This window comes from Sardina pilchardus, chromosome 8 (genome assembly GCF_963854185.1).
Source record: "Sardina pilchardus chromosome 8, fSarPil1.1, whole genome shotgun sequence".
Classification (NCBI taxonomy): Eukaryota; Metazoa; Chordata; class Actinopteri; order Clupeiformes; family Clupeidae; genus Sardina; species Sardina pilchardus.
Window position 1 is genome coordinate 13506954 of NC_085001.1, and position 57870 is coordinate 13564823.

At 46.4% G+C, this 57870-nt stretch overlaps 1 protein-coding gene across 2 annotated transcripts; it reads right to left on the reverse strand.

Annotated features, from left to right (window-relative positions):
- Positions 1–451: 451 nt before the first annotated feature.
- On the reverse strand, positions 452–35016 carry notch1b (notch receptor 1b). Of its 2 annotated transcripts, none has more exons than XM_062542803.1 (34): positions 34780–35016; positions 33615–33693; positions 24099–24361; positions 23478–23816; positions 22217–22339; positions 21638–21871; positions 21318–21473; positions 21000–21185; positions 20414–20527; positions 17886–17999; positions 17257–17490; positions 16773–16883; positions 15677–15869; positions 15398–15543; positions 15140–15253; positions 14081–14200; positions 13768–13920; positions 13426–13654; positions 12711–12912; positions 12252–12405; positions 11742–11926; positions 11047–11179; positions 10324–10581; positions 9955–10067; positions 9158–9729; positions 8284–8721; positions 7929–8077; positions 6520–6733; positions 5973–6063; positions 5710–5872; positions 4276–4574; positions 3740–3887; positions 3374–3471; positions 452–3112 (listed from the first exon to the last, which is right to left on the reverse strand). In XM_062542803.1, exons 1-34 carry the CDS (start codon positions 34835–34837, stop codon positions 1775–1777), a joined length of 7521 nt encoding a protein of 2506 aa, XP_062398787.1. In that variant the 5' UTR covers positions 34838–35016; the 3' UTR covers positions 452–1774. The 2 variants fall into 2 exon arrangements, with proteins under 2 accessions (XP_062398787.1, XP_062398786.1); XM_062542802.1 differs by having other exon boundaries at positions 21000–21188.
- Between the last annotated feature and the right edge of the window lie 22854 nt (positions 35017–57870).

The window sequence follows — 57870 nt, forward strand, 5'->3', positions numbered from 1 at the left end:
ATATGAGAAATTGTGCATGGCTTGGTATTTGATGCAGTTGCTGTAATTGATATCACTTCGCATAAGCCATCGGTGTGGATTTTTTTGCCTTAAGTGATGGTGGAATTTTCTCGAAATCTTGAAGGGTCTTTTTTTGGCATCCAGAGACTGTCCAAAAGAACGTTACTGTTTGTAAGAGTTTAGGATTATTGCTCATATAGCTACTCATGACCTGATTGGTTGATTTTAAATTTAGATATAGAGAAGTGCAGTTAGCCCTATGTCAATTTGTTACATTTTGACTTATTGTGATCAAAGTTGAGAAATTTGAGAAATTTGAGAAATTCAGAAATCATTCCACCATTTTCAAAAGATGAACATATAGAACTCTAGATGAAGGTACTTATGTATACAGTATGAAAACATAGAATGCTAATGTATACAGTAGGTATAACACATGAACACGCAAATATCAGATACCAAACAGTGAAATTTATTGTTGAAAGGAACAATTGTACATAATTGACAAAATACATTTAATGTAAACTACAATTTTGCAGATAGAGAACTTTTATACATTTCACGAGCCCATTTTATTCAGTTGATCGTATTCAATTTATTAAACACTGTCCGACACACAGACAGGCTAAGCAGAGGTCAATAAATATTGCTTATTTGTTAATGTTCTGGCCCGTAAAATACTTCCTGGATTACTCTGAATATATTTATATTTGTCTATACCTCAGTAAAACTGAGAAAAAATATATATTATTTGTGTGTACTGTTGCATGTTTTGAACTTGGGTAACTTGAAATTGTCATACTTTGCATGACACGCTGAAGACTTCTTTATCTTCTTTCTTCAGATTTCTGAAACATGATCCAGCTCACATGATAAGCACACGCAAAGTCTGTAATTCAGCTAGAGGCTCAAACTCAACATACATGGGACGAGAAACGGGTTCAGCACCCAACCCCTTTACACATCCGGAGAACATCAACCACATGGTTGTATCGCAGCAACTGGAATGGAAGATTATAACTATTCAAAACATCTCCCACAATACAACAAATCAGTATTTAACAGGTATCTGTAGCAAAAAAACAGTAGTGATGTGTATTTCAACTTTATTTAACATTAATAAATTGGCATACATGCACTTTTAAGACATCTGAACAAAATACAATCAAAAACATACACAAGCAATTTTTTTGTTCTGGTATCAAATGAAAGAAAAAAACATCCCTGTGATTGTTCTGTTTCAATGAAAACAAAGGTATAGAAAAAAGCTCTGTCTAAATACTGTAATAATGAAATAAAAAAAAAACTCTATAAAATGTCCTCATGATAAAACGTAATTGTATTTTACAAGATTATACAATTATATAGAAAATATTTTAAAAGAACAAAGAAGACTGAGAAAGAACTGAGGGAAAAGAAAGTAAGTCAAAAATTAAGACCAATAAATACCCAGTGTGCACACCAGAAACCGAGAAATGCAGACCAATCGGAAGGACACAAACCAAAGCTACAGGACAAAAGCCACGCCGCTCTCAGTAACCCAGTGATAGGACATTAAAATAAAATTAAAAAATCTTTAAGCAGACAAACAAGAAACAAGTATAAATAAAAATGAGGCATTAATAAATAAAAAAATGGGGGAGGGGGAAAAAACTTACTGTTAGTATCAAAGCTTATAAAAATCCTTCAGTTCATTTCACTGGTATATTCCTCGTGGCTTTGTCTTGCCAAAGAATTAACATCAAAATACAATAGGGAAAAAAAAATGAAATGGTTACTTAAAGTGGTCATTTGGAATGTGCCCCATCTGCGACTGCATGCTATTGGGCGGGCTGGAGATGCCCTCGGACCAGTCAGACATATTGGAGTGTGGAGAGGAGCTGGACCATTGGTCTGGGGAGCCGGGGGACGGGGTGAGGAAGGGGTGGTCGGGCACCTGGAGCTGGTGGTTGGGCGTGTTGCCCTCCATGGTGGCAGAGTAGCTGTGCTGCGAGGGCGGCGTGAGGAACTGGGTGCTGGCCAGGCCGGGCCCGAGCTGGGCGGACATGATCTGAGTCTCCTGGGGCAGGATGGTGTGGATGGGCAGCGAGCCGTTGCCGCCGTTGCCGCCCGTGCCCTGCTGGATGACATCGGGGCCGCCCATGTCGGCCGAGATGAAGCCCGGGCTCACGCTGCTCGGCGGGTTCGAGTGCTGCTGCAGCGTCTGCTGCATCTGCTGCATGGGCTGGCCCTGCATCAGGTGAGTCTGGTTGCCCAGGTGGCTGCTGGGCATGCCCGGGAAGCCCATCATCTGCGAGAGCGCCGACGAGGACAGCCCGTTGTGCATCAGGCCGTGAGACACCTGGCCGTTGCCCTGGTGACCCATGCCGCCCGGCGGGCCGCGGTTGGCGCCGAGCGTGTTGAACTGCTGCTGCTGCTGGCCCATGCCGCCGTGCATCCGGGACAGCCAGTCACACGGGCCGTTGCCCGCGCTGGCCATGGGCAGGTGGGTGAGGCGCGGGGGCAGCGGGTCGAACTGCTTGCCGCCCATGCCCAGGTGGTTGACGCCGGCCAGGTGGGCCTCGGGCGGCAGCGCCTGCAGGTGGCCCAGCGCCATGGACGTGGGCGAGTGGTGGAAGGGCGAGGTCATGAGCGGCGGCGACGACACGTCCGAGATGTAGCCGTGCGGCGACTCCAGCGAGTCCACGGGCGAGAGCACGGCCGAGCTGTCCAGCAGGCCTCCCCCGCCGCCGCCGCGGCCGGCCTCCTTCTTCTTCTTGTTCTTCATGTCCTTCCCGCCGTCCTTGCAGGCCAGGCCTTTGGCCGAGCCGCTGCCGGGCTTGCGGGCCTTCTTGTTCTGCGCGGCCGGCTTCATGCCGTTCAGGTAGCCGTTGGGCGAGCAGAGCGGCGGCGACAGGCTGTTGGCCAGCGGGGCGCTGTGCACGGGCGGGCTGCGCACCAGGTTGTACTCGTCCAGCAGACGCACGATGTCGTGGTGCATGCGCTCCTGGGCGATGTCGCGCGGCAGACGGTCCATGTGGTCCGTGATCTCGCGGTTGGCAAAGTGCTCCAGCAGGACCTTGGCCGTCTCGTAGCTGCCCTCGCGGGCTGCCAGGAACAGGGGCGTCTCCTCCTGAGATGAGAAAGAGAAAAAAAAAATACTCGTTGAGAGACTGGCAGAAGAATACATTTTTCAACATAATCACAACATGTTCATAATTCCTTAAATTTCACCTTTATCAACATGTTGTGTAATGCAACAAAATGAAAAAGGTTCTTTATACTGTTTGTTTACTTCATTAAGTTTTGGTGACATTCAGGTGAATGTCTCTTTAAAGACGACATTATGCTGTTTATTTTACCCACACTTTAAAGAGAAAAAAGGGCTACTAACCTTATTGTTCTGCATGTCCTTGTTCGCTCCATTTTTCAGAAGAACCATGGCTGCATCCATGTTGTTCACAGCTGCTGCCCAGTGAAGAGCGGATTTGCCTGCACACACAATAAAAATCAAATCAAAAAGGTGTCCAAAAGTCCATAGTGCAATTTGCTTTCAGCATTCTTTAGAGTGGTTACTGGTGTACCTTGAAAAATGCCCATAATTGGGAAAAAAAAACAAGAAATATGCAATGGATGGAATTCAAACATCATAAAAATATCAATGTTTAGTCCTGTAAGCAGCTTGCATGTCACATCCTTGCATTTTCAAACATGTCCCGTATTAATAGTGAATAAAGTAGTGACAGCGCAGTGCAATTACCAAAGTCATCAACCGCATTGACGTCGGCGTGGCAGTTGATCAGCTCCTCCACCATCCCCTCAACTGCCAGTCGCGCAGCCAGGATCAGAGGGGTCGTGCCGTCATGCATACGGGCGTCCAGGTCCGTGGCACGATTCCGAATCAAAATCTGTGGAGCGAAATGATTCGTCTCAGTTCAGTTAATGGATTTCAAAGAGATGGTATCCGTTGAGATTATACCTGAGATTAACCCGTGTTAAATATAAAATGAAATATTTTAGCATTTTGACATTTTTGTAGAACTTTAATCAATGAAACCAAAAACCCATTGACCATTTTGAAGTTAAGTAACCTCGTTATACAAAAAAAAAAAAAAAAACAGCATTCCACAGTCTGAAATGTCAGTCTGCGTGATTCTGTTATTTTCTTTTTCGGTACTGCTGAACAAATAACAATAAAATACTTGTTTGACATTGTGAATCTTTGGAAGCTGTTGTCAGTGACCATCGGGACCATGTGAGCAGTTGGCCGGTCAGCAGCAGGCTGAGGCTCCTCACCTGGAAGACTCCCTGAGCGTCAGCAGCCACGGCGGCGTGGAGGGGTGTGCGGCCCATGTTGTCCTGGATGTTGGCGTCGGCGCTGGCCTCCAGGAGGCGTTTGGCGGCGTCGGAGCGGGCGTAGCGGGCGGCGAGGTGCAACGCCGTCTCGCCCGTGCGGTCCGTCTGGTTGTGCAGGTTGGCGCCCTGGTAAATAAAATCGTTGATGACGTTGGCCGAAGTGTCCTCCTCCTCCTCGCTGTTGCCCGTCTCCAGACCGCCTCCGCTGCAGGACGCGATCATCAGAGGAGTGAAGCCATCTGCGGAGGAGAGGAAACGGAGAGAGAGAGAGAAAGAGAGAGAGAGAAAAGGACAGAAAAAGAGAAATTAATCAACAAATCAGCCACAACATGAGCGAAGCGCCCCCGAGTTTCACGAGAAAGAACTGAGAGCAGAGCGCAGAAGCAGAGACCGGCCCAAGGACAATCTGAAGTAATGATCCACTACAAAGCAACAAAACACGGAAGACCATTTGAAAGAAAAATGGGTCAAAACTGAATTCTGAGTGGCACGCAAGGGTTTATCAGCATAAATCTTTTGTATTGGATTCAGATAGGCGCACAGAGTTTACCGTGCTCACAAAACTAAGCTCCTGGACTGACTGCAGCAGCGACTCGGCTGCGAGGCTTCACAGATTCTTCTCCTTCACAGCATATATCCCTCTTGGTCAGACTTCAAAATAACTTTTTGAAAGGCGTTTTACACCACTATTATAGAGACATTTAGATCGATACTGAGTGATTTTTTATTTCGATATTTCTTTCTTTTAAAGGTATCCAAAAATCACATAAAATCTCAGTCTGTTTTTAATCGAGGGTTATTTCCCCGAAAAAAAAAAAGAAAGATTCCCAATAGGTGTCAGCTCAGTCAGCTGCTTTGAAGTGGATCCCCTTTCCCCCAGGAACTGGGGCTTAAACATAGAGCTCAGGGTAACACACACACACAAGCATGAGCACGCGCACACACACACATCCCTCATCCATATGATCAGAGCAGACCAAATGATGTGTAAACAGCAGAACTCTTCACTGTCAGATTTTGTAAGAATCTACAAACCCAAGATATAATGATATCACAACTTCGGTTCTTTGACTATCTGAAAATATTCTTTTTTAACTGTATATAGCATTGAAAAACATAATACAACATGGGCAATAATAATAATAATAATAATAATAATAATAATAAAATAAAATAAAATAACAAAATAATAATTAATGTAATAAATCATGTAATTAAATCAATTATCAAATAAGATCGTGACCAACGCAATTTAAGCAAAATGAAAAAAACATAAATCTAAAATATAGTGATAACTTGTTTCTGATTTGTCAACACATCCTCAGATGACCCAGAGATCTACACTGATGAAAAGGCCTTAAAAGGGTTCCATACCTGGTCCACGGACATTCACATCCATGCAGTCGTTCTCGATTTCGCCCTGTGGGGGTGTGGGGGCCATGGAGGGGATGCGGAGGTCGGCAGCATCCAGGTGCTGTTGGGTCCACTGCCGGTGGTCCGTGTGGTCATCGAGGTCCAGCATCGCCTGCTCCTCAAACTGAAGAAGAGCCTAACGATTAGCACATCCCTACACGTACTCACCCGAACGCAGCTAATTGTGAACGAAAGTGGAAGAAAAAGTCTAGAAAAGTCCTCACCCTAAAGCGCTTGTGTTCTGATGGTTCCTCGTCTCCCCATTCGTTCTGGTTGTCGTCCATTAAGGAGATGTCCGACAGGTTCTTCAGCGGCCTGGAGAGACACAGCCATGGTGAGTTCTCTGCGATATGACTGGCAGACCCCTACGCTGGAGAGAGCCATGCAGGGGTACTGCCTCCGCTGCTGACCCACTCTCTGCCTTATAGGCACAGTCCTTAGCCACAGCCCAAACCTCCGCAGCCGACTGAACCCCCACCCTCTTCTCCACGGCTCTAACGAGTCAATTAATTCTGCAGTGATCGTGACCCTCTGTATCAGTGCAGCAGATGATCAAAGCCCCCATCCTCCACCCCAGTTTAACCAAACCCCCCACCACCCCCATTCAACACCCCCCACCCCCCAAACAGCACCAAGCCCCCACCCAAAACACTCCACACCCCCCCCCCCACACACACACACACACATACACACACCAACTCCTGAAATGGGGGGGAAAAACGTCCGCAAAAAGGACGGCACGGCACGGCACGCGCGCGGACTTGGACTTACTTGAGGCCGACGGAGTCCTCGCCGACCGGCTCGCGGCGCTTCTTCTTGTTGGACTCGCTGGCCTTGAAGCCCTCGGGGAACCAGAGCTGGCCCTGCTCGCGGCGCCGCTTGCGGGACGCCACCATGCCCACGGCCACGAAGGCCAGCATGACCAGGCCGGCCAGCACCACGTAGATCGGGTAGAGCTCGTTGGGCGGCGGCTGGGTGTTCTCGCCTGCGGAGAGAGAAAAGCGGGACAGCGGCGCGTGAGTCGGCGGATCGGCAACAGCGCGGACCGGCGGCCGGCGGAGGTTCGGGGAGGGCGCGGGACCGTCCCGGCTCCTCGCCATGGCGCGCGGGTGGACGGCAGCGGCAAAATATCCCGTTTGAGCGCGAGCGGGGAGAGGCCAAGCAGGAGGGGAGCGTGCATTAAAAATCGGGGCCGTTTCATTGGGCAATAATCAGAATTGCTAACCACTCCTGATCATAAAAGAGCTAGAAGAAGGAGATGGAGAAGCAGGAGAGGCGGAGAGAGAGAGAGAGAGAGAGAGAGAGAGGAGGAGTGAAAAAAAGGAGAGAACAGAACACCTCCTCTTCTCTTTCAGCCCAGGGTGCCAAGAGACAACTTTACCAGTCCTTCTTTAAGGGAGGAAAAAAATGAGGGATTAATGAACTTCAAATTACTGCGCACGCTTTAAGCTGTAAAGACGAAGGATTTATTAGGATTTTCAAGATAACAAAGACTCCCAACTTCTAGCACACTCCCGATCAATTCCCCCCCACCCCACCCTTTCTTTCCACTAACGATTTTGAAATGATAAACTCTCCCCACCTAAACCCTTGGAGATGCTCTAAGTCCTGGTATTACACTCAACGAGGTGAAGGTTGCAGCAGCCCTTCATTGCACGAGGAAGTGTGTGTCTGTGTGTGTGTGTAGTGTGTGTGAGTGTGGGTGTGTAGTGTGTATATATGTGTGTGTGTGTGTGTGTGTGTGTGTGTAAGAGGGAGAGAGAGAGAGAGAAAGAGCAAGGGAGAGAGAGAGAAGGAGCAAGGGAGAGAGGGAGAGAAAGAGAGAGAGATAGAGAGATAGAGAGATAGAGAGAGAGACAGAGAGAGAGAGAGAAGAAAGAGTGAGACATAGATTGACAGAAGAAGACTGTCATATATATGTTTATGCTCATGTGTTAAAATGTAGAGTTTTTTTGCTGATGCGGTCAAATACGGTCAGATGAGCTCATTTGGTGGAATTCACCATTTTGTAGACAAAAATCAGGATCTAGCACTACTTGCGCCCCATAGGGATGTTCACTAAAAAATGAAGAAGAAAAAAAAAAAGGAAAATCGTCCAACAGGGATGCGTAGCGCAGGGTTTGCGAGTTTGAGAGTTGGAAATAGAAGTATGTGCTTCACAAAGTGGTGTGTGCACTTACTGGCCACAGCCTCGATGACGTAGGGCATGTCCAGGTTGCCACTGGAGTGCAGGGCTCCTAGGAACGCCGCCACATCAGTGGCACTCTGGAAGCACTCGGTGGACTGCTGGATGCACTGCCGGTTGTCAATCTCCAGGTACACCACCGAGCTACGGAAAAGAGTGGGATTATTTATTTGTTTGCTTGTTTGTTTGTTTTTTGTTTGTTTGTTTGTTTGTTTAAGCAACATTTCATCAACCCTTGATTATTACCACCACATTGGGCTTATCCCTTTTAATATGGCCGTTATAGATCTATGTTTAACTATGACCTATGACACACACACACACACACACGCACACACACAAAAACGCACCCTTTGATCTGCATCTGGTCCAGCTCCCGGCGCCGCCGCAGGTTGACCACGCGGTGCACGCCGTCCGTCAGCGTGGCCACGACGCTGGCCCTGACGTCGGCCCAGCGGCCGGCCGCCACCGAGCGCTTCTTGACCGAGTGCTTCTTGAGCTCCTGCTCGTTGCCGTAGTACGGGTAGATCATGGGCTCGCCCTTGGCGTCGCGGCGGATCACCACGTTGGTGTGCAGCACGCGGCTCAGCTCGCGCAGGAAGCCCGAGAAGTTGCTGCGCAGCTGCTCGGGCGGGATGCGCACCACCAGCACCAGCCGGCCCACCGCCAGCTTCTCCGGCACGTTGTTGGCGCAGTCCAGGCCGTCCCACTCGCACTCGGCGTTGTTGCAGCCCTGGTCGCAGTGCCCGTCGGCGTAGTGGTCCTTACAGTACTGGTCGTAAAGCGGGCTGAGGAAACAAAACGAAGCAAAAATCGGTCAGAACAGAACAGCATCTCAGTGGCTCCTGAGACTCGGTCATATCTGAAAACACTACAGGCTGCCATATTGTGATGATGATAATATCCAGTCAAGGGCAATTTCACATGTATTCATATTAGGGGTGTCATTTTGATTCGAAATCGATCGAAACTACATCTCAATCTCGAACTTCAAACTCAAAGGTAGAATCAAGAAATGTAGCCACACCCCCATTCTCTGAAAATCGAATCAAATCGTGATTCTAAAATTGAAAATTAAATCCAGGCGGATTTGGAGAATCGTGACACCCCTAATTGGTATGAACCAATCCTTACAGATCCATTACTACATATAAAATCTAAAAACACTTCTAAAGACATTTCTACTGATTTCAGATCAGCTACGGGGGCTAAGAGGACACTCACTTGCACTGGCCCTCCAGATGCTGGCAGTCGAAGCCGTCGTAGAGGCAGCCGGCGTTGTTGCACTGCTCGTCGCACTTGCCGTCGTCGAAGTAGCGCCAGCACTGCAGCGCGGCCGAGCAGTTCTTCCACGGGTCGTCGAAGTTGAGCGAGCAGTCGCCGCCGTCCCAGTCGCACGCGTACTTGTTGCACTTGCTGTCGCACACGCCGTCGGCCGAGCGCGCGTTGCAGTCGTCGATCTCGCAGCTGGCCTCCACCTCGGGCGCCGGCGTGATGTCGACGCCGGGCCCGCCGGGGAAGCGGTAGTCCAGCACGTGGCACAGCAGGCCGTTGAAGTGGACCGGGCAGATGCAGTGGTAGTAGGGCGCCTCGCTGGTGTACTGGCACGTGCCGCTGTTGTAGCACGGGTTGCTCTGGCACGGGCTGTCGGCCGGGTACTGGCACTCGGGCCCGGTGAAGGCGGCCGGGCACAGGCAGCGCGGGCTCTTGTGGCCCGAGATGCAGGAGCCGCCGTTGCGGCAGTGCAGAGAGCCACACGAGTGGGCATCACCCTCACAGGTGGAGCCAGTGAAGCCCTACAGATGAACATGGAGGTGAGTAGCCGTTAGTAATGACTTAAATCATACGGATAACAGAGAGGTTCAATCTGAGCATACAGTATATTCCACATACATTAAATGACAATGGCTTGTAAACCTTATAGATATGTTTATCTGGGCATGTTTAGAAATCATGCTCGTTTTATTTGACTGTGCATTTTATTTTTGAGGAGATGGGGCAGACGGATGGGGCTGACTCACCGGTGGACACCTGCAGATGAACCCATGGGCCGTGTTGCTGGCCACCGCACAGGTGCCTCCATTACGACAGGGCTTGCTCTTACAGCCGTCAAACACCTGCTCACAGCGCTTGCCTACGGGGGGAAATGAAGGCACTTTAATATCGTTTTCAAATGACCACACCAAAGCAAATGTCCATTCAAAGGCCCAAGAGTCTTACTCTTTCTTACTAGAATTCTTTCTTGCTTCTTACTCTTACTCTTTCTTACTAGAATTCTGCCAGCAATCCAGCTGAAGGGACTCAGTTGCTCTTTTTTCTAATTCCTATACTGTGCTAATCAGCTAGCCCAGCTTAGGGGCCAAGGACACTGGCAAGGGGATGGACCGTACCTGTGTATCCGGTGCGGCACTCGCAGCGGTAGTTGTTGGTGAGCTGGACGCAGTTGTGCGTGCCGCGCGGGTCGCAGGGGTTGGACAGGCACTCGTTGACGTCGCCCTCGCAGCGCTCGCCCACGTAGCCGGCCGGGCAGATGCAGTGGTAGCCGCCCACGCCGTCCACGCACTCGCCGCCGTTGAAGCACTTGGGCTCCTTGGTGGCGGGGTCGGTGGACGGGGTGCAGTCGTCCACGTTGATCTCGCAGTGGATACCTGAGTGTGACAAGGTTTGGCATTTTCGCTGTTAGTAAAAAAAAAAACATTTATCTTCACACCGTGTAGCAAAGAACTGATGCTGGGTTACAACACTGAAATATAATAAGTCATAAGGCGGCGCTGATATCTGCCGCTGATATTGTTTCTGATGACTAACAAGAGAACCATTCTGTTTAGAACGGCGCCAATTAGCGTTGGTTTTCAGATGTAAGGGTAATTAGCAAGATCTCTTAATGCGCGTCAGACAGTTCAGCAACCCCTCCACCCTCAGAGTGTGTGTGTGTGTGTGTGTGTGTGTGTGTGTGTGTGTGTGTATCGGGGAGGGATGCAGGGCAGATTTCCTGCCTGCTGGATGCACTTAATCCCTCATTAATGCAGAAGAGGAGAGGGAGGAGGAGGGGTGGGGGGGTCGGAGAGATGAAACACTTGGGGAGGTGTGAGGAGGTGGTGTGGCATCCTGACCTTGGGTTCCCCGGGGACACGAGCATTTGTAGGTATTGATCAGATCGATGCAGGTTCCTCCGTTTTGGCAGGGCTGCGAGAGGCACTCATTGATCTCGTTGGAGCAGTTTGTCCCGTGATAGCCAGGAACACACTGAGACAGAGAAGAGGATAGGGAGAGAGGGAGAGAGAGGCAGAGATAGAGGGAGAGAGGGAGAGAGGGAGGGAGGGTGAGAGAGAAGTGTGGAGAAAGGGAACGAGAGACAAATCAATGCCTAGCATGAAGACAGTGTTATTTTTGATTACCAAGCTTTTTTTCCTCCCCTGTCTTTTTTGACTGGTCAGCAAGCATTTCCTACACCCAACCAACCATTCATACATCAGCTTAACGCAGCTGGTAGCAATGTTGGAAGCGTCCAGCCCACTTAGCCACTGTGGCTTTCTAAAGAAACTCATCAGCAGGCAGAAATTCCACTGAGGGAGTTTCCTGATCGGTTAGTACAACTGAACCATGCTACTTGTTTTAGCTGCTACTGACAGATATCCATAGAACTATCCAAATAAAAGAACAAGTTTAATTTCCAAGTTTTTTTTTCTCCAAAACTAGTTAAAAGATAATTACCTAACCCACACCTGAATTCTGACATTGTCTGAAAACGTTAAGTACTGTAAAAAGAATCTACTACCAGCCATAACACAACCCCACTCAGACTCACCTCGCAGGAGTACCCTCCCAGGTAATCAGTACAAGTGGCTCCGTTTTGACAGGGGTTGGGCACACACTCATCCACCTGCTCCTCGCAGTAGCTGCCAGTGTAACCCGCCTGGCAGCGGCAGAAGTGCGTGTTGCCAGCGTCCAGACACTGACCAGAGTTACGGCACAGGTGGGTCACCTCCACACCTGCAGCAAGCCAGGGGGAAAAGACAGACGTCAGGTCTCATGTGAAACCACTCAGAGATCACACAGTCTCTATACTAGAGCTACCATAATTTCCCAACTATTAGCTGCGGCTTATACATTGATTGCAGTTGGCATTCATATGGTTTTGCTTCTTTTAATTTGCATAAAACACTGTCCTGCAACTTTTGCACAATGTGACTAAGACACAGGAAATTACTGTATACTGTCCAAAAATGTCATTATATCAATATATACAGCACAAAGAAAAAATGCTAATATTAAAATGGGTAAAAGGGTGGTTTAAGGAAAGCACGGTGGGGCGTACCTTGCTGTTTGGCGGCCACTTCACAGGACACACTGGGCACGTCACAGTAGAGCCCTGTCCACCCGCTCTGGCACTCACAGCTGTAGGTGGTGCCAGTCTGCCAGCACTTGCCCCCGTTCTTGCACGGAGAGGAGTCGCACCACCGCACCAGGTTCTAAGAGTGGGAAAAAAAAACAATTGCATATTACAAACATTTCTTCTGCTGGATGGTTCATGTGTTGTGACAACATCAAACAACAATAAGGGGTGGGTTTCGTACAAACAACGAATGATTGTGGAATTAAGTGCTTTAATAACGATGGCATTAAAGGTGACACATAAGCCATTACCAAAGCCATTAACTAAATATCACATTTGAATAGACAGTATGGTAGTCAATGACTCTGAACAATCACAGAACCCCTACGACTTGAGACTGATGGTCTGGGAATTGGAGGCTGTGGTGAAGGGTCTCTTTACCTGGCAGTTGAGTCCAGTATAGCCTTGAGGGCAGGTACACTTGTAGGTGCCATAGCTGTCCTGGCACGTGCCTCCATTCAGACATGGCTTGGAGTCGCACTCGTTGATGTCGTGTTGGCAATAGCTGCCGGTGAAACCCGGTGGACATAGGCAGGTGAAGGTGTTGATGCCATCCACACAGGTGCCCCCATTGAAGCAGGAACTAGAATTTTAAAAAACACATAAATAGGTGCAAATTAACGAATGTGCTCTGTGCTGTTTTTCAAGCGCATGTTGACATACAATAAACAACTGCTTCTATGATTAAATTAACATACAATGCCTGTCCCTGCAGTATCCAGAGTTTTTGTTTAACAGTTTACAGTTGTAGTTCAGAAATCAACCAAAGGGGGCGCCAATGGACCAGGGAAAAAAAAAATAGCAAGCCTATTGTGACTGCTCTGTAGCACATGGGATAGCTATTGTTGTCGAGCCCAGAATAGGTGGAAAGTCAGGTTCAGACAGGAAAGGGCTTTGGTTAGGCCCTTCTGGCCCAGTCCAGCTGCGATTTCACAGATCACTCGGCAGCTAGTATGTGGCGCTGGCCTTCCCCCCTCCCTGGACTCCAGCGCTTCCCAGCCCGCCTTGTGGCTGCAGTCACTGCGGGTGGGGTGGGGTTAGGGGGGCGGCTGGACCCATCCTGCCCAACCTTTGGATGCCTGTAGAGCGCTCTCACCTCTCTGTGCAGTCGGGCGTGTTGTTCTCACAGTGGATTCCGCTGAAGCCCGGCGGGCACGTGCACGTGTAACTATCAACGAAGTCCGTGCAATTTGCACCGTTCTTGCACGGGTTGCTCTCGCACTCGTTGATGTCCTCCTCGCAGCGGGTGCCGCGGAAGCCCGGCTGGCACGTGCAGACGAAGCTGTTCACGCCGTCTTTGCAGACGCCGCCGTTGTTGCACGGGTCTGTCGGGGGGGGACGAAGAGTAGAGAGAGGTTAGGAGGCTTTGTTCCAACAATATGACATAGGAGAGGGAGACACGGTGGGGACTGATGGGAGATGAAGTTCTGGGGCTTACTGGGCTTGCAGTCGTCAATGTCGGTCTCACAGTTGCGTCCGGTGAACCCGGATTTGCAGCTGCACTGGTAGCTGCCAATAGTGTTTTGGCAGGAGGCTCCGTTCTTACAGGGATTCTTCACACACTCATTTATATCGATCTCACAGGTCTGACCTAAATGGACAGTGATAGGGGTTAGCATTCAATTCAGTCACATATTTAGTCACATATTCATAAAGACTCATATTGTACTCTGTGCTTTATGTTTTTTAAGACTTCTATCATGTGAAGACTCAAACGTGAAGTGTGCAGTGTTCTGGTGTGCCCCACACACCTTGCCAGCCTTTGGGACAGACGCAGGAGAAGCTCTCGTAGTCCTCCGCCTCGCGGCACTCGCCCCCGTTCTTGCAGGGTTTGGGCGCACAGGGCTCCAGCAAGGTCTCGCAGTTCTCCCCTGGGAAGGACAGGACGATGACAGTGACTACGCGTCCACAGGCACACACACACACACACACAGGCATTCTACACAGACCGGAATAATAATAATAATAATACTAATAATAACACCAAGCGACTGTTCCTCGACTGTTTGGAAGCAAGCACTTGTTTAATTAGGGCCGGCTGTCTTCTTTTTTAGACTTCACTGATTAATGGTGGACTGATAACTGATATATTTTGAGAAAGAGAGCAAGCAGTTTGCCTCTTCCCAGACATTTCCCTATCTGTTTCCATGACATCCAGGCTCGGGGCAGGAAGCAGGGCTGAACTTCCTGCCATTGTGCAGTCATTTGCTTTTCTGTGAGAATGGAAGTGGGGAAACAGGAAATGTGTCAGGGCTACTGTTCCCACCCTGTACCCAGCGAGAGCGCTGTTATTACAACAGGGCCGAGCGTGTGGATTTTTCCAGAAGGATCGGCTCGGAGAGGACAGATTTTCGGCATCTCAGAGCCAGAGGGGCTGCTCATCACTATCTGTTTTCTCAAATAATACAGCCCGGGGGGAGCACCGGGCTTTTGGAGGGCTTTCAGGACAGAGTTTTCCTACGCCGCTATCAGAAACACTCCCCTCAGAAGGGAGAGTGTGGGCGGTAGGAAGGGGGTGCAAGATCAACAGATGACCAGCTCTCTATGAAGGAGGAAGCCTTGCTGCTTAACCTCATCAACAACTTGGGCTTCCAGAGACGAGGTTTTTCCTCCTCCCAAACGTGGCCTTGCTCACAAGCTGAGGGGGGACATACTGAGAACGTGCCAAAAAGCCACCACAAGACAAACACTTCAAAACACATACATGGCAGCAGATGAACTAAGGGCTCAACAACATTTTCCATGAATGAACGAAAAACAAAACAAACCAAAACCAAAAACACAACAAAAGAAAAAGCCCGTTTTCATACCAGTGTAAGGCAGTATGCAGTTGCATTTGTAGCCAGCCACATCATCGATACAGTTGCCTTGGTTGAGGCATGGGTTGGAGGCACACTCGTTAATGTTAGTTTGGCAGTTAGGACCTACAGAGCAGAGGTTAAAACACAAACAAAAAAAACACACACAAATGGTCAGGTTAGGGCAAAGGTCAGAGGTCAAAGGGTAGGAGGAGGGTATGGGCACAATGCTGGGCACGAGCACGGAAGGCCTCGGAGGCGCCAACTGACCGCTGAAGCCAGCCCGGCACGTGCAGTAGTAGCCACTGGTCATGTCGCGGCAGCTGCCTCCGTTCATGCAGGGGTTGGAGTCGCACTCGTTGTTGTTGATGTCGCAGTTTTGGCCGCTCCAGCCGTTGTCACAGATACAGTTGTAGCTGCAGACGAACAGAAGACAAAATGGAGGCCATTTTCAACATTAGCTGGGTGCAGCATGTGGTTGTTTATCCAAACTGAGTACAACAAAGAACTAAAAAATTGTCTGGAAATCTGCAACGACCCTCAACGTACCCGTTGACCTGATCCTGACAGTGGCCATGGATGCAGGGGTTGCTTAGGCACTCGTTGATCTGCGAGCGACAGGTAGGGTCCTGGAAGCCCTCACGACACTGGCAGGTGAAGCCGTTGATGCCATCCACACAGGTGCCCCCGTTATGGCACGGGTTACTCTGGCACTCGTCAATGTTGATGTTGCACATGGTTCCTGCAATGACATTTCAAACGAAAACATTGACTCTGCTCTGTGCGACAGTTTATTCCAATTCTTGCAGACCTTTGTAAAGTGTCTATTACGTTTTAAGACGTGCATACTGAACAACAAAAGCCTGTTAAAGGGGGCCACTTCTATTCATGCTGCTCTGGCTGCACTTGTACAGTGTTTAGGGTGTAGGATTCCTTTTTAACTCCCACTTGCTTGCAACAGACACCATTCAACTGCAGACACTGTTCACATGCAGGGATGGTTTCAATTGTCTTTTCAGCGGTAGCCAACTACACTCAGCAACCCTGCTCCCACCTCCACCTACTCCACCTACCCCCCACCTACTCCACCTACCCCCTCTCCTACCCCTCCCTTTTAAGAGATTGACTTTCAAAATCTTTCACAAAATCTTTTCTCCCGCTCGAGTCCCAGATGTTCCGATGTCCTTTCAGCTGAATGCCGACTGAGAGGCAGGCTTGTGTGTCCGTGACACAGCCTGGGGACCGGCGAGGGATTGTGCCTCAGTCTGTCTGTGCGTGTGTGTGTGTGTGTGTGTGTGTGTGCTCTCGTAAACTGACACCCGGTCTGAGGGGATGGGGCGGCGGGTGGGTGGGTGGATAGGTGGGTGGGAGGTGCAGCGCTCGCTGGCCAGCTGTCTTCCCCACACCCTCCTTTGTCTCCGCTCCCACCTGCGTAACCCTTTCTTACCTGAGTGGGGGCGTTTCCGCAGGCCCGCCCAGCCAATCAGCACACACACACACACACACACTGAACCTCAGTGGTACACCTACACGGCGCTACACGACACTTCCCTTTCATGTGTTCTTTACTCAGGTGACTCGGCTAACTCCTCACTCAGGCCGTTTTACCACACTCACTGACCCCTCTCCAGCTCCGCTCTCTTACCTGTGTAGCCTGGCTTGCACGTGCACTCGTAGCCGTTGATCTTGTCGATGCACGTCCCGGAGTCGCACGGGTTGCTTTTGCAGTCATCCAGGTCGATTTCACAGTTGATACCTGCGGAGTCATCCACTGGGTTTGAGCCTACAGTTCCTGACTTGCATTCGGTCTCACAAAACAACTGGTGTGATTGTAGACTACACAAGGATAAGATCAAGTCCCCATTACAGCTCAATGCTCCAAATCCAGTTAAGTTTATTTGTAAGGCTTACTCAGGGCTTAAAACAAGGAAGATGTCCGAAGTTATCTGAAACCTATTATGAAAAAGTCACTATGCATCACGATCTACTTTCAAATATACAATAAGCCTGATTTGATGTGATTTGATTTGATTTGATTTGATTTGATTAGATTTGATTTGATTTGATATATGCCGACATCTGAAATCAGACACAATGCCCGAGGGCCCGAGAGCTGAGGGCATCTGTACCTGAGGTGCCCTTGGGGCAGAGGCAGCGGTAGGCGTTGACGCTGTCCTGGCAGGTGCCTCCGTTCTGGCACGGCTGGCTGAGGCACTCGTTGATGTTGGTCTCGCACAGGCGCCCGGTGTAGCCCGCCCTGCACTGGCAGCTGAAGGAGGCCAGGCCGTCCTTGCACGTGCCGTAGTGGCAGGGGTTGGACGCGCACTCGTCGATGTCGAGCTCGCAGTGCTGTCCGGTGTAACCTGCGTGGGGAAACGCACAAGGCATCAAACGGTGTTGTTTTGACCAACTGAGGCCATGCACAGCCAAACATTTCTGTTTAAGATGTTTTTTTTGTCATTTCTCCATTTAGAGAACGCGAAAAAACATCCTTGCTTTTTAAAAACCATGTCAGAGTTGTCTCGCATCAGTGGTTCCTTTGGATTCTTCAAGTATTCAGTTACTATAAACTTCACATCATATGCACAGACATGTGTTCAACCATTTATAGGCTTATTTTTCTAGTTGCTTTTCATAACATCCTCCTATCAATTTCAATGGTAAGTAGAGCCACCCCAGTGCCAGAGCATATAGTGGAGCCAAATGTAGTATGGTGAGGAAGTATGCCGACAGGGCTGAGTGTGTCATGTGGTCATACCTTCAGTGCATTCACATGTGTACTTGTTGGGCCCGTCTGTGCATTTGGCGCCATTCTTGCATGGGGTGCTGGCGCACTCGTCTGCATCCACCTGGCATTGGCTCCCGCTGAAGCCTGGGAAGAGGAAGAGGGAGGGGAGCGGTGAGAAACACAGGCCAAGGGAGGGGTGTGTGGTGTGGTGTGTGTGTGTGTGTGTGTGTGGGGGGGGGGGGGTAAATCCACCCCCCTCTTCTTTCTCCCTCTCCTGCTGCTCCCTCTAGCAAAGCCTGCCATTCCTTCAGTCATCTCCTCGCCACACGGCCATTACGGGCCCATGTGAGCATTTGGGAGAGCAGGAGGAGGAAGAGGGGGGGGGCAGGGGTTGGGGGTGAGGAGTTTGGGGTGGGGTGGGGTGCAGGGGCTGCCACCTTGCATTCATTGACACCTCAGCCCCCTCCGCTCCACTCCACTATCCCCAGCCCTACTCCTTGCCTTTCAAATCTCCTTTCAGCAGGAGCCTATAAGGGAGGCCAGAATGGGATGGGGAGTAGTGGGGGCTGGGGGTGCGGGGCGTTAGATTGGGGGTGGGGTGGGGGGGTCGGTGGGTGGTTTGGGGGTCCTTCAGGGGCCCTCCCCTGACCATAGCCCCGGGCCAGACAAAAGCTGCGCTGTCTGCCCCAATGCAGCACTCGAGCCGCGCCGGTTGCTGCTTGCTTTTGTTCTTCCCGAAACATTTTCCATCACAATGGGGGGAATTCGCCCGGCCTGCCTTCATCCTACTCGCAGACTGGCCCCCGCACAAAAGGGCCCTGTCTGACCCGGCGACCCCCTCCATTCACCGCCACCATCATTCAGAGGGACCCAGCAGGCCCTCGCTCTCCCCCAGTTATTCTAATCTCCTCTAACAACGTCTGCTGCCTGCCAGTGCGCTCCCAGCACCGGCCCGTACAATAAAAGTCATGTCTCTGTCGTTACGCGCACCCAAACTACCCTCCTTATTTAAAAAAATAAAATAAAAATGTAAGTGTGCTACACTTCTGTTTACACTTGGGGCTTGGGGTTTAGCATTTGAGGGAGCACGAACACCGCTGTCATGTTTCAAAATGACAAATGACAGAGCAGAGCTGAGGGTCTGGGCTGTGAGGGTATGTGTGGTGTTCCCTGTGACCCTGTGCGCTGGGTTCTCTCGCGTTTCTGTCCCATATGTGATGACGGCCCTAACTGACTCGCTGGGGCTTTTCTGCAGCGGTGCTGCTGTCGGAACATTTCAAAAATCCCGGCCGTGGTTGCTGTGGAGACTGCTGTGTACATAAATGAAAGGCGCCCCGGGCTGACATGCTCTCCAAAGGGACTCATTTACATCTCAAGGAGAACTGGGGGGCCTGATGCTTCACCACACACACACACACCTTTTCAGTACAGCATGCAGGGCCCCGCAGATCTCCAAATGCTCTCGGATTTTAGGCCCCCAAATGGGCACACTCTGCACCCCCACCCCTCCACCACTTGCCAAACCCGAGTAGCTTTTCAGCCGCAGAGCCCAGTGCAGCCTCACGCCCGGCGTGCTCATTCCTCCGCATCCTGAGATGAAATGCGACGCCGTTTGTCCTTTTGTGAGGGGGCAACTTTAATCTGTCCCTTTTTACATGGCACCCTCTCCACCCCCCACACCCCACCTCACCCCCATCCCTCCTCCCGGCCGCTCCTTTTCACTGGCGCCAAGAAGAAGAGGAGGGAAAAGAAACGAGGAAGAAAAAAAAAAAAAAACTCCACAAAAACACACATTTGGCGGGAAAAAAGAGAGAGTCCCTCTTGCTTGTTACATTCCTGAGGCACCCCACGCAAAAAAACAACAACACAAAAGGCCTCCAGGAACCATGGCCACCATCGCCTCTCACCAGTGGAATCTCTTTATAGCCTTAAACTTGATTAAAAACATTTAAAGAAATCAATAAACTGGTACTGACCCTACAAAACACCACAACAATATGAGGAATGTGAAAAGTAGTGGGATTCAGTAGGCAGCTGGGTCTTTATTTCTCCCTTGTTTACAGAAAGGAGGTCTAAAGAAAGAAAAAGGTTCAGGCTAAATAACGGCTCTGCGAATTGTCTGGCATCAGTGGTTCCTTTGATTAACATCATACATATTCAGTCGATATAAAGTTCACATCGTGTGCACAGACTCCATTTTCCCTCCTTTCTGAAGACGTATTGTTGCTGCTAGTTGCTTTTCATAACCGCCTTCCCAAATCAATTCTAATGGATACCTAACGCCTCCAAACTCCAAAAACAGTCGTGCACGCACACGCGGACGGGTAGGCGCGAGCTGCATTTCGATGTGCGCTCCGGCTGAGATCACCTCTAAAAAAAGAGCCCTCTTATGGATTTTCCCCCGGCCGTCCAGCCCCTGGCTCCCTAAGCTCGCCTGGAGGTGAGGATTTACTGCACCCCTCTGGCCCCGTCCTGGGGGGGTGGACTGGGATGGAGGGAGAAGGGGTGTGGGGAGGGGTGGTGTGGTGTGGGTGGGATCGACCCCCGCATACACTCACCTGTGGGGCACTGGCACTCAAAGCTGTTGATCTTGTCGATGCACTTCCCATTGTTCAGACAGGGCATGCTGGTGCACTCGTTGGTATCGACCTGGCAGTAGATTCCCTCGTAGCCTGCCAATTAACATGGAGAATCATCTTCAGTATTATTAAGGATGGGGGAGATCAATCCTCCACCCCCCCCAAAAAAAAGCTTTTGTTTACCCGGCCAGACTGTTTGTGTTGACGAGTGAATTACTGGCGCATGCATATAACATGAGCTGTGGATGGCTGATACTTTATGGACCAATTAGCGCTAAGTCATCCTCAGCATTATTAAGGAGAGCAGAAATCGATCAACCAAACCTTTGTACTCTAGCCAGGTTGTTTGGGTTGACGGGTAAACAGACGTCATATGCATATAACACAGGCTAGTTTAGGGTTACTTCTCTGAACAAAGGAAGCTAATTGATGAAGCATTGTCTAAGACTAGAGGCACAACACTGTTAAATGTGGGTGTGGCTGTGCTATTCTGTACTGGCTATTTAACTCAACGACTTGAGCAAAGTACCGAACTAGTTCCTAACTGCTTTTCGGGGCCCCTTACCTGGCATGCAGATGCATTTGAAGCCTCCAATCTGGTCCAAGCACGTCGCGTCGTTTTGGCAGGGGTTCGACATGCACTCGTTGACATCGAGCTCGCAGCGGGCACCTATGTAGCCCGCAGGGCATCGGCACTGAAACGAGCCCTTGGTGTTGAGACACTTCCCTCCGTGCTCACACGGGTTTGAACCTGCTGAGCACACACACACAACCATCAGCCATCATCATCAGACAGCATGATCGCACCTAGTGCGCGGGACCTCGGTCCAAAGTGCACCCATTCAAACGCTTTAGTAAAAGGTGGCAGCGAAAGGACGTTTACCCAGCGCGCACTCGTCGACGTCAGTGTCGCAGGACGGCCCAACGTAGCCCGCGGGACAGGTGCAGATGGCTTTGCCGTTCACGGGATTCGTGTCGCAGTTGGACCCTTTTTTGCACGGACTGCTTATGCAGGCATCCTCCAAATGGCAGAGCAGACCTGTATCAAGAACATTTGAAAATCATATATCAACATTTGAAAATCTAACGGAAATGAATTTTAAACATTAGATAGATAGATACTTTATTGATCTCCAAGGGGAAATTCAAGAAATTCAGGTTCATTATGAATGTTTGATGTCTCTGGACGTCGTTGAAACTGACCTGTTTTACCAGGTGGGCACTCGCAGTAGAAGGACGCCACGCGGTCGTGGCAGGTGGCGCCGCCGGAACAGGCCGCGTCGGCGCAATCGTCGATGTTCTCGCTGCAGTCGTCTCCCGACCAGCCGTTCACGCACACGCAGTGGTAGCCGCCTAGGGAGTTGAGGCAGGTGCCCCCGTTCTGGCAGGCGTTGGGCATCAGGTCACACTCGTTGACGTCCTCCCGGCAGAGCTGACCTGTGAGACACAAAGCGACGGAGCTCTCTTAGCAGAGCTCACCTGTGCACACACCTAACACACCTACACTCCAATGATGAAGCAGAGCTTCTCAGATGTTTCACAAGTCATTGACCACATGAAGATAAAAGTAGGAACACTGATGTATGTGATCCTCAATGGTAGATCACAGGAGCCTACTAATGATGTCTCCTAATAATATGTAGATACACTAACTTCTAACTAAGACACAAATTCATTGTAGGTGAAAAGAAGAATGTCTCGGTCATAACCGGCTGTTTGCATACTACAAGATATTCACTTGAAATACACACAAATGTGAAAGGATGCATGTCGGTATAGTACCTGTCCACTCTGGCTTGCATCGGCAGTTGTAAGTGTTCACTCCGTCCACACATACACCGTCATTCTCACACATGTGGTCTGTGCAGTCATTGATGTTGTGTTCACAGTTCTGTCCATTGAAACCTGAAAGAAGAAGGAGATTTTAGCATCATACTGTCCTGACAACTGAACTGTCCGTCACATCTACAAGCAAATGCAATTTAGAGGGGATGAACATAACCTGTAATAAATGATCATTATTTCTAATTAAAAATGATAGAATTCATTTCTGCTGGAATGTTCCTATCGAACTTGATGCCCTCCTTTTTCACATCTTTATTTGGAAAAATAATAATACACACAGGTGTCGGTTTGTCCCGCACCGGTTTCCTTTCATTTCTGAACACTTTTTTGTTGTAAAAGTTGGCCTGAGCTGCGCTAAGGACAGCAAACCTCATTGACACTGACGGCCACTTCCTCTCTTGCTACAATCACCAGCAGCTGCTCTGGCTCAGTCAGGGATGAGAGAGAGAGAGAAAAAGAGAGAGGGATAGAGGAGGGAGAGAGAGAGTGATAGAGGAGAGCAGGCCGGAGAGGAGACAGGAAGCGCCGGGCGAGCTTGGAGTAGGTCGGAGAAGCCGCTGGGACGGGAATCTCCGCCATTTTTAAATCACAGACAGCGGCCGTGGACAGGCGGCCATTTTGAAAAAGCACGGCCCAGGAAAGCACTTATCCAGACTGAGGATGTTGTCCTGCGACCGTTTCCTCATGATAAGCGCAAATGTTTTCCTGCCCTCTGGTACACAATCACACATTGCACTCACAGGCGTGCAGATAGTCACAGATGCAAACTCACACACACCAGAACGGACTCACGTTTACATTGGCACGCTGCTAAAAACATGAAAAACACGTCTCGTTCATTCAGATTCTCTATTATAGCTTAGGACAAGCCACATTGTCCTCTGTATGTCCACATTCTAGTCAGGAAATGTTTGTCAAGCCGCTGTGCCTTCTGCATGACATTTTTCAGTCAATATTTACAAAGTCAATTAAAAAAAAAAAAAGGTGGAGCATCACAGACAGGTGTTATTCAGTACTGGGTCGCCTTCACCTTTACATGTTCACTTGAAAGTATCGACTGTGGATGTATTTGGTTCTGAAGGAACACACAGACACAGACACAGACACAGACACAGACACAGACACAGACACAGACACAGACACAGACACAGACACAGACACAGACAGACACACACACACAACGACAAAAAAAACATACCTGGAAGGCAAGTGCACTGGTAGGTGGTATCTCCTTTCTGCACACATGTTCCCCCATTGTGGCAGGGCGAAGGATTGCAGGGCATGTAGAGGGTCTCGCAGTGTTTGCCAGTGTACTCCTGCGGGCAGCGGCAATGGTACGTGCCCACCTCATTGACACAGGTGCCACCGTTCTTGCAGATGTTGACGTTCTGGGTGCACTCGTTGACGTCCTGCTTGCAGGTCTGTCCGTAGAAGGTGGACGGGCAGTCGCACAAGAAATGAGACTCGAAGGCTCGACAGGTGCCGCTGTTGGCACAGGGGTTCGAGGCACAGGGGTCTGCCTGCTGGCATGTTTTACCTGGACAAGACAGTGAACAAAAAAAACATGATCATAATGATGTCTCAAGAATGTTGTACCTAGGGCCCAGGCCTCCCTTGAAACAGAGATGTAAGATCTCCATGGGACTCGTCTGATAAATAATGTATAAATGAATGAATAAAATAATAACAAGATAATACAACTGTGAGGGTCAGATTGAAATTCAAATGTGGACATCTGTATGGTTTTATAGACACATAACAACATGTTCAGACCCAGAGAGCGCTCTCTGAGTTGGCGGCGTTCTCTTGACAGACTCACCTGACCATCCAGAGCGGCATCTACACCGGTAGTCCCTGGGGCTGAGAAGCTCGCAGGTGCCTCCATTTCGGCAAGGGGAGGTCAAACACACGTTGTCCGTGGGCGTCAGGCACAGCTTGTCCATAAAGCCATGCCGGCAATGGCAGACGGCCTCGAACCGGTTGCCGCGGCTAGCCACTTGGCACGTGCCGCCATTTTCACAGGGGCTGGCGTAACAGGGGTTGTAGTGCTCACATCTTGTTCCAAGGTATTTCTCCGGACACCTGGTGAGAGAAGGGGCAAAGAAAGAGACAGAGAGAGAGATTATAATCTAGGAGCAATTCAAAAGTCAGCTCTTGTTTTTCACAGAAACTAAATAAAAAACAGAACACTGTGTGCCTAAGTCTCACTTGGTCTTGCCCTCCCCATCTCATCCCTATTTTCTCTCTCTCTCTCTCTCTCCCTCTCTCTTTTAATGGTTCATTACTCAGCAGTATGCCCTACTTTTTAAACAAACGAGATGGAGGGGACAGAGGCAGCTGGTGAGGGGCCTGCAAAGGAATAGTGGCCTCTGTGCCGGGGACACCACACACTGCTGTATGATTACTCACAAGACTTCGTATTGACCAGCGGTCTGCTCGTCTTGATCCAGAGCGGGTCAAATTAAGCAAAGACAGGCTTGAGTGGGAGGGAAGTTCCCAAGTGGCCACTCGGCAGGGTCAGCAACTCTCCCATAACGCCAAAGATTGCTACAAAGTTGATACGGAAAAAATTCCAGTGGACGGACATGTTTTTTAATCCAGTGAAAAAAGGGACAGTTTCCCAGGGTGTGAACGCATGAGTGCACACGGTCGTCTTTCACATAGCATTACTGCAGCAGGCCACCTTGTATTGTTTTTCTAAAGCCATATGACCACTCCATGACACATGTCAAGATGGATTACGTAATGTGCTCGGTCAACAAAAGCAAATAATTTCTGTGAGAATCATTCTAAAAAATGTTTTGGGAATTCCTCAAACAGTAACTGCTTCGTATCTGTCTGTGTTTCAAATCAAAACAACATGGATGTTCATTGTCAATTAGAGTGAACTGAAGAGAGAAGGAGAGGCAACAAAACACATGTTCTCAGAGGATTCTGAGAAAGAGTCCATGTAGGTTCACCTCTTCAGGTAAAAGGGAATATGGAATAAGATAGAAAGCATACATGGAGTTTGAGTTAGTATTTGAATGGTACATTTCATCCACAATAATGCTTCCCCATTACTGACTTGGTCTAATGCCATGTGGTGTTCACCAAACAAACCACACAGACCACCATGTGCCGCAAACAAATGGCTTTTGTTGCACAAATGGGCAAAGTAATAACAATACAACCCACACCAGCTAAACAGTCTAATCATCCAACCAAGTGCTAAGCATTTGGCCATTCACACTCTTGCACGGATGGTTTGGTGATCAATGCAGCTTTCTTAAGACATAGCATCTTGATTAACGACGCATTTCTGAGATATCTGTAGCTCCAGACTTCAGAGCTACTGTATCTGTCAATTAGCATTGTGTTATAAGAAAGAACTCACTTCCTGGATGAAGGACAGTGAGCTTTTGCATAGGGGGCAAAAGCAGTTAGCACCTTCACCACACAGATTGTGCCATTACAGTGGTCAACTCCCGATCGTTAATAAAAACACTTTACTTTTAGGCCTCGGTAGAGTATTATGGGGCAGGGCAATAGCAGAGCAATAGCAGGGCTGGGGTGAATGGTGCTCTTTGCGCTGTCTCTCTAGGGATTAAGATGCTAAATCATTCTGAGCAGGAAAAGAAAACACAACTGGGGGGTTGCTGTGGGAGGGACTCTGGGGAGGTGGAAGGGTGGGGGTGGGTCACGACAAAGGCCTGTGAAGGGGATGGGGGGGGACCCCTTTACTTCACACAATACTATATTTCCCCTCATTGTCCTGCCATTCCTACACTTAGCTGGATGTGGACCGAACCAACACCACCTTCGGCTGTGAGCCCAAAGCGGCAAGGTCTCACCGACTGACTCACAACCGTGTCACTATATCCTGGAACTGTTGTGCACATGCCTCTCTCTCTCTCTCTCTCTCTCTCTCTCTCTCTCTCTCTGCATCCTTCCACATGTTCTGCTGTCGGTCAAGGAGCTAAAGTTAGCATTCACACGCTAATCAGGTTATCCATTCCGTGTTAGCCTTTGGCAAGTCTAATGAGAATATCATTTTAAAACTGGGATGGGATGGGATGGGTTGGGGTGGGGTAAGAGGGTCAGGTTGGGTGGTGGTGGTGGTGGTGGTGGTGTTGGCTGGAGGGGAGACACTGGGGCCAAATGGGATGGTGTGGCTGGGAGGCATGCCTGGACCTTACTCTAAAAAAGGGCCGCAGGGAGCAGGTGCGCATGTTAATGAGCGACTGGCAGCTGCTATCCATAGCACGCTCCCTCTCCCCTCCCCTCCTTACCCCCTTCAGCACACCCTGCCCTCCCTCCTCAAATAGACACACAAACACACACACACTCTCTGTCTCCCTCACACACACACACACACACAATCAGGAGATAGAGTGTGTATGTGTGTGTGTGTGTCGTGTGGGGGGAGAGGGGGGTTGGGGTGGTGTGTGGCAGCTGAAAGGCGTCCCCTACCGCGGTGCAGCGTGGGGAGGCAGCATGAGTAGAGCCATTGTTCCACGCGCCATTCATGGCTGACCGCGGGTCGAGCGCCTCCAAGCTGATAGTTGTGCATTCAGCTGTTAAACCTCCTCTTCTCCCTTCTCCTCTCCTCTCTCTCTCCCTCTCTTCCTCTGACTCAACCTCTCTCACCCACTTCCATGCCTTTTGCTTTTCAGCTCACACTTCTAGCACCTTCCTCCATCTGAACGTTTTTTTTCGCACTTTCACTTTTTTTTGATGACATACCTCTAAAGGCCACTACAACCCCAACCACACTCCATTTTTCACCTTGATTAAACTCTTCTCCCCTAATAAAGAGTCCAAAGTCCAGGCTCAATAAAAATTATTCTTTTAGTTAAGTCATCTTATTCCTGTAAGTAAACCTTGATAAACAAATCGGGCATTCCTTACTTCCTGTTGCTGTGTAACACCTGTAGATAAAGGTGAGTGTGTGTGTGTACACTCTAATGATTTGATTACATTGTCTATTGAGCAATACTCCATGTAGAACAGAGGATTGCAAAGTAGTTTTAGTAGCTTTGGCACATCTGTGGTGCAAAACAAAATTATTGAAGATAAGGGTTGGTGAGAAGAGTTCAATTCATTTGATCAAAAAGCTTACTCTGTTTTGTTTTGTCAGTTGTTTTATTTTGATACAGTTGTATTCTTTGACCAGTGATTTTAATCTCGTTTACCTTTTGAACCCTGGTGTTTTGGAGTCTACTCATTTAAATGTCCAAAGCCATTTACTACTGCTAGCCTGGGAACAAAGTACCTGATGTTTACTGTCCCTCTGTTTCCTCAAAAGATGAAAGCAACCTTAATAACATTCCTGGAGGGAGAGCGTTCACAGCAGCCCCCTTTAATAACCCTTCACAAGGGACCAACAGACAAGCGGGGGTAGCCTGAAATAAAGGAAATTAGCCTGACTTTTATGTCTCTAGGCCTGAGAGGGCTCTGGGAGTCAGCTCAGAATGCGGCAATTTGGTTAAAAAAAAGAAAGAAAAAAAAACAGTCACCCCATCCTGAGCTGCACGTCTCAATGCAGACAGCCTGCGAGCACATTTAACACGACCGTGCGAGAAATCACACCAGCTTTGAGAATGGGCTCGTGTCTGCCCCCGGCCAGGCAAATAGTAACACTTCTCACGCGGGCTTCAAATGTAAACACAGGAGCCCGGCCAGCCCGCCGGCCAGCCAGCCAGCCAGTCCCCTCGTGGTGCTTTTCGGCAAGCAAGCAATAAGGTTACGCGGAGAGTCAACGCCAGCCTGCTGCCCGGAGAATGCCGCCAGTTTGCTCTCTCACTTGGCACACAACCGTCAAATAATCCATTAGGGTTGATTTAGCCTGAGACGAACAGACGCACACTAGGGGTCAACTGCGACTGCCAAAACATTTATAGGGGGAAAAAAAACCTACTAAAGAATGGTCGATTTGTTTTTTTCAAAATCAGCCCATATAACACCCCTGCGAATTTAGCCAAGTGCTTATGACATAATTTAATCCGTTCATGACATACCATGAGACAACAAAAACAATGTAAATCTCTCACCAGCACAAGCCCAAAAGATGATAAACACTACAGTTTAATCCCAAAAAACTTGAGGCCTATTGTCACATTCATGATATCATTATCAGGTCAGCTCTGTTTTTCCACTGTTGCTTCCCTTTGTCCACCCCGTTTTGCCCACTGTTGGGATTCCTCCCTACAAAAGCCACCAGTAGCCCGTGGCAACAGGCTTGGGCCAGTGTAGTAATGTGTGCCTGGACACAGCAGATGTTTTCTTGACACCTGACCCTTGGCCAGATGAGACACAGCCACCACCCCCACCCCGCCCAAGTCACTCAGTCTGCCATCTGCCACCAACAAGTCACCCAATAAAGGGCCTCTTTGAGAGAAATGAATCTCTCTCTCTCCCTCCCTCCCTCTCTCTCCTTCTCCCTCTCCTTCTCTCTGGCTTTCTGCTGTTATCTGGAGGTGAGGTGAGGAGTCTCAAAGGACAAAGGAAAGCACCATCCACAAGCTAAAAAGCCACTAGAGTCAAACATATGAGGTGCTATCTGTTGTAGTACTTACACGTGGGACCCCCCCCCCCCCCCAAAAAAAAGAATAACCCTGTACCATTTTCAGTCTGTTTGACAGTATAGTAATTTGGCTTTTCAGTTTTTCCACCATACTTATGCCCCCCCCCCCCCTCTCTCTCTCTCTCTCCTCAGTCCTTGTACAGTACAGTGAGATCCTATAGAAAAACCTTTAAGAAACCCCCAGAGGGCCCGGGCCTGATCTTATAGAGAAGAAATCCCACTATCCCTCCTCTCTCTCTCTCTCTCTCTGTACGGAATCCCTAGCAAAGGCTCACATCTGTTTGTTTGCATTTGTCCCTTCCTTTCATGTGTCCCCTCAGCCCCAATCCCAAATGGGGAGGCCATGTTCCGCCAGGTCCCCCGTGTCCCGAGGCCTCCTACATCCTGTCTGGTCTGATGAGAACAGCTCCTGGTGGCTTTACGGGCCTGGGAACCAGGTAAGTGTTTTCAGGTGTTTGGAAATCGCAGTGCTTTCTTGTCTGGTATAGTGGATGCGAGGGGATAACAAGCAGTCCCCCCGTCCCCCGTCCCCCATCTGCTTGACTCATGAGGTCACTTAGTTTAACTGATCAATTACAGGTGCTGCACCAGCGATCCAGAAGGGATGGATTTCAAGCTGGCTGTGATAAACTTAGAAACTAGCTGCGTAGAAAAGTCAACATAAGAAAATCCTAGTTCACTGGATACACACAGCTACAATTTTTGTTGGTCTTTGTATGACTAAAAGCATCCAGCCTGTCCCCAAACCTCTAGTTTACAAATACAACAGAAAGAGAGAGCAGTCAAATCATAGAAATATATGGTGGGACTAAAGGTACTCAGTCTAGTCCAAATCAAATGTGGCACATGCTCTGCAGCCAGGTCTTAAAGCAACACCTGCCACTTAAGCACATGTTTCCTCTCTTTACAGCTCAGTGGTCCAAGACACACACACACACACACACACACACACACACTTCCACAAACAAAGCAGGCTAACGTTCCAGGCTCACTACTGGTCAAGCATGACATAGTGGTATACATTACACAGCCCTTATTTTTAATTAATAAAGGTGGCGGGATTTCTCAACGATAATGTGATGATGTGACATGAGTTTAAATGTGCACTAGCCCTGATATTTACTCACTACTACTATCTACCCACAATCAATTCATTCATTGACAATCTTTTCATCCAGGCCCCAGTCAGTGTGCTTGCCAAGTCAGTGAGTAACCCTGCATCCTTTTTCTCAACCATGGGCTTTCTGTCCTCATATGATCGGAGACAGCACCTTCTCTTCCTCTGACTTCAGAGAGCTCATTTCCTGTCTCTCAAAGAAGAGGGAAGCAGAGCATACCTCACCTCCCCTCCACAACAAACAATGGGGGCATTGAGGAGGCCATCCTCTCCTCTCCCTGTTGCACATGAACTGGCATTCTACTATGGAGAGCTTTTACAGTAGTTCCAGTCTTCACAGAGTCACCGTAATTTCCCAACGATTAGTCGCGGCGTATACATTGATTTTGCAAAATGTCTTCAGCTTTGAGGTTAATACACAAGGGGCAGTTAATATAGCATTAATATGCTTTTTAAAAAGGAAAAAAAACACTACGGAGAAACTAAGGGGGAAATTGTTTGGTGTTACATTATTACACAAGTTTAGAGTTTTTATGACACCACCTGCTCACTGCTCACTCACAGCAAACTATCTCTTGATTTGGTTGTCAAAAATTCAACAGTCAGACGTCTGGACTCTGCTATGTGTCTGTGACCGAGAAGATCCTCCTATCAGCCTCTAAAAGTCAAGTCTCCTTGACCTAGCCTGCTGCAGCATTACTGTCACATGCCTCGCTGTATCAAGGAGTTTGACAGGCATAAAATTTGCTGAAGGAAAGCAGGTGAACTTTCAGCCACTTGACATCTATCATCGTCCTACATCTTGGGCTCTAAGCCTCTCGAGTCCAACTGGCCAGTGTCAATCTAGCGCCCTTGGAATCCATCGCCGGTTGCCAGGCCCAAGGCGCTCGTAGACACGTCCGACTCAGTTGTTTGGCTTGGTACCCGGGGAGCCTTGGAGATAATCAATCCCTGGCTCTGGCTGCACCTCATTCTCAGCTGCAGATATGCGAGATGGCATCCTTGGCATGGCATGTCAAGTAGAGACAGCGACGTCCTTCACCACCGCCAGTGCCAGGCTATTTCAGTGAGCGAGTGAGTGACAGCTGACACAAAGGCACCTCGCGTAAACAGAGCTGTTTTTCACTGGAGAGACTGGAGAGGTGTGTCAGACTGGCGAAACGTTGTGGGGGACGGCACGCGATGCTTAATTGACTTGTTAACTTGTCTAATGAGTGAGACGTGTGCATCCTAAATTCCGCTAATAGAGTCTTTCTGAACACGTGACGGCGCTAAGTTCTGAACGCTCTATGAACTGGGCCTGTGATGACAACCACGCACGAGGCCAAACGCTCCACCAAAACAGTCTAAAAGTGTGATCTTCAATATCAATAAGTGATCTTTACCTAAACACGCACTATGGCTCAACCACAAGGATTAGGGAAGCAGCAGAAGGAGGATTCTAGAAGGCAAGGAGAGCACAGCTTGTTGCACAAGGAGCACATATGGCCAAACCGAATGTCACTCCCTAAAAACTTCAAAGAGCTCTTGTTGTCCTGGAGACAAGGTGAAATGCCTACTCTGTTTTCTGTCTGATCACAGCACGATTGAGGTCATGTCCAGCTAGTTAAAGCTGGTTTGTGACTTGGACATAGACAGGTCTGTCTTACTTTGGACAGCAGACATGGTCTTTTATGCTTTTAAAGCATTACAACCACATGATTTCACAGCCTTGGGATGAACACCACTAATACCTGCAGTAAATGTGCACAGGCCATCTAGATGACATGCCAGTGGTCACATTTATGTGTTAGACAACATCAACCTATGTCGGAGTTAAAAGTTATTGAAAATAAATCAACTCAACACTGCGGTACAAACTTGATGAATACTTCATGCCACCATTTGTTTTACTGCAGGGATGTCGGCCCCAGCAACCACAGAGGTACAAGTTAGAGTAGTAATGAGAGGTCACAGCGATACTGCCCGAGGAAACAACCAGTGGCTACATAACTGAGAGCTTAATGGCGGAGGAAGTCCAATGAAACGGGACACCATGTTCAGTGTGACTTTAAATCCAAGTGAGTGAGAAACGTTTAAGAGGCAAATGCTAACTTCAAGTGACCAGAAATAGACCTGTGAGGACTATTATATATATATCAATGGAAAAGTGGGGTGATAACATCTGCTTCAACTAAAAATACCGCTGAAGTTAGACCAATGTGAGACTTATAATCCTAATGACTTTGGCTTCGGAAAAAGAGAAGACACACGCTTATTGTTAGAGATGATCCATAAACAAAGACACAAACAAAATATGACATTAAGATCCTTGCCAAAAGGTTTCCAGACAAGCAGCTGGGGTTTTTTGGTCAGTCCCCTTTGTTACCGAGGAAACAATACATGAAAGAGTGGACAGAGAGTGTCATCGAGTGTCCCGGGCCCGGACTCTCTGCTCATCGTATCTCCATGTTTAATTGGAAGAGTCTGAGGACATGCCGGCACAATGCGGCCCTTTGTGCCCCGACTGTGGCACGCTGGCTGCCAGTGGAGAATTAAGATGTGGCCCCCGGCCAGAGTGGCTCCCTGCATTAGCCCGCCTGCCTGCCTGCCTGCCTGCCCGCCTCAGGAGAGGCCAAAAAGAACAAGGCCGAACCCATTTCAGCTTTTATCTGCCCGCTCACATCTCCGGTTTCTAAACTCACGTCGATTAAAAAAAAAGAGAGAGAAAAAGAGAGGAAAAACAGTAAATAGACACTTCTGGTCTTGAATGGAAAGAGTGCAGAAACTCGATCCGCAACAGGTCTTTGTGAGAAGACTGAGGGATTTTCGGTGACTATAAGAAGGACAGCAGGTGACTACAAATATTTTTTAATCAAAGACACTTGTTGGGGACACTTTTCAAACTTGTGGACAGTCTGAACAAGTACAATTTGTTTGCCTCTCCCACTGCATATTTCTTGCAATTATGAAAACATCCAGTTTAATTACACTCTACTACCATCTGTCCTTCTCATGTAAATTGCAAGAGTGAATACCCATTGAAAACAGGACAAAACCCCAAGCCAGGGTTAGGGGTAAGGGGTGGGGGTCTGAGTATTCTGCGAAGCCTCACACAGATTAGTCACACAGAATTAATCTAGACTCGGGAACAATGGGCGTCGAGCTTCTGGCAAAGCCCAGCTGTCACTCCGTGAAAGAAAAGAGAAACAAGATTTAGGGCTTTGAACGTATCTGAGACTTCTGCTGCAGAAGTGGCTTGCATTCACCAACAGCAGGTCCAGAGGATGGGGAAAGAGTGTGACCTCTGACCAAAAAACGCCCATACACACACACACACGCACGCACGCGCACACACACACATACACACACCCCCCCCCTCTACCTCTACACCCCCCCACAAGCACAATCAACGGTCCTGCCGTTCATTCATTGGCTATGGCGAAGCTTTCTTTCCAAGAATGTGCATATGAAAGAAGAAAGCAGAATTCAAAACACAATACCAATGGTTGCCATGTTGGGGTAAACTTTAACATGCACTTGCAAAATGACCAGGCCAATATTTTGCCCCATTCCAAGTTGACTAGATTCTCTTCTTCTTCAAAAAAAAAAAACAGAGAAAGTGTTCTTTGATATCATTTGAAGAGGATTTCTGTTCTGAGTCTTTCACTTACTTGCATTCTCCTCTGCCATTGGGGGTGGGCTCACAGATGCCTCCATTCAGGCACAAGTCAGGCCCAGTGCATCCTTGCCCTGTAAACACAAAACGGTTAGCCTACATAGCCATTCAACAAAATAAAGAAATAAGTAAAACGTACAATTCCTCACTTCAAACCAATCTCAAAATATGTTCGGCAACTTCACAAAATAGACATGCACACACTCACAAAGACCATGCCAAACGTCTCCTAGAGAACAATAAAAATGTTAATGTGAAAGTAAAACGCGTAAGCATTGTGATTCAATCACAAAACGATTTGCACGGTTTTCCAGGTGACATTAAGCTCTCAATCCAGCAGGAGTGAGACTTTGGTGTGATTACTGGCACCTTAAAGTGATGTTTGTGGGCAGTGGGACTTGACACCATCCTGGTACATGCATTCTTCCATCTGCAGCTGTTCCTAAGAATGTACTATATTTGGTAGATCCATGGTGTGGCTAAGACTATTTCCTTGAAACTTGATTCAAACACGTCTGCTGAAGTTTTACAAATAAATCCTCGGCACATTTAGCCAGTCAATAGGAAGTGAACACAGTTGTGCCGAGATTAGCCTATCCCTTAATCGAAAGTACACTCTCACACATAAAGAAAACAATTGATGTTTAGGTAGGGTTATTGTTTTCAATCAGCATATAACCTAGGTTATAGTCTACACATGGCTGTTCAAAATCATTAAGGACAAGTAGCCTAAATTGCGCACTTGGATGGAAACCTCGTCATACCAATAAACTGTTATTTTCCAAATAGGACCAAATCTATACTCTTCTGACTAAACTAATTTCAAAGACATCTGTGAATGTCTGACAAAACACTTCACAAAACCGAATAATTGAACAAACAACCGCTGTATTACATTGAAAGATAAATCTGGTGCACATTCTAAGATTGGATGCTTCACACGCGCCAGACTCATGCAACAAGTGTTCGCATACAACCATCCAAACACAGGGATTCGCGTTAAGTTACGTTACACTTTCAATTGTCATACAATTTAGATGTATAGTGGTTAACTTTCGAAGTACAAGTGGTCTCTACATGCTTTCGTAATAACAAGTCAACAAAAGTGTCATAGAATCAGGCAAATAGATGGTCCACAAAAGAACCTAGCGTGCTCTTACCTTTCGTTAGAGCTATCAATACGAGTAGAGTGGTAAATTTTACCAGGAATCGATGCATTCCTCCTTTTAAAAATTCTCTTTAATTCCACGTAGGGTTAACATAGATCCAATGTTATTTTTCTTCACAAAAGTCCAGAAAACGAGGTAAGAATAATACAAAAAATGTGAGCGTTTCTTTTGTCCCCACGAACTCCGTGCAGTGATGTGAACTCGTTGATTCTCCAACTGTGACTGCGACCCCCTGTTCACATCTCCATTCTCCGCTCCGCGTCTAGGGGCGTTCTCCTTCCGCACCGCTGCCTCTCCAAACTATTCATTTACTTTAGGCAACTTTCTGAAGTGGCAGTGGGAAAAACACGCCTACTGCTTAAAAACGTATCTCAACCAGTTTAAGTGGGATATGCAAGGTAATAATTTTGCCCACGAATTCAGACAGGTACGAGGAGTAGGCTAATTCATTTCATGGCTATTCTGATTATGATAGCTTAAAACGTGTAATTATGTTGTCTTTGTAAACACCCTTTCTCCTAATAGAGATATAACAGGATGTTTGTAGACCATATTTAAAATTTCTGTTTTTGCCTTTAGGCTTGTGCACAGTAGGCTGAGCTGATGTTTAACAGTTTATCTTTCAGTCAAAAGTTAGAAGTTTTTCTTTCAGTTTGTTGTGCCTGGAGCAATTACATTTGCTTAGAGTCCAGGCAAATGTATTTACATAGATATGATCACACACACACACACACACACACACACACACACACACACACACACACACACACACACACACACACACACACACACACACACACACACACACACACACCAAACCTTCATCAAAACATCAGATTGTTATAGTGCTACTGAACTAAGAAAATATAAAGTCTCCAGTCTTTCCATCACAGCCTATTTCCAACCTACTAAACCTTGTCATCGAATTCAGATAAAATCAGGGGGTAGTTGTTGTCACACAATCCTGATCAGATTTTCCCATTACTGATAAGATAACCGCTGACTAGGCCATACAAACTTCACGCCATCATCAGAAACAGTGGTGGTAAGATCATATTACAGTTTCTCAGATCTGACAGATGCCATACGAACTAATTGTTTCAGTATAAAATTAGATTAACAGCATCTTGGTTAGTTCATTTAAGTTTGTGTAAACTATATAATTGAAGGGCACAATTATAATGGAACCAGGAATACACTGCTCTCATTCCAGTGATTTCTTTGACACTGTACCTTGGAATCATTCTGCTGGAGGATTTAGGCCCTGCACCACAGGGGGTGAGATCCATTACATTGCCCATGTTTTAGCCAGACAGTGATCCCATGCCAGCTTTTGATAGACAAGATTCTCCTCTGAATATGCATCTGCTGCCTATATTGTATTGCATTGTGAGCAAGTAATCGGCATCTCCCTGAATGATTCCCAAGCTGTCAGCACAACCCCCCCTCCTCCCAATACATCCAGTGCTCTTGTTGTGACTGCACCCATTTTTAGCAGGACATGAGAACTTCCCACAGGCCCCAAAGATCAGGGCAAAACATGTCCAACCCCCTCAGGATTGGCCATTTATTTCCTGAGACTCCATTTAAGACGCCGATGTTATGATCTGGTCACACACACAGGGTATAGGGGACGACACTGCTACATTTCTCTCAAATCCCACAGACGTCAGTGGGAGCCTGCGTACAGCTTGTTATGACACATTGTACCTGTTGATCAGTGAAGGAGGTCGTGCAGATCAGTTAGATAAAGATGCGGTAGCAGGAATGTGGCACCGGTGGGAGGAATCTGGAAAAAACAAATATGTTCTAATAACTGTTTATCCATTTAAACAGTGAAAATATGTTTGTTTTAAGGTGAATTTGGCTTTGGCTTTGGCTCTTGTATCGCATAATACCCTTTTCACTTAGCATTAGGGCTAAGTGGTGGTGGGTAACAGAGATAATTATTAGATTGCGGCCACATTCAGGAACTTTCAATCCACAGAGCTTAGCTGGTGTGTATACATTTTGTGGAGAAATATTCACCAATAATAAGTTCAAGACAGCCCACTTGTACAAAAGACAGCCCACTTGTACAAAAGATTATGTGAAGGTTTGGTTTAAAGCATGATAGTTCCTTTACTTAAAATAATGGTCTCAAACTTATTTTGTTGTTACATTGATTCACAATATGAAGAATGGATTTTCTGACATTATGAACCCCTGGTATTGTATTATGTTATGTTGTAGGAAGGAGCGCTACCCTTTTTGTCTGTATTGTGTATATATATATATATATATATATATATATATATATATATATATATATACATATTTATATATATATATTTATTTACTTATTTCAGACACAAAATAGAATTTTTTAATTTATGTTATTGGGTTGAAGAAAATTGCTTTGTATTTTGGATCAAAATACTTAATATTTTTGTGAACAGTGAATGTAGCCTGTGACTGTTGCTGGCTTTTTTATTTATTTATTTATTTTGCTGTGTTAATTTTCTGTGATCAGGATATTGCAATTCAGGAAAATGATTCCGTGCCAGATGAGTAAGGACTACACAATACACCCCCTCTCACACCAGCCTCGAGTTGCATGAGAACTTTAATCATTAGTTTCTTGAGAACTTAGTCATCCAAACGGAACACATGGAACCAGTTATGTGGTTGACTGTAACATTGCTCAAAAAGTTGCCACATGTATCATCTAAAGCAACACAACTGTATGTGTGCCCCTTGGCGTTAATATTACAAAATAGCACTTTCACGTATACACCCAACTGAAACAGCATGACACAGTGCAATATCAAGCAATCTGGGCATGCATTGACAATGTCAGAGACTTGTTTCAACTTTGTACCACATGACAAGGGCCGTGTTTCCCAGATCCGTTAAGAAGCTCTTAAGTGCTAAGAACTTCTTAGGAGTGTTCTTAGAATGTTCTTAGAGCGCTCCTAAGAGGTTCTTAGCACATAAAAGCTTCTTAACGAATCTGGGAAACCTGGCCAAGTTCAGTTGTGTTTTTGAGTGCATCTTTGATATGAGATGTAGCAGGCAGGTCAGCATAGTTGATCTGTTGACTGTTTGTAGGTTTATGGCATGTCTCATGGACAGAAAAAAGCCATTGCTCTCAAACACTGTCCATTTAATCAACAGAGTCAGTGTACTGATCAAGGAATAGATTAAACAGACAGATTTTGAATGTTATACAAAGTGATTTCATGCTCCCTTTAAAGAGTATTTGAGTACAGTATTTTATTTTGATTCATAGCGTGACTACGGTATTTTGTAGTTTATTTTGATATACGGTACTTAAAATTAGGGTATTTGCTATTTTATTTTAAAATACATTTGAATGTATTTTTGCCAATCCCTGAGCTTGGAGTCAGAAATCATGTTCTCATGATAGGTTATGTTCACAGCCAATGAGATCGCATAGTAGATGAATCCATGCATGAACACGGCATAATTGTAGTTTGCAGTCTAATTGCAGTTAGAAATGAGTTGGATTATGATGACATATCTACTATATAAAATTCAATTCAATTCAAAAACACTTTATTTATCCCCAAGGGGATAAGATGTTTCTCTAACCTTTACTTTTGTTCATTCGCCTATTCCTAACTATTTTTTGAAGCATGCTATGTCCTCATGTACCCATGTAAAGGGTCTTAGTCATTGAAAACACAATCTTTTTCATCCAAGAATTCCCCTGCTGCCCACAATTTAGTTGAGATGGCAGATGGAAGGGGAAAGGCTGTGTGGGCTTGGAACACGTTCAAACATGTCCAGACAGAGATGCAATGAAGGGAACCCTTTGCTGCAGATGATCTATTTGTAAACAGGACACCAATATAATTTCCACCATTCACCGTTTTCAAGAGTTCACTGTTTAGCTCCTGATGATTATCTTAATGTGCATGCTGTACTTATCGTTTCCATTGTTCTGGCTAACCTCTCACATAAAGCGTATAGCTTAACACCAATTCATGTTTTCTCATGGAAGGATGGAAGGGTTTCTGCTGTTTGCTGTTGCCATTAAAACAAATATATACTATATATATATATATATATATATATATATATATATAGAGATAGATAAGTATATAATATATAATTCTTGTTTTGTAGAATAATGTACAACACATACTTGATTTCATTTTACAGTTGAGTCGAGTTGAGAGGTCATGGTAAGCTTAGAGATAAAAACAAAATAAGCAAAGTCTTTTATAACAATATATAGTATACACGGTGTTGCTCAAGAAAAGAAAGAGAGAGAGAAACACAATATGGGAAAGGGAATTTGAATAGTGCATATTAGTTGCGCCATGAAGAGCACTCCACGTGCCAATAGAAACAGTTAGGATGGGCATACTCTGGGTTTATCTGTTTGTGTTGCTGTTATGCTGACAGTGACATAAAGAGAGATGAGAAGAGAGATGAGGACGGAGCAAAACCAGTTGTGAGCGGAGATAAAGAGGGAAGACAGACTGACTGTTAAACCACCAGCCACTCTGGCACTCAGCCACAGGTAGATAACACCTGAAACACATCAAACACATCTGACACTTTGGGTTTTGTCTGGGGTTTACCCACAACACGTAACATGGCCGTTGTTTTGTCTGAGAGTTTCCTGGAGGGGGTTTGTTCGAGGTAGAGGGAGTCGCGAGAGACTCAGAGAGGGATTCTGTGGCGTAGAGGAGTTTAGGGCCACGGATCAGGCCGCAGGGCAGCGAACAGTTTCCCCCGCCAGCCATGTCACAACTGAAAAAGTATCGGATACAATACACATATCTCAAAAGTGTGGACAATACACCCAGCTCAGAATCAGATGTCAAATAAACTGCACTTTTTCAAACTGCGGAACTCCAAGGTTGTGTATAATGGCATCAAGAAATGTTGTAAACATCCTTTAACGTGAAGACAGGATATACACAACAATACAGTAGGCCCCTTTATTTTTATAATACAATAGAGCTTGCTGTAAAGGTACAAGGTCTGAGTGTTCTGAATGGTACACTTTTTCTCCGTCGCTTTGGTGCTTTAGTCAGATCATCAGAATTACAATGGCCCCAGCTGCATGCTCAGCCTCTGCATCATGTAGTAGATTGGGCCATGAATACAGCAGTTTCTCATTCTTTTGCACAAATTACAAATGCTCTGACAGCATTTTTTTAAAAAATGTTTAAGGTTTATTTGATTTTACATCTGTTGTCCATGAACCAGTGTTTAAAGGTCAGATACACCTAAAAGATAATAGACATCGTGGTAAAAGTAAATGTTATAAAGACACAAAGCATATGAACCAAGCAATATTCAACTTTTTTCTAATAATTAGATATAACTGTCTGTTACTGACATTCTCAATTGCTTCTGTTATATTGTTCAAAATGCAAAACAATCCTCTGTTTCATGATTGTACAACATTACTTGGTTCCCAAGGAATGTTTGTACATTCAACATTTTCCCATTGTTTCTCAGATGGTTGTAAATATGGGTGCAGTCCAGCTTCTTTCTAGTGATTTTGTACACATTGCATTCTTCAACAGCCAATAGGAAATTAAATTATGTTGTGTTGAAATTAGTGACATGGATACCATTTGCATTAGGTGTTGCCACCATCATCATACATGATGATGTCATAAACTCAAATAGTGTCCAGGATAGTATTCATCTAAAATTCCAAGGAAGTAAGTTATACACTTCCATTGGCCACTGTTTCATTGATTACATGATTAAGCACCCTGACTGACTTGACAATCAATGTCATAAGGATGTTTCATTATGATACCACTGATATTCTCTTAAGCAATTTACTTACTGTAAAATGTTAAATCAGTGAGAAAAGCTACATTAAAGCAGGCTTCAACTGTCTGTATTGTGTTGTAAGCAGTCTACGTATTTCTTAGTGATTGAATGTATATTCTTACAAGACTCTCACTTAAGCCGTGTGTAATGCAGTTGTGATGGCACTTTTGATCACAGTCAAACGCTAAACCCCATGCTCTAGCCTCACTCTTTAGCTGATCCCCTCACGCCTAATCTGTTTAAGGGGGACAAGACTGAGCCACTCGCTGCTTTGTTGACCCCCCCGTGGCAAATGTTGTCACCTGCAAAAAAAGTCCTGGCGCTTCAAAGACAGCTCCCGCAGGAGAGAGAAGGGGATGGTCATTGGTCAGAAGGTGTAAGTGTGGGCCAAATGACAAGCGGGACCACCTGCTGAGTACAGTCTGGACAGCCAACAATAGATGTTGAGAGAAGAAGAAAAAAAAACACTCATCCCTTGAATTGCATGGTGGTGTCCGCTGTTAGATGCTGGCCAGACTGGCCAGATGACATGACATCTGTGAAAAAATGGTCCTTGTAAAATGCTAAAATTGGCCCTATTGTGGTATCGATGTCCTTGGTGGATCATTAAGCCATTCCTGTACTCTCCGGGCCTCCTGCGCTGCAGCTTGCTCTGCACGATGGGGAACCCGGGGCAACAATGGAGATCTGCACTCCCCACTGGCTTGGGCAAGGGATCATAAAAAGTTACGTGTGTGTGTGTGTGTGTGTGTGTGTGTGTGTGTGTGTGTGTGTGTGTGGGAGTGTGTGTGGGAGTGTGTGTGTGGGAGAGAGAGAGGGAGAGAGAGTGTGTGTGTGTGTGTTTGCATTAATGCATTTCTGTTTGTGCATTCTGTCAACAGCCCCTGAGATCAAACACGCCTCGACCCTTTTAGCGGTGGCACTTGGACAGCCGTGGCACTAATGAAGCCATTACATTGCACACACATGCCCCCTGGCATACAATGCCTCGGTGACCTCACCTGCACGCCGCCGGAGAGAGGCATGCCTCTCCCCACGGTGGCATAGCGGACGCGCAGGCGGGCGCTCTACGGCCCGGCCATCACGCACAGCAGGTCAGCCCGGCCCTGAGCGCCCGTGGCTGGACATCGGCTGTTGCCGGGGAGGGGGGAGGGGGGAGGGGGGGCCGCTGCGGCTGCGCGGCCTCTGTTTTTGGCTGCCCGGTCACAAACAGGAAGTCATGTTGCGCCAGTCACACAGAAGCCCTTCCTTCCTTTGTTGCGTGAGAGAGGGCCGAGCAGACCCCCTGTCGCCCTACTTCTCCCCCCCAGCTTTAGCCCCCTTGTTCTTTTCTTCGTGCCCACTCCCAAACCTGGCCGCTCATCCACACGTCGTGCTGATGTAACGCGTTTGTTCCTCAACAGTCACATTCATCTTGCCACATTACCTAATCCCGGTTCGCAAGTGTGACTGTAAAAATGACTGAATTTGCCGTGAATCATCACGATCCTAGATGGTCCTCACCTACTTCTATCAATGCATTAACAATACTAGACTACCGGTATGGAGTCCTGCCATCCTGCAGCCCAGAGGTCACGAAAGAGGAATGTTTACAGGGCCATGGGTTAATTTCAATGAGTCTGCTCACAAAGAGAACACTTAGTGACTGCGGACTAAGGTGGGAAGTTATGCTTCCTATGATAGCTTCCTTTGTTGTTTGATAAGCCATAATAACTATTGTGTGGTTTTGCGTGCCATGCCTTAAGTCAAGGCTGATTCCTTGGAGCCCACACAGCAAAAATTCAAATCCAAGTCCTTCAGGAGTGTGTGCAATAGCAGGTGCCGTGTACACAGTAGGCTATGCACTGTTTGGTACATACTGTATACACATGTATATTCTTAAACTTACTGATAGGAAGAGATACTTCTATTCCAATCAACTTTGTTATGTTCGATTCCAACAAAGATACAGAAGACATATGGGCACTGCAAAAGAATAGACTTAGTCCTCAAAATAATTTCCAAACTTTTTCCAATTCATCAATGTTTTCCTCCACGTGCAGTTTCTCAAAGTAATGCTTATGATTTCTCAAGAGCATTTTCCAGTGTATTAGCCAGTGTTTTATGCATATTTAAAAAGACCATGTATTAACTGCACCACTGTATTACTGTAAGTGCAGCACCCAATAGACCAATGACTCGGAATCAGCTCATGCTCATGAAGAAGAAGGATGTAAAGAGGCATTCCCATATAAAGCCCATGTGCATTCATAGAGGAAGACATTTTGCGTAGTCCTTGTGAAATGTATAAACCTTAGGAAATGATGGTGCTGTGTGTCAAGTTCATTAAGATTACAACCAACTTGTTTAAAAATCTCACTGATTAAAACACCATCAAAGGCCAAAAACTTGAAAAATGAAGCAAGTTAATAATTAAATATTTATTACCATGATTGAATGTCTTCTTCATTGGAAGCTGCATAAGATTGACTGACAAAAGGATGAGTTTGGAATGCCTTAGAAATGAGAGATAAGATGATTAGTCAGTGGGCCATGTGGACTTGACCTGTGGAAAACTGTTGTAATCATGGGAGAGCCTCCAGAAGTGGTGTAATCGTGGGGGAGACCTATCGGTCAGGCTTGTTTATCTGCAAGAACGAACTCAAAAAGACTACAGATGACCTCACCTACTACTCTAGACTTCCTGAGGCCTGGAACAGTGTTCCCAAAGGGAGAAGGTCCTGTCCAACTGTTTTATTTTAAAATTCATTACAAATGTGATTTTATAGTATAGTAGAACAATTTCACTACGGCCTCTCATTGGATAGCACATAAACGGAACTTTTTGTATTGCAACACTTGGCCCACATTGCTTAACGTCTATGGAGTTGTTCAATATGCATACTTCAATCATGGGAATTGGGAACATCAAGACTGTTATGACTTCTGCTTCCTCTTTCAACAACAGATGCTTTATTCCCACTTGAACTGTGGCTGTGATGGAGCACCAATCCTCTCCAAAGACAGTGGTATAGTTGATGTGGATGCTCGGCTTCCCTCTCATCTCTGACTTGTTGCTGGAGTCCAAAACAGCCTGAAATACAACGGATGTAGCTGTTTTTATTTCCATGACCTCACTTCCTGGCTCTTTGTTTCTGTTATCACGCAGCTCGACCACATAGTATGAGGTAGCATTAAAGTCCTGCTCTTATCCAGGGCCCAAGGCAAGGCACTAGAGACACGACTCCCTTCTGCCCGCCTGCCTGCCTGCTCGTTTTGCTTGCTTGGATTAATCGTTTAGCTAACAACCTTTGGTTTTCTCCTGTGAATCACTGGAACAAATATTCTCCAGAGAAAAAAAGACACATGCAGGGCATAAATTCAGTCAGTGTTCACAGACTTCTCAAATTTCAATCCTCGGGACTTTCGGGGTAAACAATGACAACATTTTAACCGTAGGTGTCAACACTTTTCAGGTCTGTTTGAATCTTGCTGAGTGGGTTGTTATGAAGTCCACAGAGCCAGGATTATCACGAGAGAGAGAGAGAGAGATTCGTGATTAGGGAAGGAGGGCCCGCAGGTCTGTGAGAACTGTCGACGCAGACAAAAGATCAGTTGGTGCCAATTCATTGGAGGCAGTCAAATAACCGGCTTTGTTTTTTTTAACCATGTGAACAGGGGATCCCATTTCAGCTCATGGTCCTGTGGGAGAGTTTAGGTGTGCTTGATGAAGAAAGGTGCGAAATGATTAAATAGTACTAAATGTGAATATGTATGTAGCCTATGTCCATTTCTCAAACCAGCCACTATGTATGTAACTGTAGGCCTAAGTATTCTTGCCTTGTGGTTCTAATCCTTGACATAGCATGTCCTCATGAAAATGGGTGAAAATCCAGGATAAGTTGTTTGTTAGCAGGTATTTCAGTGTTCCTATAGGCTAGTGTTTATGAGTGTACATATTGTGGATAATACTGTGTGATTTCTGAATGTTAAAAGTTGTGATTGGTGGATAAACTGTATATCTGACACTTCAGAGGTGGATAAACTGTATTTCTGAAACTTTAGAAGTGCATAAACTGTGTTTATTTGCGTTTGGCCTCCACAACAGCCCTGGTCCTTAACTCTAGTGCTCTGTATATTTGGATGCACTGGTCGCCTGCTCCTCTGGCTGGGAGATGTTGGCCATCTGTGACTGTGGCCCAAAAGATGCCCCGGCTCCAGTAGAGTCTGTGCTTCCCATTGGCTCAACAGCAACATTCCTCAACTTATGTTTTCCTTTGATTGTGTGCATTTTAGGAAGAGGGGTAATTTGACAGAGTCAGTTTAAACAACACAAAATGAAGACTGTGGAAGCTCCTCCTGAATGAAACGCTCTTTGTTCGTCCAATTAGAGGACTCTACCACTTCAATTAGCGTGTTTTTATCAGTTGCTTACAGTGTACACAGTACACTGAATGCATCATTAACATATGCAAATTGCAAAACAATATCAAAACAATACTACAAATAGCACCACGACCACACAATGGTCTTCCCGCAAAGGCCTGAAACTTACCCAAAAATCTATTGTTGATGCTTAAAAACAAAATATTAATGCCCCTGAACATGGCAGGGCCGGTAAAACTGATAACAATATTTTGTAGTATAAACGATGACTATGGTTTTGTTGACGGTGATTGAAAAATGCACACTTTTCTCTGCCATATATCAATTTAGGCAAAGTTATAGACATGTGAGAGATTTATTGAAAGAGATTGAACATGGTTTTATATTTGGGCTGTGACTGTTCACACGATTATTTGTTGACAGACCACGTCATTGCAGTACAGACAAGGAAAACAATGCTGTTGTACAGTACTGCGAAGCACAAAGGAACAAAATACACAATTAGAAATGTAAACAAAGGAAACAGAACGTTGCATGCAGCAGCACTCTTTTTATATGGTTTTACCAGTTGAGGGTTCAGAAAATGCACCTCTGGCCTATTTTTAGTAGAAAATAAAATGTGGTTGGTCATTGGATGATCCAATACTTCACACATCCCCCCTCATAGATGAAAGTCTAGATTAAACAAATTCATCAATTCATCAATTCAAGGACACATTTACTAAAAACAGTGTAATATATTTTGAAAACGCAGAAATATTAAGACATTTTGGTGTAGCATTTTGGTTAAGACAATGTGGTGCAGCAACTGACAGAATAAGAAACAGCAGACAATTGTACATAATCATTTCTATGAATATGACAAAGCATTTGATTTTTGTTCGATAGATATTGCTTTAATAACGATGTAGCTACAAAAGTGTTGAGATGATGTAGAGGTTAAACACGTAGTTATGAGACAATTCTGGCCTGGGAAAAAATAAATGAGAGAAATGTATAAGGCTTTATGTACAATACAATATGTGAACAGATAGTTGGAGTGACACATCATGGAGTAATAAAGACGATTCAGCATCTATTTATAGGAGTGGCTCGTGGACACAAAAGGAAATACCAGTATACACAATCACCAATAGCAACATCAAGAAATGCATCAGTAAAAAGAAATAACTTTGTGGATGCAGCGTCATCCCATATTTTCTTTTATTTCTTATTACTGAATGCGAGATGCCATCTTCCTCTAGCTTTTCATGAGGACTGCATGATCTGCAGCTAGTGAATTTGGAAATAAGAGTGAAACACTTTGGAATCAACTTAAAGACAATTAAATGAAATTGAAAAAGAAATGATTTGTTTGCAAAGTGATTTTGTTTGGAGACATGCAGTAGACATAGACATACAGTGGCAACACATTGGAAGTTGCCATTAACTGAAAGCTATTAAAGTTATAAAGCTATGTATTGGAACAATGCAGTTAGACAGGACAATGTCCACAGGGACAATGCACCATGGCATGTTAACTAGTTAAAAGGTGTATCTCTTAAAGCAGACATCATCTCCTGCAGTTGACTTCAAGGACAGCAGACGCACACCAAGTCTCCCCTATTGAGTTCACACCACAATGTCAGTGTGAGACAAGGTGGGAAACCTCAGCCCCCGGTGCAGCAGGAAACAGCCAACAATTCACAGTGCTTTGGGAGGGTGGGGTGGGGTGTGTGGGGGTGTGTGGGGGTGGGGGTGTGAACGCCTTCGTTGGGGCAGTGAAACCCTGTGCCCACAGCTGCACCAACAACGGCGGCGGCAACAACAACACTTACAGCGCAACCTAACACGCAAACAACCGTCAAAAGGCAGAGCAGTGAAAACCTCATGGAGAAACTCATCATCTAATAAAGACTCATCATCATCATTATCGTCACAGCTGATCCTACAATTTATTTGACTATATTTGAAATTGTATGTGTGTGTGTATGGCGTGTGTGTGTGTGTGTGTGTGTGTGTGTGTGTGTGTGTGTATGTGTGTGTGTGAGCGTGTGTCTGTGTGTGCGTGTGTGCGTGTGTGTGTGTGTGTGCATGTGTGTGTGCGTGCATGCATGCTTGTGTGTGTGTGTGTGTGTGTGTGTGTGTGTATGCATGTGTGTGCGTGTGTATTTGTGTGTGTATATGTATGTGTGGAGGGGCTCTTGTGTTTCCCATCAGCGGTCTCTGTTCTTTGGCGCTTGCATATCACAAAATCAGTTATGCCCTGATGTAACCACTAACCACATGGCCTGTGTCTGTGGGAACCTGTGCCATCACCTGCCGCCAATCCTCACTTTCCACGACACAACAGACCGTTCGCCGCTGTCTTTGTGCCCCTAGCTCTCTCTCTCTCTCTCTCTCCATCTTTCTCTCTCTCTATTTCTCTTTCTCTGTCTCTCTCTGCTTTCTCACTCTCTCTGTCACTCTCTCTAACAGTAGGTGCTGGGGGTACAGACTGTTGTTTTTTGTTTACTATCCAGTCGCACTTCCAAGCCCAGTCTCACAGGTTTGGCAAGTCAGCTGAATTCCTCCAGAGCCTGGGAACAAAGAGTCGCTGAGTGGGAAAAAAAACGTTCAACGTGTCTATTTACAGTTCTCCATTTCCCCAAACACTTGAAGAAGTTCATGCAAGATGACCTTTATGAAATGATTGTTCCCTCTCTCGATATGACTGATGTGTCTGTATTTTTTATTTTTTTTAAAGTCGTACATACATTCTGGAACAGAACATATATAATACCCGGGGCCGCTATTTTCCATATGCAAGCAGATTTACAATGAGAGATGTTGTAAAACATGCATCAGGCCTCCTTTTAGACATTTCACATACCATGAGCTTGCTTCTGGGTGATCTGTCACATGATTTATCCACTCTGGGACGTGTCTTTCCTGTGATCTCAAGTTAACATCATAGTCATATTCTGAGCCTTTACAAACCTCCAGAAGGAGGGGTTTCGATAATATTTTGAGAAATAAAAATAAATCGAGATGACGGGGGCACACTGAAAATGCCCTCCGGGCTTAAAGAATGGCTCCCAAGACATCAAGAGAGAAAATAAGCTTTGCCCCAAGCTCATTCTAAAGACAATGTTAGAGGTTATCAGATATCAACATTTATTTACAATTTATTTTCCACATAAACAGCAGAGTGTTGTCCACACAAATAACTCAGAGGAAAGTTTACAGTGACCAAGGCTGGGAGCCTCTCTCTCTTGAAACATTCGAGCTATGAGTCCCGTTCCTCTGACTAGCCTAATAATTTAGGGTGGCATGGAGCAGATAGGTCAGAGAAGGCAGCCAAGAGCGAGGCGGTGTTTGACGAAAGGGCAGGATCGCATTGGGGACAGAGAGTCGGTGACCAATGGCCGTAGGGGCCCGGGGGCCATATTTAGTCATGTTCATGTCTAAAGCAAAGGCCAAAGGCCAAACAGCTGGCGGTGCCATGAAATGGGGGGCCAGGGAGAAGAGGCTGGCTGTCCCCCTGCCCCAATCAGAGGCGCAGGCCACTGGTCACTGTGGAAGAGGAGATGGAGTTGAACGAGGCCGCCAGCACCAGCACTATGTGAGATAATGTAAAGCCTGGTTACCTAAAGTCACAGCACTGGAACTATGTGACAGGAGATACTGTGCCTAACTGACCACCCACCCACTCGTGTGCACACACACACACACACACACACACACACACACACACACACACACACAGACACAGAAACACACACACACACACACACACACACAGACACAGAAACACACACACACACACACACACACACACACACACACACACACACACACACACGCGCGCACATACGCACATACGCACACTCAGACTCATCACATGCCTGTGGCCATACTCTCTAGCCCGCAGCCAGTAGGCCAAAACCAAGAGCATGGTGCTGCCATTAGAGTGGCGACAGCTCCAGGCTATCCTGACTCCAGTATAGACAGTAGTGGGTGAGTTCTCCATAACTAATCTGAAGAATGTCCCCTGCCCCGCCACACTGTATCATGTCCACGGCCAGCTGCCGCCGTGTTTATGGCACTGACCACGTGCGGAGGACAAATGAATGGAATAGCTTATAATCATTAGGTTGGGACTGCTGCGGCCACTGACTTGTGTTTTGCTTTTGAATTTCTTAGGTTTTGAAAAGAGATCTTGTGGAATCGAGGCGAACAAAACAGCTGAATGCGGGGTGTGCTTCCCGAAAACATTGTTTATGATGTACTCTGCTTATGGTAAGAGTTTATGGTTTATGATAACTGTTTAGAGTGCTCCAAATCTCTCTGTGTGACTGAGCTTGAGTCAGTGCATAATAACACTGTCAGGAAATGCATCCCTGAGTTGCTTACGCTCATAAACAAAACACGTAAAATCACAGCTTAGCTAAAATTTCAACATCTGTCAATGTTGTTTAGGCTTTCCCATAGTTCCACAACTGAAAATTATATTTGTCACTGAGAGGGGACTTTCAGGTAGCCTGGCTTCCGCCGTCTATGTACTTCCACGTAGGAAAACATACTGTAGGTCAAGAGTGTGGCTCACAAGGCTAACTTTCAAGAGGACAACAGGAAGAATATTCTAGCAACTTTCAGTTCCACTAAAAGAAAGTAGAGGGACATAATTTCAGAGCTGCCAATTCTCACGCTTTCGGCGTGTGACACACGATTTTGCCTGTTTACACACGCACTCACGCCATAGGCTACATCAATTTTCTCACGCAAAACAAAATCTGATTTTGGGAGACTCGTTCGTTTCTTTTAAAACTCCCCAACGGTTTATGATGCTAAGAAGCGCCACTGTACAGTAGGCTAACCCTATTCGTTGCATAGACATCCATTTGCGACAGAAGAAGGAGACACCCGCGGGAGAAAATAGCCTACATGTTAACTTTAGACTAACTTGTTGCACGTTTGTTGCTAAAATCATAAAGGAACATTGCAAGACACTCATCTCTTATGATCCCTGAAAGATTTTCTTCGACTTGTTAGTGTTTTGAACATGTATTTTATCTAATGACACAGAAAGCAAAATTAATTGCATCCACATATCGTTGCATGCATCTTTTATTTCACTCGTGTAAAACCGTGAGATAGAAAGCTACTCACGTATTTCTTAAAGCGACAGGCACTCAGTTACATATAGGCCTACACCACTAATGCACACTCAATTAGACCTACAGTAGGCCTACACACCATTTAAAAATAGGTCTGAGTAAGTGTAATAGTCTTGAAATCAGTACACGAATGACTAAACATTTTTAGCTACTAATAATTATGCAGATTGTGAAATATAACATTATCAACAAAATATGTAGGCTATGTGGAGGGTTGAGCAGAATCTCAGATGGCCACTGGTGTGAATGATCACACAATATTCAATATTAGGTTACTGATGAATAAATCACCAAATACACTAAAATTGTTTTTTAAAAAGCATCGAAAAAGTATCGAAATCACAATTCTTGACTTAGTATCGGGATCGAAACAATAATTTTGGTATTGCGACAAGTGCGGTAAAAACCTTTGGTCACCCCCGACAGAATCTCACTCCAAGGTTTTTTGAAAAGTTGGCAGCTCTGATGTGACATATAGATCTCTAAGTGGCTAGTTCTGGATTTTGGATTACTTGTCCTGAATCTTGATCTTGAATTTTCCCTTTGGGATCAATGAAGTATCTATCTATCTATCTATCTATCTATCTATCTATCTATCTTGTGACCCTTGATCAGAAGAAGAGGGACATATAGGGGTCATTTTTAGTAAAAATAAGATTTCTAAGTGGCTAGTTCTGGATTTTGGATTACTTGTGACCCTTGATCATGCTACATATGACTTTCACTATTATTAGAGAGAAGCACAACTGTTGCCAATTTGTTTTGAAGCACAGCATCCTCACAAGTGTCCTCACAACTCTGTCCATCTCATGGCCACACACGGCCTGACCAGACCAGAGAGCGGCCGGTCAGAAACCTCAAGATAATCCACCGACCAGCTGAAATATCAGACGAATATCACTGCTACCGGTGAAAGGATCTGTAGAGCAGTGGACATGTGTCACGGCTCATTAAGAAGTCCCCGTGGGTTTGGGTGACTGAGTCGAGCAGTTGTGGCTGAAGTCAAGGATGCAGTTGTCTCTCCTCACATGCATGCAAGACCCCGGGGGTAGTATCCCACAGAACCTGGAGCTGATTGGTTATCATGTATTTTTCTTGGATAAATGATACTGACCCTCCGTGACAAGCATACCCCATCAGTTTGGTCTATCACCAGGTCTGTAGTGGACTGGGCTGCAGAAGTGTGTGTGTCTGTGTGTGTGTGTGTGTGTGTGTGTGTGTGTGTGTGTGTGTTGGGGGGGGGGGGGGGGGTTCTAGTTTCTGTCCTTAAGAGGAGCCATGATTGGTTCGGCTCGCTCCGCAGATCAAAGGCTACATGCTCCACTGGCATATGGCACATTGATGTCCCACAAGTGTCTCAGCTGTGGCCTGCTCTGTTTGTGAAACCCAAGTCTCGGAGAGAGTGTTTATCACGATCTCCTCACCCTCCCCTCCCCTCTCTGTAATTTAATTTGGAGCTGTTATGCTATACTGTTATCAGTGCCATCAGCTGCCATGTGGCGGCCCATGGCGTGACCTTCAGAGGCGACCTTTCTCCCCACGCTGCTCCGATGCCACTCCTGACGCCGTGGAACAAGTCAATCTCTCATGAATATTTATCGCCTCCAATGAGGGCGCTCTGCACTGGGGCCTAAAATAATCACCGATGGGATGGGCAGATTAAAACATGTCCAAACCTGACACTGCACAACAGCAGTAAGTCATCCATGTAGACTGGTAGATAGGATACATCTCTGTGTACCCGCCATATCACAGTGCTTTTTTCTTTTTTTACCATAAACACAAGCTGTCAAGAAATGGTGTATGCAGCTAAACCGGTGATGAACTCATATAACCAGACCAAAGACTAGGTGTTATGTACATGCTTACATACACACAAAATCAAGGGGAGGGAACTGGAGAAGTAATTTATTTATACTGTACAACAGACTTAACTGTATGACAAAAGAAGTGTTTATGATATTTCGTTTGTGTTCAGAAAACAGAATTTCGGGAGAAAAGAGAAATTCGATTCAGTTATGGAGAGGAGCAGGAGACGAGTGTGCCAGAGTAGGAAACGGCCACATCTCCTCTCTCTCTCCTCTCCCCCACCGCAGCGCAGGACTCTGTTGTCCTGTCTTAAAGTAACAGCTGAGGAGGAGTCGTATGCTCGTGATTGATGGGCTGAGTGACAGAAAGGAGAGGGAGACACAGCTGCAACAGCGTCACTCCACTCATCCTCCGTTTCAGTTTTGTGTTTATCCCTTGATTTATGAGTTTTTATGGCGTATTTGTAGTAGGAGGGCTTTGGCGATCATTGTTGTTAGTACGAAATGTTGAGATCAATACAGTACCTGATGTAATTGTTATTGATGTAACAGTAACACATACTGTATGTTAAACAGTGTATTTCTCTCTCTCGCTCCCTCTCTCATACTCTCTCTACTCCCTTCTCTGCCTCTTATGTGTGCGTATGAGTGTGTGTGTGTGTGTGTGTGTGTGTGTGTGTGGGCGCGCTTGTGTGTTTGTGTCTGTGTGTATATGGCTGGGAGAGAGACAGAGAGCTTGTTGATATAACAGAGGCAGCATCAGTGGATGAGCCGCCTGAGAACAGGCCCTCAGGCATGAGAAAAGTCATAATTGTCTCACTGTGGATGTTTGAGCAAAGGAAGGCGGTTTATTTAATCCAGTGTATCTGAATGTTTGGGAGAAATAGCAAGGACAATGCCGTGGTGGCATCCAAGGTATTGCAAAAGTCAACCAACCATACCAGGACAACAATGAACTACAGCAAAACAGTCTCCATTGTGTCTGAACGCCACAAAATCGCACTACTATTCAAACGAATGCAGAAAATACCTATTGATTCTTTAGGACATTCTCACTAAGCAATTCAGCATTAGCTGATTAACAAGGTTTTTTTTGTTGTTTTTCACAAAACAACAAACAAATATAAAGTTTTTTTAAAAGAAATATCTATAGAAGAAGATACAGAATAGCAATAGCATTTGTTGTCTTGGTCCTTCAGTAATTATCCCTCATGATGCAGAAAATATTACTAATTTCATCTTGCCCTTTGACCGACTGGTCTGTGTTTTGCTAATATGACTCAGGGCTACAGTGAGTCCTACACATTAGTTTTCCGTCACTCACACTTCCCTCCAGTGCTTTGGGAGCAAAGGGTCGAAAGCTTTAAGAGGATCAGTTCATTACCGACTCTACTCCCGTTCTTTTTTTTCTCCTTTTTTTTTTTTTTTTTTTACAGCAGCCGCAGTTCACAGTCGTGAAAGCAACAAGTCTGTCTCACCAGGTGTCACAGAGCAGGGCTTGAGATTAAACAGCTCACAAAAGCAATTATCAGCTCTCACACTCTGGGGCCAAATTAAATAAAAAAAATCGCCCATCTGCTCGAGGACGCCCAGGCCCAGCAACACCAGTGGAGACGGCGCGGCCATTGGGGACAGAGCCAGGGAGCGGCGGGGCCGCGGAGGAGAGGGTGGGGTGGAGGTTGAGAAATTGGACGTTGGAGAGAGGTGGAGAGAGAGAGTTCAGGAGGAGAGAGATGAAGGAAGTGAGAACATGTGGTGGGGTGGGGGGTGAGCAGAGAGGAGAGGTCTTTCTCTCTCTCTCTCTCTCGCTCTCTCTCTCTCTCTCTTTCTCTCTCGCTCTGTGAATGGTTAAATGTGTTTTCTCAACGAAGACAAATTGAAAACAGTTTAAAAACACCCACGGGAGAGGAGAGGAGAGGAGAGTAGAGGTGGTGTTGTGCAGAGAGTGGGTGGAGAGGCAGGGAGGATGGTGGGGTGTCGCTGCCGGAGGTGGCCGTGGTGGTTTGGTGGTGGGGGTTGATGGAGTGAGAGAGAGAGAGAGAGAGAGAGAGAGAGAGAGAGAGGGAGAGTGGGGTCCTCAGCTGGAGGTGGTGGTGGTATGGGGGGGGGGGGGGTGACTCAGAGGTGGCGGTGGTGGGGGTTGGTGGTGGCTGAGAGAGAGAGCAAGAGAGAAAGAGACAGAGAGAGAGAGAGAGAGAGAGAGAGGGAGAGACTGAGTTCCTCGGCTGGAGGTGGTGGTGTGGAGGGGTGGTGGTGGTGGTGGTTGGGGTTGATGGAGGCTGAGAGAGAGAGAGCAAGAGAGAGAGAGAGAGAGAGAGGGAGAGACAGAGGTCCTCGGCTGGAGGTGGTGGTGTGGAGGGGTGGTGGTGGTGGCTGAGAGAGAGAGAGAGAGAGAGAGAGAGAGAGAGCAAGAGAGACAGAGAGGGAGAGAGAGAGAGGTCCCCGGCTGGAGGGAGGAGGAAGGTTCCCATGCCCTGGAGGCCCCTGGGGAGAGTGGTGGCAGATGTGACGGCAGGGTCTCCCAGGCCCCAGTCTGAGCTGGAGGGGACAGGGGAGGAGGAGAGCCTCCAATCCATCACGGGCAACCGATCAGGGAGCCGCGCTTAACAAACACACACACACACACACGCAGGGGGCCAGGCACGACATTAGCGTGTGCCACCACAACCACACACACACACACACACTCATATTATGCATATACAGCACACATGCACGTACATGCACACACGCCTGCTTGCACAGAAGCGTGCACACAAATGCAATGCAAAAATGGAAATTTTGCACAACTCAGAAGGTCTGCAGAAACAGAAAGGAAACCTCTGAAAGGAAACCGTGGCTACATGTTATTGGGCTCTCTTGCATCTATATGTGAGAATGACGTGAAACCAACCTAAGAAAACAATATATGAACTTAACAGACACATGACACTTTTGACCAAACCGGATGAATACTCAGTGACAAATGTGTTTTAACACTGCAGCAAGCAGATACCTCAGCTGTATTAGGAGAGCATTATATTGTGTTAAAGATGGATTGTGAAAATGTTACAAAATACGTTGTCTGGTACTTCCCCTTTTAGCTTAATTCCATATAAACTGATTGACTCATATTTTAACACATTGCCCTCAGTGCTTGTGAAATGTCCAACGGTTGTTACTCAGCTACTTGCAATATTTGAGATTTAATACGACCTTCTTGTATTGTCTACATGCATTGCCACAAACCGACTTTTCGCAACAATGTCCAGTTCAGTTCACTGGAACGTTTGGAGCAAATGTCTCATAGTTAACCGTTTTAAAAGAGCTCCATTGAATGCAATGAACTTGTAACCTGTGACCACACAGCGATTGCCATCGGGTGTTGTGACATACAATGCTATTAGTGTGCAAGGTCAGGGGCGAAGGTCAAGAGGTCAACTCTAAAAAGAAAACTAGAGTGTGCAGGACTGTACACTATGAGCTGATACTGTAAGAGTGCACACTGAGTTCACCGTCTTTTCTCTGCTGGTCTTTATCACCCCTTCTGAGCAGGACGTTCATCAGTGTGTCCATTTCTGTCGTCCCAGCTGTTTCTTGCCTCCTGTCCCTCGGTGCTGAGTGGACACTCAGAGGCCCGTGAACAAAAAAAGGGAGACAAAGAAAAATGTCTTGTCCAGTCACTGTATTTCAAGACCCCAGGGGTAGGGGTTTTATGTTTACATGTAAACCGATTTACATGGTGTGATCTTATGGATGTAATCCGTTTCTTGCTGGAGGTTTCATTGTGTTTTTATATAGCGTGTCATTTTGTTCTTCTAAAGTGAACGTGTTTATGTTACAGTTCATAAAGTTGGGGCCACACAATCGGTTGTCTTTGAAGCATGTGCAGGAAAGGAGAGAGCTTACAAGAGGAGAAAGTGAGAGAGGTGGGAAGAGAGACAGAAAATGTGTGTGTGTGACAGAGAGAGAGAGAGAGAGAGAGAGAGAAAGAATCTGTGTGTGAGAGTGAGAGCAAGACACAGAGAGAAAAAGACGGAAAGAGAGAGTGACTAACAGAGCAAGAGAGAGAGAGAGAGAGAGAGTGAGAGACAGAGGCTTTTCCAAGAAGCTGTCAGCACGGGGCCTGTGTGAGGAGAGCCGAGGAGAGGAGAAGAGAGGCCTTTATCTCTGTGATGCCGCTGCATTATCAAGCCCCCTCGCTCTGAAGACTGGATGAAACAGATCCGCATTGGATCCAACGTTATATAGATTAGGCCTGGAAGCAGTCACACATCAGCACATCCCATTAGCCCCTTTGAAGCCCGAAGAGGGGCCTGTCAGCACGCATCAAAGTCGGCCAGTCCCCTCACGCCGGGCGCAGGCAGCCCGCTGCCACTGCCAGGGGAGCTCAGGGCGCTTGATGCTCCGCAGGTGCCCGCGCGGGACCCGTCTGAGGCCGTGGCGGCGGCTTACGGGTGATGAACTCCGGGCGCTGGGGAGTATACGTTACTGAGTGGCCTGCTGTCAGAACAGGGGCCTTACATTACGCAGCCCGTAAGGCCACTGATGTGGGTGCTTCTGTGGCTGATAGTGGTGGAGCATGGGGTTTGCGGCGCCGCCGGACTATTGGTCCATCGCTTAGGAGTCTGTGTCATTTTGTATAAAAGTGCCTGTTAAATATGAGTCACCTTTACCTTTATATTACCGCCTGTGCGAGCCTGATGTCCCCAGTTCCGGTGGCCTGTTCCTGGCTGGAGCTGTCCCCTGAAATGTCCTTGGTTTTCACTGTGACCAACAGATCTGAAATTGGAATAAAAGAAAGAAAGAAAGAAAAGACTGACCAAACGTATAGTTGCGCACCCTAGACGTACAGGCTCAAGCCAGCCAGAGTAAGCGCTCTGTTCAGAGCTCAGAGGTGTTCCAGAATGACCATATTTCTGATATTTTGACTGGTGGAATAGCAGCGCAGTAGAATCTTTGACACACAGCTGAGACACAGCTACAGAACGGGCTTCTTTCATCCATCCATTCATTCATTCAGCATTCATTCAGCCAACTAGCTCTGATGAGTATGAGTAAAAGATTTGTATCATTGGATAGGTAAACCAAAGGTGTTCTTGTAAGTGTTATTGTTTATCATCTATGCTATATATTATTTAACATTTAACCTTTATTTGTATGATCTACAATTTGCAATAATGCATTATACATTGGGTTAGGCTGATTAGGCAGGTGTAAAGCATTTGGGCCTTCTTCATTAAAGGAACACTTCACCGTTTGAGTCTCACTTCTTGTGAAAATCGTATGCCGTAAGGAGACCTTAATTTGGGTGAAGTCTCTGGCTGACACCTGTTCGTTATAGCGGATTTTCTAAATTATGTTCTTGAGCTCAGCTACTCTGTGATCAGAGAGGAAAACTCTTTGTTTATCACTTCCCTTGCAATTCAGGAGAAATAGGTTAAGGCAAACTGCTTTATGATTGGTAAGGGCAGTGTCCCCATTTTAAGTTTACAAAGATAAAAACATTATTTGCATGTTTTTGAGGTATTTACGCATTTGAACTGAACATTTTTGCCTCAGTCACCTTACCGAATGTGCCATGCTAAGTGAGACTAGCCAGTCCAGGTTGGGTCTGGTGCGGGTCCAGTGAGTCTGTCATTGGACAGGTAGGGTTACTATCTGCTCCAGGGTCTACTGCATCTTGGGGACTCCCAAGACTGAAGCTCACAACAAAAAAGCAAGTAGCCAATTGACAAAGTTCTGATCCTAATTAGGCATGGATCTACGCTCAAGTCATTTTATCTTCAGAAACAAACACATGTAAATGGGCAGGCAGGGCTGCTCATCTTGAGACAAAAATAAAGACAAAAATAAAATACTGTTGAATTTATTATTTAGTACTCATTTTCGGTGGATGTACTTGGAGTTAAAGTTGAGTGTTTTATTCAGGCTAAGTTTACCCTCCACTTGCAAACAATGGTGTTTTATCACACACTTATTCT

Bases quoted from the DNA above. Each gene is read 5' to 3' on its own strand.
- notch1b (XM_062542802.1), bottom strand. From the start codon at position 34,837: ATGCATCGATTCCTGGTAAAATTTACCACTCTACTCGTATTGATAGCT. The intron at 23,817-24,098 runs GTGAGTCTGTCA...TGTCTTGTCCAG, and splicing joins ATGCCGCTCTGGATGGTCAG to GTAAAACATGCCAGCAGGCA. The intron at 3,888-4,275 runs GTGAGGAGCCTC...TTCGCTCCACAG, and splicing joins ACGCTCAGGGAGTCTTCCAG to ATTTTGATTCGGAATCGTGC.